Source organism: Procambarus clarkii, chromosome 84 (genome assembly GCF_040958095.1).
Source record: "Procambarus clarkii isolate CNS0578487 chromosome 84, FALCON_Pclarkii_2.0, whole genome shotgun sequence".
In the NCBI taxonomy this organism is placed as follows: Eukaryota; Metazoa; Arthropoda; class Malacostraca; order Decapoda; family Cambaridae; genus Procambarus; species Procambarus clarkii.
The window spans coordinates 8,405,566-8,477,654 of NC_091233.1; the positions used below are offsets into that span (position 1 = coordinate 8,405,566).

General features: G+C 42.9%; 1 protein-coding gene across 1 annotated transcript; it reads left to right on the forward strand.

The window, feature by feature from the left end:
• The first annotated feature begins 11,134 nt into the window (after positions 1-11,134).
• On the forward strand, positions 11,135-24,419 carry LOC138358537 (opioid growth factor receptor-like). The gene is made up of 2 exons (XM_069316516.1): positions 11,135-11,204; positions 23,650-24,419. The coding sequence occupies exons 1-2, from the start codon at positions 11,135-11,137 to the stop codon at positions 24,417-24,419; spliced, it is 840 nt and encodes a 279-aa protein (XP_069172617.1).
• Positions 24,420-72,089: the final 47,670 nt, after the last annotated feature.

Sequence of the window (72,089 nt, forward strand, 5' to 3'; positions counted from 1 at the left end):
TATTTCTGGTGATTAGTAGTCTCTAAAACTTGAATTCGAGGTCAAGTGTTCCGTCACATTGTCACGCAGCACCTGTTCAGGTGGAGTGAATTGTGGGCGAGGAGATTAATCACCTTTGTTGTCATCTTGTCAGTCCAGAGGGCCTAAGTCTGGTGTACACAGACGTACAGTGTGTGTGTGTGTGTGGGTACACACGGGAACAGAGTATACATAGATTAGCCAAGGACTGAGAGGATGTCCATGTAATAATTATAATATTCCATTGTGGTAGTCATTTTTGATCGTCCGTGGGACGGAGTGATATCATTTCCATGTGTTGTCTTGCAGGTGTGGAATTCCATCACTGAGCGCTCAGGTATGTGTAACGCCAGTGATTCCTGGCAATGATTATTGTGGAGTGTACCACAGTGTGGTCTTAATTTCTTGTATTGTTCCCAGGGCCGTGACAAGTGTGATTTATATTTATATATATATATATATATATATATATATATATATATATATATATATATATATATATATATATATATATATATATATTAACGTAATTTTGGTGAGTGACGTGGCTGTCTGGAGAGACCGCCCCCACTCTGTCGAGTAACGTAACTCTCGAGAGTGTTTATCGACATGCGTGATCGAAAAATCACTCACCCATGTGATTTAAGGAGTGTGTGATCTCTTTAGTGTTCCCAAAAACGTTTGATAGCTGTAGGCTACATGTGTCTGCAGTAATTATATATATATATATATATATATATATATATATATATATATATATATATATATATATATATATATATATATATATATATATATATATATATATATATATATATGTATATATATATATATATATATTTATATATATATATATATATATATATATATATATATATATATATATATATATATATATATATATATATATATATTATTAAATATGACCGAAAAAGTAAGATTAATAATTCTAACACGAATTTTCTCAATCTTTCGTACATTACGCTTCACTGTTGGAGGTAAATCAAAAATCACTTCTCCAAAATTCATTTTTATTTCTAGTCTGACGCGACACGGGCGCGTTTCGTAAAACTTATTACATTTTCAAAGACTTCACAAATACACAACTGATTAGAACGTATCTCTGATTTTATATCTACATTTGAGTGAGGTGGGAAGGGTGATGTGGCATTAACACAAGACAGAACAGGAGGGGATATTAATAGGGTATTAAAAGTATCAACACAAGACAGAACAGAAACAATGGGTATTGAATAGAAGTGTTTGTAGAAAGCCTATTGGTCCATATTTCTTGATGCTTCTATATTGGAGCGGAGTCTTGAGGTGGGTAGAATATAGTTGTGCAATAATTGGCTGTTGATTGCTGGTGTTGACTTCTTGATGTGTAGTGCCTCGCAAACGTCAAGCCGCCTGCTATCGCTGTATCTATCGATGATTTCCGTGTTGTTTACTAGGATTTCTCTGGCGATGGTTTGGTTATGGGAAGAGATTATATGTTCCTTAATGGAGCCCTGTTGCTTATGCATCGTTAAACGCCTAGAAAGAGATGTTGTTGTCTTGCCTATATACTGGGTTTTTTGGAGCTTACAGTCCCCAAGTGGGCATTTAAAGGCATAGACGACATTAGTCTCTTTTAAAGCGTTCTGTTTTGTGTCTGGAGAGTTTCTCATGAGTAGGCTGGCCGTTTTTCTGGTTTTATAGTAAATCGTCAGTTGTATCCTCTGATTTTTGTCTGTAGGGATAACGTTTCTATTAACAATATCTTTCAGGACCCTTTCCTCCGTTTTATGAGCTGTGGAAAAGAAGTTCCTGTAAAATAGTCTAATAGGGGGTATAGGTGTTGTGTTAGTTGTCTCTTCAGAGGTTGCATGGCTTTTCACTTTCCTTCTTATGATGTCTTCGATGAAACCATTGGAGAAGCCGTTATTGACTAGGACCTGCCTTACCCTACAGAGTTCTTCGTCAACTTGCTTCCATTCTGAGCTGTGGCTGAGAGCACGGTCGACGTATGCGTTAACAACACTCCTCTTGTACCTGTCAGGGCAGTCGCTGTTGGCATTTAGGCACATTCCTATGTTTGTTTCCTTAGTGTAGACTGCAGTGTGGAAACCTCCGCCCTTTTCCATGACTGTTACATCTAGAAAAGGCAGCTTCCCATCCTTTTCCGTCTCGTAAGTGAAACGCAGCACGGAACTCTGCTCAAATGTCTCCTTCAGCTTCTGCAGATGTCTGACATCAGGTACCTGTGTAAAAATGTCGTCAACATACCTGCAGTATATGGCCGGTTTCAAGTTCATGTCGACTAAGACTTTTTGCTCGATGGTACCCATGTAGAAGTTTGCAAACAGGACACCTAGGGGAGAACCCATGGCGACCCCATCTACTTGCTTATACATGTGCCCATCCGGGCTCAAGAAGGGTGCCTCTTTAGTACAAGCTTGGAGTAGTTTCCTCAGAATACTTTCTGGCATGTCAAGAGGAGTACAGGCTAGATCACGATACACTCTGTCGGCTATCATTCCGATTGTCTCGTCCACAGGTACGTTGGTAAACAGCGATTCTACGTCCAACGAGGCTCTTATCCCTGTGGCCCGTGTGCCCCGCAGTAAGTCCACAAATTCCTTTGGAGACTTCAGGCTGAAGGCGCAAGGAACATAAGGAGTCAGCAGGCCGTTGAGTCGCTTTGCCAGTCTGTACGTGGGTGTGGGTATCTGGCTTATGATTGGCCGAAGTGGGTTTCCAGGCTTGTGCGTCTTGACATTTCCATACGCATATCCAGGTTTATATTCCCCAATGATCTTTGGCAGGTGGAGTCCGGATTTCTTGGCGTTTACAGTTTCGATCAGTTTGTTGACCTTTGCTTTTAATTCGGCTGTAGTGTCCTTCGTTACCCTTTGGAACTTAGTTTGGTCAGAGAGTATGATGTTCATTTTCGCCAGATATTCGTCTTTTTTAAGAATGACATATATTGGCGACTTGTCACCTCTCCTGACAACTATCTCCTTGTTCTCACGAAGGCTTTTAGCTGCCGCTTTAAGCTCGGGGGACAGTATGGTGCTTCTGTAGTTGCCTCGATTCTTTCCTCCTTCTGCAATAAGTTCTGCTTGTAAGGTATCTTTGGTAGTGACCTTCTTTTGTGTCTCGAGGTCGAATATGTCGTCCAACAGAATTTCCAACTCTACTTTCCGGGCCATTTCACTCGGTCTGGACATAACATGACAGTTTATGCCCAGATTTAGGAGAGTGACTTGGTCCTCAGTGAGGTCCTCAGATATACAAGGCAGAGAATGAAATCAAAGACAACAAAACGCAACTACTTCATGCTACAAACGAGTGGAGAAATAGCAACATCGACCATAGTATCCGTACCCGCATTGAACAACACCTCGACATCCTCACAGACCAACATCACCTCAGCACTGAAACAAGGATTATCAAGAAACTAACAACATTATATGGAGGACCTATGGCAATTCCACGACCAAGAGATGGCTTCCTGAACCTTGCAGGAATTAACCTCACTGAGGACCAAGTCACTCTCCTAAATCTGGGCATAAACTGTCATGTTATGTCCAGACCGAGTGAAATGGCCCGGAAAGTAGAGTTGGAAATTCTGTTGGACGACATATTCGACCTCGAGACACAAAAGAAGGTCACTACCAAAGATACCTTACAAGCAGAACTTATTGCAGAAGGAGGAAAGAATCGAGGCAACTACAGAAGCACCATACTGTCCCCCGAGCTTAAAGCGGCAGCTAAAAGCCTTCGTGAGAACAAGGAGATAGTTGTCAGGAGAGGTGACAAGTCGCCAATATATGTCATTCTTAAAAAAGACGAATATCTGGCGAAAATGAACATCATACTCTCTGACCAAACTAAGTTCCAAAGGGTAACGAAGGACACTACAGCCGAATTAAAAGCAAAGGTCAACAAACTGATCGAAACTGTAAACGCCAAGAAATCCGGACTCCACCTGCCAAAGATCATTGGGGAATATAAACCTGGATATGCGTATGGAAATGTCAAGACGCACAAGCCTGGAAACCCACTTCGGCCAATCATAAGCCAGATACCCACACCCACGTACAGACTGGCAAAGCGACTCAACGGCCTGCTGACTCCTTATGTTCCTTGCGCCTTCAGCCTGAAGTCTCCAAAGGAATTTGTGGACTTACTGCGGGGCACACGGGCCACAGGGATAAGAGCCTCGTTGGACGTAGAATCGCTGTTTACCAACGTACCTGTGGACGAGACAATCGGAATGATAGCCGACAGAGTGTATCGTGATCTAGCCTGTACTCCTCTTGACATGCCAGAAAGTATTCTGAGGAAACTACTCCAAGCTTGTACTAAAGAGGCACCCTTCTTGAGCCCGGATGGGCACATGTATAAGCAAGTAGATGGGGTCGCCATGGGTTCTCCCCTAGGTGTCCTGTTTGCAAACTTCTACATGGGTACCATCGAGCAAAAAGTCTTAGTCGACATGAACTTGAAACCGGCCATATACTGCAGGTATGTTGACGACATTTTTACACAGGTACCTGATGTCAGACATCTGCAGAAGCTGAAGGAGGCATTTGAGCAGAGTTCCGTGCTGCGTTTCACTTACGAGACGGAAAAGGATGGGAAGCTGCCTTTTCTAGATGTAACAGTCATGGAAAAGGGCGGAGGTTTCCACACTGCAGTCTACACTAAGGAAACAAACATAGGAATGTGCCTAAATGCCAACAGCGACTGCCCTGACAGGTACAAGAGGAGTGTTGTTAACGCATACGTCGACCGTGCTCTCAGCCACAGCTCAGAATGGAAGCAAGTTGACGAAGAACTCTGTAGGGTAAGGCAGGTCCTAGTCAATAACGGCTTCTCCAATGGTTTCATCGAAGACATCATAAGAAGGAAAGTGAAAAGCCATGCAACCTCTGAAGAGACAACTAACACAACACCTATACCCCCTATTAGACTATTTTACAGGAACTTCTTTTCCACAGCTCATAAAACGGAGGAAAGGGTCCTGAAAGATATTGTTAATAGAAACGTTATCCCTACAGACAAAAATCAGAGGATACAACTGACGATTTACTATAAAACCAGAAAAACGGCCAGCCTACTCATGAGAAACTCTCCAGACACAAAACAGAACGCTTTAAAAGAGACTAATGTCGTCTATGCCTTTAAATGCCCACTTGGGGACTGTAAGCTCCAAAAAACCCAGTATATAGGCAAGACAACAACATCTCTTTCTAGGCGTTTAACGATGCATAAGCAACAGGGCTCCATTAAGGAACATATAATCTCTTCCCATAACCAAACCATCGCCAGAGAAATCCTAGTAAACAACACGGAAATCATCGATAGATACAGCGATAGCAGGCGGCTTGACGTTTGCGAGGCACTACACATCAAGAAGTCAACACCAGCAATCAACAGCCAATTATTGCACAACTATATTCTACCCACCTCAAGACTCCGCTCCAATATAGAAGCATCAAGAAATATGGACCAATAGGCTTTCTACAAACACTTCTATTCAATACCCATTGTTTCTGTTCTGTCTTGTGTTGATACTTTTAATACCCTATTAATATCCCCTCCTGTTCTGTCTTGTGTTAATGCCACATCACCCTTCCCACCTCACTCAAATGTAGATATAAAATCAGAGATACGTTCTAATCAGTTGTGTATTTGTGAAGTCTTTGAAAATGTAATAAGTTTTACGAAACGCGCCCGTGTCGCGTCAGACTAGAAATAAAAATGAATTTTGGAGAAGTGATTTTTGATTTACCTCCAACAGTGAAGTGTAATGTACGAAAGATTGAGAAAATTCGTGTTAGAATTATTAATCTTACTTTTTCGGTCATATTTAATAATATATATATATATCATATATATATATATATATATATATATATATATATATATATATATATATATATATATAAATATATATATATATTATATATATATATGTCGTACCTAGTAGCCAGAACTCACTTCTCAGCCTACTATTCAAGGCCCGATTTGCCTAATAAGCCAAGTTTTCCTGAATTAATATATTTACTATAATTTTTTTCTTATGAAATGATAAAGCAACCCTTTTCTCTATGTATGAGGTCAATTTTATTTTAATGGAGTTAAAATTAACGTAGATATATGACCGAACCTAACTAACCCTACCTAACCTAACCTAACCTATCTTCATAGGTTAGGTTCGGTTAGGTAGCAGAAAAAGTTAGGTTAGGTTAGGTTAGGTAGGTTAGGTAGTCGAAAAAACATTAATTCGTGAAAACTTGGCTTATTAGGCAAATCGGGCCTTGAATAGTAGGCTGATAAGTACGTTCTGGCTATTAGGTACGACATATATATATATATATATATATATATATATAATATATATATATATAATATGTCGTACCTAGTAGCCAGAACGCACTTCTCAGCCTACTATGCAAGGCCCGATTTGCCTAATAAGCCAAGTTTTCATGAATTAATGTTTTTTCGACTACCTAACCTACTTAACCTAACCTAACCTAACTTTTTCGGGTACCTAACCTAACCTAACCTAAAACGATAGGTTAGGTTAGGTTAGGTAGGGTCGGTTAGGTTCGGTCATATATCTACGTTAATTTTAACTCCAATAAAAAAAAAATTGACCTCATACATAATGAAATGGGTAGCTTTATCCTTTCATAAGAAAAAAATTAGAGAAAATATATTAATTCAGGAAAACTTGGCTTATTAGGCAAATCAGGCCTTGCATAGTAGGCTGAGAAGTGCGTTCTGGCTACTAGGTACGACATATATATATATTTATACATATATATATATATATATATATATATATATATATATATATATATATATGTATATATATACATATATATATATATATATATATATATATATATATATATATATATATATATATATATATATATATATATATATATCACTAAGAACTCTTTGACCAAGCCAGGATTCGAACCCATGGCGTTCAGGATCACCCCTAAACGTACACAGTACCGTGACCACCGCACCAATGATTGTCTAAAATTTAGACGATCATTCGTGCGGTGGTCACGGTACTGTGTACGTTTAGGGGTGATCCTGAACGCCATGGGTTCGAATCCTGGCCGGGTCAAAGAGTTCTTAGTGATATATGGCTTGCGCGTTCATGCAGCTTTCTCACATATATATATATATATATATATATATATATATATATATATATATATATATATATATATATATATATATATATATTATATATATATATATATGTCGTACCTAATAGCCAGAACGCACTTCTCAGCCTAGTATTCAAGGCCCGATTTGCCTAATAAGCCAAGTTTTCATGAATTAATGTTTTTTCGTCTCCCTAACCTACCTAACCTAACCTAACCTAGCTTTTTTTGGCTACCTAACCTAACCTTACCTATAAATATAGGTTAGGTTAGGTTAGGTAGGGTTGGTTAGGTTCGGTCATATATCTACGTTAATTTTAACTCCAATAAAATAAAATTGACCTCATACATAGAGAAAAGGGTTGCTTTATCATTTCATAAGAAAAAAATTATAGTAAATATATTAATTCAGGAAAACTTGGCTTACTAGGCAAATCGGGTCTTGAATAGTAGGCTGAGAAGTGAGTTCTGGCTACTAGGTACGACATATATATATATATATATATATATATATATATATATATATATATATATATATATATATATATATATATATATATATATATATAATCATAGTGTCACGGTGCCCAGTGTTATTGAGTTATTTACTGTGTGGTGATTGAAATATTTTGACCTATGTTCTAGGGGTTATTTGCAACAGTAAGTAAGTAAGTGTGTGCAGTATCCTAATATTTGGAAATTAGAGTACTTGCCGTGTGTGTTATTGCAAAGGGGTTGTTATTTGATGGTGATTGTTGCTAGTGTTGAGCAATCACGGTATGTGATTGCAGTCCAGTAAAGCCATTGTGGGGCAGTGTTCTAGAGGGTTCATGTTCTGTATGTTATTTTACTAGGTTCTGCAGTATTGTCATTGCAACCGGATTGTAACGTAAATCACTGTGATTTGTTAGTGTGATTTGTCATTGTCGTGGGGGAACTCGGCTGTAGACGAGTACTTGGGTACACATATATTCTCCTGGTTATCTGGTAGGACATCGAAGTCCAGTATTCAGTGAGGTGATTGCGAGGCAATTAATATAACGTAACCAAGGGAACGCCCATTTTTTAAGAGAATTTGTTCTTTGACAATTTGAGTAACGTAGAATGCGTTTGGGTTAATTTACTCTCCTGCAAGCAGCTACGGTAGTCTCGAGGAGCCTAGCCATCAGCCAGATAAGAATTAGAGTATTGTCTCTCGTAATTAACGGTCAGTGGGCCGGGTAATTGACGTGTTTCAGGAAGTCAAAGTAATTAACCTCGATCCTTGTTTGATCGACTCACACGAAGGCTACATTGTTCCATTAACGTAACGTCGTTATCTGCCCGGAAGTACCGGCACTTGATTGACTCGTGGGAGGAGTAACGTCATTTTAGAATAACGTAAACGTGGGGCTAATTACTGTTATTAGCCACCTGAATTGGTCTGAGTATGGAAGGCTTAGACGGAATTCATACCTTAATGTAAATTGCTGATCCAGTGTGAAAGGTTGCGTATATTAATTGATTAATTATTGATCTTGAGGATAGTAATTAATTACTCAAAAGGTAATCACGAGTGATTACCGTTCTCTTAGCACTTTGGACATTGTAAATCAGAGTTTACCATCGCTGAGTGATTAGTAACCGATTAACGTAAATTAACGTAACTAGTAAAGAGATTAATCAGCTGTCTGGAAGTACAGGGATTAATGGGATTTTCTCACTGAATGCTCGACGGGTAGAGTGTTGTGTAATTTCCGCGTTACTAGTGACAGTTGTAAGAGTTATTAATTAACGTAAATGTTATTGTGTTATTAACGTAAATCAATTGTTATTGATTGTTGATCGTCCGTGGGACGGAGCGTTAACGTAAGGATTAATTTGTGGAAGGGTGCTGGAGTTGCCAGTGAACCCATTAGTTATTGTGGTCATTGAAAGACTACTGATTTGATTGCATTGCAACCGCCATTGCAGGGGTAGTCTGTACTGAGGCGTAGAACAGTTAGGAGGTTACTGAAGACGTGTTTCAGAACCTACTGTGTCATTTGTTGTAATTGTGATTATAGATCTGTTAGTTCTTGTTTCTTGTTGATTCCTCTGTGGTCACGCTTATGTTCGAGTTAGTTCATTATGCAGTCCGAGGGGCTGGTGACTAGCTGTCATTGATAGTGTCAGAGGAAGGATTTCGAGTAACGTCATTGACATTTCGTTTGTTTTGTTGTAGTAGTTAGTACTTTATTGAATAAACTAAGTTGTTATGGTTAACACTGTCTTTTCGTTACACCCCCACACATTATTATTGTTATGCAAATGTTCTTCACACTCGACTAATAAAGTTGAGACTAGTTCTGAGCTTTGAATCAAATATACGGCACCACACAACAATAAATTATTTTGGTGGGAGCCCGTGACCTACTCGTTAGATTCGCTTCGGCGATTGGCGAAGGTCGGCGGCCTAGTGGGGGGGATTTCAATTTTCATTGGGGTCTCGGCGTTTGCTCGCGCCTAGTCAATTATTCATACATGGTCCCAAAGTGAGGAATGAGCTGTTTACTACACTGGTGTGTTAGCTAAGCAAGTCCTTCATCAGGCGACCTAGTTGAATATCACGACAGGAATAAAGGTTAAAGAATAAAGAAAATTCTTAGAAATTTTCAGAGCTAAAATTCCTTATACCAATTACAATTTATTCCAAAACTTCTCACAAGTTTACATACATACAAACTCTCACATGGACGTTTTGTGCTGCCCATATAGAAAATTGTCAGAAGTAAACAAATCCCATTTTTTACTGTAGTCCTTTCAAGGCGTTGAGAGTTGGCGAGTTCTCTCCCTATCTGTCTTCAGTGTTTGGAGTCTTAAAACCAGAGATGGGGTTCCTAAGTCTAGTTGAGCTTCACCTTTGTTGCAAGTTAATTTTGCTGCAAGATCTGTGTCATCAGGATGATTATACTTTTAATGAGATCTTATCAATGTACAAGAGATTCCAAATCCATTATTCTGTTCAGCGAGCATCTTATATATAAGTGCTAAATGAAGCTGTTAACTTTTAATCAGACTAATTAAGTTTACAGACTAACAAACAGATGAGTTACCAACTATCTTAATATCTACAAACACGAAACTTACATAAGAAAGGAGTCTCTACTCTAAGTGAAACACATAATTGTACTTACTTGGAGCTAATGTATCTCTTCCTTTCCATAAGCCAACACTTATATGATTGAACTATGCTACTGTTACTTAAACACTTGTGACCAAAGTGATGTTCACTACCCACTCAGCCACAGTATCGCACGGTACACTCTTCGGGTCTCTCTGGGGAAGCCTTTACGTGGATATTGTTCAGGGTTGTTAGATGACCTAAACAATAGAGGCCCTAACACGTCTCTACCGAGCTCTTTACCTGCCTCTGTCTACCGAACTCTTAACTTGCCTCTGCCTTCTGAGTTCTTAACCTGCCTCTGCCTTTCGAGCTCGTAAGCTGCCTCTGCCTATTGAGCTCTTAATCTGCCTCTACCTTCCGAGCTCTTAACCCTGCCTCTGCCTTCCGTGCTCTTATTTTCCGCTCTGCCTACCCGAGCTCTTAACTTGCTTCTGCCTACCGAGCTCTTAACCTGCCTCTGCCTACCGAGCTCTTAACTTGCCTCTGCCTACCGAGCTCTTAACCCTACCGAGCTCTTAACCTGCCTCTGCCTACCGAGCTCTTTACCTGCCTCTGGTTAAAACCTTGTCGAGCGCTGGGTACCCACTCCGCTCCCAAGCACCGAGTGAATGGCAAGCACAGCCACACGCGGGCAAGTCTTGGCCCCTTGCCAACATACTACCAGACAAACACAACCAGATCCTACAATGCTAGCTCTTGCGCAGTTTATCTAAGGTTGCAAAGATGCAGGAATGTTGCATTAGTAGATACTTATGTCCTTGAGGCGAGGCTTGATGCAGGCGGACGGTGCATGTTGACTCGCGCCTACTGGAACGACAATCTAAGCCTCAGAAGCAAAGTCATTCACGCCTCCGTATCAGGTAGGTCCCAGTGGTAAACGCTCTGATTGGGTTTGTTAATCAGCGGATGATGAGCAGAGCCTCACAGGCGAGACTAATCAGGACTCGGTAACACATCGTTAAACCTATGATTGGTTCTGCTAATCAAGACGAGTCGTGAAAATAAGCTAAAATCCACTCTACACCTTAAGTGTGTGAGGTAGCCCGCTGTAGGGAGCCCGCTATAGGTAGCCCGCTGTAGGTAGCCCGCTGAAAGTAGCCCGCTGTAGGTAGCCCGCTGTAGGTACCCCGCTGTAGGTAGCCCGCTGAAAGTAGTCCGCTGTAGGTAGCCCGCTGTAGGTAGCCCGCTGTAGGTCGCCCGCTGTAGGTAGCCCGCTGTAGGTAGCACGCTGAAGGTAGCCCGCTGTAGATAGCCCGCAGTAGGTAGCCCGCTGTAGGTAGCCCACTGTAGATAGCCCGCTGTAGGTAACCCGCTGTAGGTAGCCCGCTGTAGATAGCTCGCTGTATATAGCCAGCTGTAGGTAGCCCACTGTAGGTAGCCCTCTGTAGGTAGCCCTCTGTAGGTAGCCCGCTGTAGATAGCCCGCTGTAGATAGCCCGCAGTAGGGAGCCCACTATAGGTAGCCCGCTGTATTTAGCCCGCTGTAGGTAGCCCGCTGTAGGGAGCCCGCTTTAGGTAGCCAGCTGTAGGGAGCCCGCTGTAGGGTAGCCCACATAATACATAATTAAATACACATAATTCAGTGTATTTATTTAAAGCCAGAATCCTAGTATATGACAGCTATATCAGAGAAAACACTGTACAAGGAACCATGAAGACCTAGCTTAATTATCTTTAGTATGAGGCTATCTCGTGCTCTAACCGGTCACCCTATATCCACTGACATTAATGGCCATAAATGAAAGATAAACGGGTTTCGGAAAGACACTTCCCTTGAAATTGATGACAGCGTGTTGATGATGGCAGATCGCTACTCTGATCTTCCATAACACTTCGTCCAAGAGAATTAACAGGAGCAGAATTTGCTCCCGTGAGCCTCTGTGGTCTCAATACAAAACAATGGCTGCCCCTCCCTCACCCTCACGCTACTGGCCTACATTGTCCAGATGACAGTAAGTGATAGAAGGGTCACATTTACTCTACTTTAATTCTGATAATTAAGTTAGTTTATATGAGATGTTTTTATGATGGTAAAGTCCAAAGACTAATGTATTTAAGAATAATTCCCAGCAGAATAGCTGGTGAATTTATAATAGTATGTGGTGATGATATCCCGTTTTCTATAGACGGAAATTCCACTACAGTTACATTTTCTATGGGTAACTTGTTTATACAATACAGCAGCAATTATCTGTCTGTATGATATTATTATTAAATGGTGTCGGATTTTCCGACACCCGTCACGAGGGTTCGAACCTGCGTTCGAGAGGATCCCAGATGATTTGTTCATTTGATGCATTACGCTATTGTAATTTCTGTGTGTAATGAAATATGGGCGAAGAGATAGAAGAGCTTATTGTCAGAGCCCAGGTGTGGGGTTTTCTATTTTGCTTTCCCGATTGCAATGCGTATGTCACCAATGTACATGTGGCAGACGCTTCACGAAGCTGTCGGAATCACCAGAGAAAATACGAGAGCAACCGTACAGGACCTGGGACCAAGGTCGAGTCCTTGAGGGTCTCTTTTCAGAGTAGCCTCACCTGGTCCTGGTCCACGTTGATCGTTGGAATCTCCTCAATGCTTGAAACACTTTAAGGGACTCCTAGGGACCTCATCACATTTATAGTTTAGTGAATAATAGGCAACTAAGTGTTGAAGGCACCTGAAGCTGAAAGCTTGAGTAATAGTTGGCAGTATTCAGAAGTGGTTCAACGGATACACCGCATAAAGTTTAACAGTAGTTTATTTACTAACTTATCTACTAATACAAAGGGTGCTTGATTTACTTTAGATTGGCGTCAGAAAGGCTATGGTTGCATTAGCGAGACTCTTGACGTCTGGCTAATCGATTCGGATCCACTCGTGGAGAAACACCTAATTTAACACAATTGACAGCCAATCATTAACACTGCAACCCTAACTGCCGGTGTGCACAGAGTCACAGGAGTTCCCACCGGATACTCGGGTAATGATGAACATGCACAATAAATCACAATGGGACAGGCAATAATCATGCACAATAATTACGTCACACAATAACTAAATGTGTGGTGTATGTGAAGCTCACATTCACAGACGAGTGTAATGTCGTAGTACCACACATATAAACACGCATACACCGTCAGGTGTCTATGTCTCCACCTATACCTGTCTCAGGTACGAGAAGGTGAGAACTGTGGTTGATCCCTCAGATCAACACACAGACACAATAATACAGTAACAAGATCTTGTACTTACAGGTAGGCTACCTCTCCCATTCACTCAATGACTCGTGCACATTTATGCAAGAACTCGTAGGTGGCCTGGCAGCTGGTTTCACTCGCCATGACGTGAGACCATTGACGACAGGCTTTCCCAGCAAACCGTACTTGACACGGAGGGTACTCGCAGAGGAGGGCGTGCTGTATGCTTAACAGACAGACAGACAAACACACACACACACACTTGATGGCACTGGCGGTGAGTAAGGGTGTGACGGGTGGTGACTCACGTAGTACACTGAGGGCAGAGCGAGTGGCGGCGGCTGGCTACACGCTCTGGTCTGAGTGGCGGCTGGCGGCGACTGATTATATGGTACCATACAGGTACACTGTGGCAAACGTCACACATAGATTACTTAGGCAGCGGCACTCATTAAGTCACTTTAGTTTTCTCACAGACGATCTCAATTTGTCACCGAGGGTTACCTGATACCAGTTTGTTTCGCTCTGGTGATTTGTCACTAGAAGGCTTCTAAACAATATATTCACGATCGCGATTCCTGGCGAGCGTTGGTATATCGAAAAGACACTGAGTTTAACTTGACGGTGAGGAATGGATGGTGTTCAGTCTAATGGCCGAATAGACAGAAGGACACGACCCACCATATACAACTTCCTCATGTGAATACCCTTGCAAGGGGATGCAGGGCTCCTCGTGGGCACAAACATAAGGTCTACAATTGACCAATGGCGTTGTAGCAGAGGTGCCGGAACCAGTGATATGGATCGTTACATGATTAATACCAGAGGTGACGTCATGGACACGTCACGACCACGTCACAGTTGTTATTCTCCATCGCGCGGTGGATGAGGCTGACCCCAGAAGTCAGATCTTATGTGTCGACTCGCTGGCGTCCCCTCCCTTTCTCACGCTTGGCTCCTCCACTGTGTACTCACTGACCCTATGGCAAGTATGCTAAATTCATCTGTATCTAATTTACTCTTGGGCATATGGCGGCCTCCGTATTTTATGAGTATTCCTGGTTATGTGGGCTTCCTGGGGACACACAACATGACAGATTTCTATCCAGGGTTAATAGAGATGGGGCTTGTGCACGAGATCGGTGCACTGTACACTGCAATGACCCATTCAAGTCAGCTGTGGGAGAATCTTGAGAGACCATCCTCTCACACAAGGTGTATTGGGAATTGTGTAAAACCCTGGTTTGTGTCACTGAAAAACTGCAGGATTCGTGAGGGCAGATGCACTCCCGGTTGCAATTCTTTTAACCTGTCGTGGCACAGTCGATTAAGGCGCGTCTGGGATTCTGTCGGACGTAGGTTCGAACCTTCATCACGGCCCTTGTGGATTTATTCATTAAACATGTAAAGATTTAACTCAACTTGTTTTTCTAATATTCATTTCAGATTATAACTTTTATGCAAGATGGAAATTGTTTATAGGTAACAGGTTGGTTGGTTGGTTTCGTTATGTATTAGTTCAGTGACGATTTTCAACACGTACACAATATGGTATTTGGAGGACCGGTCTTACCCGAGATATATTTAGAGGTTAACTAAATATATTGATTAACAATAATGTTGCATCAGGGGTCCAACAATAAAGTTTTTTATAATGTTGCATCAAGGGTCCAACATTAAAGTTTGTCACAATGTTGCATCAGGGGTCAAACATTAATGCTTATCATAATGTTGCATCAGGGGTCAAACATTAATGATTGTCACAATGTTGCATCAGGGGTCAAACATTAAAGTTTGCCACAATGTTGCATCAGGGGTCAAACATTAATGCTTATCATAATGTTGCATCAGGGGTCAAACATTAATGATTGTCACAATGTTGCATCAGGGGTCAAACATTAAAGTTTGTCATAATGTTGCATCAGGGGTCAAACATTCATGCTTATCATAATGTTGCATCAAGAGTCAAACATTAAAATTTTTCATAATTTAGCAATTTGACATAATTCGAGACGTTCTTGACTTATATTGTTATTGAAACAACTTGAAGCCCCAGAGCTGCCAGCTACCTTTCCCAGGGCTGTAATGATCTGGGGAGGAAAATATCCGTCGAAGAAACGTAATTTAGCAATTCATGATTTTGAAATGAAGGATGGGGTCTTATTTTATGTAAAGGGACAGCAGGATCGTGCAGTTTTTCAGTTGGTTATCCCAGAGGAGTTGAAGAAGTCGGCGTTGAAACTCGCACATTCGTCTAAGATTGCAGGTCATCCGGGGATTTTTAAAACTCACATGAAAGCCAAGTCACTCTTTTTCTTCCCCGGTATGTTAACAGAGGTCATTAACTTCGTTAAGTCCTGTGGTCATTGTCAAAGGAGGAAAGGTACCCTTCAGGTACAGGCTCCATTGCAAGAATTCCCAGAAATTTTGGAACCTTTAGATCGGGTGGGGGCTGATCTGATTGATCTGCATCACAGTCATTCAGGAAACCGTTACGTATTGGTGTTGGTAGACCACCTGTCCAGGTACACCACACTGATTGCATTGCCTCAGAAGGATTCACGAACTGTTGCAAAGGCGTTCTTAGATAGGTTCGTCACTGTATTCGGTCCCCCTAAAGTGTTAGTTTCTGAACGAGGTCAGGAATTTAATGGGAATATTTTTAGAGAAGTATGTAAAATTGTAGAAACCACGACGGCTTATCACCCTCAGGCTAACGGCATGACAGAACGGACGAACCGGTCAGTTAAAAGATATGCTTGCAATTCTTGCAGAGCATGATGCAAATTCATGGGACGAACAACTCCCCTATGTCCAGTTGGCTCTGAACACTGCCATCCATCGATCCATTAACACCCAACCCCTTTTGCTGTTCACAGGGCATTCATGTAATTTCCCGTCAGGTCTGCTTAACAGACATAATATTGTATATGGGGAAGATTACCCATCAGAAGTTTTAAATAAGATGAAAAATGCATGGAGAATTGCAGCCAGGGCTTCCAAGACAGCTATGCTCAGCATTATGACAAGAAGGTACGACCTCTTGAGTTGAAAGTCGGGAGTCTTGTGTTGAGAGTTAATGAGGCGGCTCCTGCCAATCAGAGTAGGAAACTTGCACCTAGATGGCGGGGCCCTTACCGGGTAATTGAAAGAAAAGGTCCGGTTAATTTTGTTATTAAAGGTATTTTTGAAGACCAAGTTGAGAGAACGATTTACATTAATAAATTAAAACCTTATCACGCGAGGGAGGAACTAGAGCTGCCTTCAGCAAGTCTAATTCCTGACCTGTCTAATGATCCAAGTGCTGAGTCAGATGATGAGGATGACCTTCTGTCAGATTTCATCAGTAGTCAAGTTCAATCTTGTCACCCCATGGTAACAAGGTCGCGAGCTGTACAGTAAATTGTTAGTGAGCTCCCGTAGTCAGGTTTAGTAATTTCATAATAATTATCCTATAGAGGCACTGGTGTGTATTTACTGATGTGCATGACTCAGGTAGCATACTTGCCTTGCTCTGGGGTTTCCAACTTCCTATACCTCAGAGTAATATCCATGCTTCCGCCATTTGTTGTTGTCTGCCTTTCTCAGGTCTGATGGTACACCAGTTCCAAACTCCCAGTCACACGTGAACCAAGGATCGAGATCAGCAGGTCTGGGGATGACCCACCTGGCTGATAAGATCGGGGTCTGAGGCACGTTACATAAAGTCCTCCCCCTTGTACCCGGTAACTCGTCAATTGGTTATCCGGAAGGGGTGACTGGCGTACAGTCACCCGGCCGACACCTCACGTCACTAACGAGGTTGTCCCAGTCCAGCCATGCTGTCTTCACGGAGCAGAGTGCAGTCACCATCACAACCGTGGGCTAGCTGTCTCAAGGTCACCAACCAAGCCCGCCAGCCGCGTAGTCAAGACTGCGGGAATACCGGAAGTGGAAGACGAGTGGTCTACGAAGAAGAACGCTAATTGCAAGGACTTGTCAGCTCTCTCAAAACCTGCGGTTGCGTCGTCTGTGGAAACCAAGATGCAACGCGGTGGTCTCAGGTACGAACAGCACTACCCCTACAGAGTGCTTGCGGAATCGCCAGATGAGGTACAATCCTGTACCTCGGCCCAAGTTCAGCTGCACGAGGGGTTGCACGGAAGGTGTACCGGCCCAGTAGTACCGGGATAACAAGTAACGCCGGTAGATGACGTCGCCCAGGAGCTGAGGCAGGGCCCACCTGTCCCGTCACCATGCCACCCTCTTCAACACCACTCGAACCTCACTACCAACGCGAGACATCGTGACACGTCGAAGCTGTGCTCTACTGTGGCAGCCATGGTTAACAACAATCCATCAAGACTGTTTGGGGAGCGATAGGAAGAGGTGAACCCGGGTTCCTGTTAGCGGGGTCCACCTGAGCTGACAGCCGCCAGCTGTCAGCTGTCACTCAAGTCAGGTGCGGGTAGTACGAGACCCCCTGTACTGTCCGTAGTTGGCCGAGGCCGGAAATGGAACTTCCAGACGACCAGGATCTTCAAGCAACATGAGGTAGTCGCCGGAATCTACAGCAACGAAATGTCAACAGGAACGAACGAGAGAAAATATTTATAGAAAAGTTTCATATGAAAATAAACGCTATTAATATAGTAAACTGTGTTAACTCGGAACAGTTCAACTTTTAATTTTCCTTCTGATGGTAAACACCTATACACCTTCGGAAAGTTCTCTGGACCAGTATTAAATGTTGAAAACCAGAACTAGTGAAATAGAGAAATAAATCTAGAAAAGTGAACATTAGAAAATGACCCTGTCTCTAGATAAATTGTATGAGTGAACTGGTTTGAAAACCATCTAGTTGGGTCTCTAGAAACGTTGATCAGCGGGAAACTTTATCTAGATTTTTCTAGATCCTAGATACTGATAGTTATACATATATTTTTTTTAATTTTATTTTTGTGGTTTACTGAACAATAAGGGTGTGGTACACAGTCTGACAAATGTGTTCACCCGCTGTTGTTGTGGACTTGAATATGAACTCTGGGATATTAGGAGTTTGAGGAACTTATATCCAGAGTGTTGTTGTTGGTTGAGGGACATGTCTGTGGACATTGAATTTTTTTTTAATAATAAAAATATTTCTGTGTCTTTTCTTTAGATTTTAAGATTGGGATGCGCTGTGGTGGACAGTTGCCACAGGTGTGGAGTGGAACAGTAGGTCCCTGAGAGGTAGTGTTCCTCTATTCTGATATAATTTTATAATTTTGTTAATTTTTTTAATGACATTGATTTTTTTTTAATGTTTTGTGTGATGTGGTTGATCTTTATTCCGGGTGGAATACTGGGATAGCTGAAGGCTATCGGCTGATTTTAGCTAGTTGATAATTGTTAGATTTGGATTTCTCCAGTTATTTGTTACTATATCAAGACAGGTATAGGATGTTTTGTCTTCCAGGTAGTTGGAAGGGTATGGGGCTTCACCCAAGATGGACAGTCAGGGTTATAGGGACGGTCTCTGTCCTTATGTTTTATGTATTATTACTGTTGTGTTGATAGGTATAAATACATGCTGGGGCACACCTTTTGGGTGTGCCGTTATTGTTGTTGGAGTATTGTATGGAATTAGTTAGGATTAGAGAATTTCTTTTGTTTTGAGGAATTGGTTGAAAATAGTGTTGGGTTAAAAATGTTGTTTTTGGAGTTAATGGTTAGGGTAGGGCAGGATTTCTGGATAAGAAAAGTGTGTGTAACTTGCTTTACACACAAATTTCTTAATTTCCGAGGAGGGGGAGTTGTATTGATCTGGGGCTCAGATCATTAGTTCTCCCTTCTCCCCTCCTTTCCTTCTCCTTCTCCCCTCCTTTCCTTCTCCTTCTCCCCTCCTTTCCTTCTCCCTCTCCCCTCCTTCCTTCTCCCCTCCCCTTGGCCGTCATTCGTATCCTCCTCTTCCCCCCCCCCTGTCGCCCATTTGTCAGGGTCAAGAGGTTGACCTGAGGGTGGGGTGGTCTTGGATACCTTGGCTTCTCCCACTCAACTTCCCCCTCTCATTCCCTCTCTTTCCCTCTCAGCACCGGCCTCTTCCCCATACGAGGCAGAGTCAAATGTCCCTACTCGCTATCTTAGAGGAGACAGGCTTGAACATAATTTATCAGTTTTGTAAACATTGCTCGCAGGTGCCTGGGGCTCCATAGAGGCGCCTTGTCCCCCTTCTCTTAGCTGGGGAGAGCTGACTCAATCTTCAGGAATTCATGTAGCTTTCCACGGCAGATCAGTGAAGGTGATTGGCCTGAGATAAGGGCCAAGTCCTTATTGGCCCTAGAGAGCCAGACCTCAGGCCTACGTGTTAAATGGTTGGCCATTGCCAAAATAATGGGTGGAGCCCTGGGGCTGTATTAGATGGTGGGAGGAGTAATCCTTCCCAGCAATAAGTTGGAAAAACTAAATTTCATTAGTGTGTCTTGGGAGTGTATTAGGAACAGGGCCGCAAGCCCGTATCCTCGGGGCTGAGGGCAGCCATCAACATCGTGGCCGTAGTTCGGGTATTTAAGGTATAGTAGCACTTGAGTTTCGTGTCCTCAATAAATATCCATTGTGCCTCTAGGGAAATAGAATAGGTTATGTGTTCAAATTGTCTTAATTTACATGTTTCATAAAATAAATTGTATAGCTTGTTCAGTGGTATTCACTTAACTCCCCTTTTATATATTTTGCTACTTTGTCATTTTTAGGTGTTGTATTGGAAGCCCTTAGGTTCTCCTACAATTAATCGATACTAAAGTTGCCATTGGATTTAAATTAGTAACGTAAATTACACAAACTAATTTTCCAAAATTTATTACTGAAATTCATATTACCCGGAGTCCCATGGTTACTGATTCCTTGCCTTCCTGGGGGATCGGTGATCGACACATTCAGGTATGGTTAGTCGGGAAGGTGGTGGCAGTGCTTTAATGGTTTTTTATTTTATAATTAGTAATAAGCGAATAACCCTTGTCCTTGGTGTATCTTCCTCATTTAATATTCCTCTTATAAACGTGGCAGTCCAGTGAGGGTTCATGCTGGACTGTAACAGTGTTAAGCTGGGGTATTGAGTGAAGAGAGACAGAGAATTACGACAGAGAGCGTATAGTACGATTATGAGAGATCACAAGATAACAGGATTAATACTAGGGAACATTGGGTTATTACAATAGAGGCCGCGGTTATTACGACAGGGAAAGCGGTCATTACAGGGCATCCATGTGCCAGTCCGGAGGGTAAGCGCACACTCTCCTCAGGTCTTGTCCAGCACCCGAGGATCTAGAACCCTAGTCATTATACTGCCTTCCTTTTATTTGTAATCATTCTTATATAATAAAACACGAAGTACCAAGGCAAGTCAACAGGGCTGACTGAAGTAAATATTCAAGTACTCCTGATTGATTTCGTCCTCTCAGGTTTCCTGATCTGAAGTGACGTAACTGTTATGCCCGAGATATTGCAAGATACTGAAAGTTCAGGTGCAGTCAGTGAAAGTTGATTAATGTAATTGGTAAAAACTGCTTCATTGAAATTCAATTTTACAAAATGTCTAAGTAAATGAAATTAAGATCAGACATAAAAGGCCTAAACCCAAAGATGGAAATATAGTGAGAGCTGCAAGAACAGAATGTTACCTGAGGAAGTCTGGACCATTTACATTAATATTGTTAATGAATTATTTATCCCAATTAAATATTATTTATCAGTGATTATGTATCACTGATAAATAAGTAATAGTTACCTCAGCAGAGTTTTGTAGAACTCCACAGATTGTGTTTGAGGAGGGAGTTGAACCAAATTAAGACAATGAATCATTTACCGTATAAGAAAAGTCTGAAATAAGATGCCTCAACAAACGAGAGATTAGAGCTTAGCCAGTTAAGATTCGTGCCTTTGATAAAAGCTTTAGATTTATACAGGTCTTTACAATAAAAAGAAATGTTAACATATTCGCAATTTGAAGATGACAATATATGACAAGGGTATGATAAATTACCCCCAGTAGAACACAGGTCTTCCGGAAATCAGTCTGTATTAGCTGGTATTTTCAGACGAAGAGGCAGCTATAGAGCATTTCTAATTGCTGGGAGTTGCTAGGAGCCGGGCCCAACAAACCAAGGCGTAGAGGTGGGAGAGGGCATGAACAGTGACACTGGGATGAAAACTTCCACTGAAACAATGACAGTTTCAAGCACATATTCTTGATAATTGCGTGTATTACACAACGAAAATCAATAGTCACCTCTTGGGGAAAATGAAGACACAGCTTCCTACGATTGCTCCACTCGGCAGCCCGAAAGTGCCAAAAGCGGTGATATAAATTTCAGATCGAGGGCAGAATTGCTTATGAGCAACATTCATAAATGATGTTAAGCGTAGATGCAATATAATTAAATGACAAGATATCACAATAAAGGATATCAAGTGTCTATGAAGCGTGTGTAGATGTTAATCTGGACTGTCTATTATGTGCTGAAAATAATCTCAAATGGAATTAACTGAGATGTTGAAAAGTGTTTTCCTCTTAGAGTCAGAGGAAGAAGATTGAAGTACAGTAACTTCATATAAAGAGTAATAAAGTTACTCAAGAAGCAAGAGGAATGTTATGGCATTACCCGAAACGCTACGCCTACTAGTGGCTGTACAAGAATGTAACAACTCTTATATATATATCTAAAAAAAATGTCTGTAAATATTGAAAAAAGTCAGTTACAGCATAGTTTGCTAAATAAGGCATGAGGACATGGATGAAGCTGGTACTTTTGCTCACACCCTTTCTAGAGTACAGTGACCAGAACTACACACACACACTACACATCAAGTGGGGGTCCCATAGAAGCAAGTCTCCGTTACTAATCATAATATAATTATAATTTTAACCTGACCGTTTATGGATTTTTTTACCGGTTTCTGACCAATATTCCCAAATGTTGATTGAAATTACAGAGACTGAACAATACAGAACGAAGGGGAAGGAAAGACCCAATATATGTGTAGGTATATTCAAAACCAAGTTTCCGGATGTAAACCTCATCCTTTCTCAAGGTGTTGAACAGTATACAATGTTCTGAACAAGATTCTAGGAGCTTGGGTTTATATGTCTTGGCAGAAAGAATCACTTAAGGGGGCATATCGAAAAATATCGTTATAAATTAAAATTGTTCAATTTGCTTATAATTTTTTTATGAAATGGTTATAGAAAGGGCTGCAACTGGTCCAAGTTTCACCATCACACCCTAAACAGAAAAGGAGAAAAAAAATACACAACGTATTATGCAACGAATGTTCAACATTCTCAAATAATCTCAGGGAACACATGTTTCAACTAAAATGTCTACTATGTGCTGTAGAAGCACAAACTCTTGTAATAATTGTAATATGTATGTTCAATATATTTATATTTAAAAAAAAAAAATTTTTTTTTTTTTTTTTTTTTTTTTTGGCCAATTTTTTTTTCTCGTTTGTTATCAAGGGATTTGCATGAAACTTGCACACCTTGCTCAATGGATGCCTATCTGCAAGGGTGCAAATTATGAACGAAATCTGTCGAAGTCAAACTCAGCTACAGGTGGCCGAACTTGGATCTTTATTTTACTCTGGAAAATAATTTACACCTTCAAATTACTTCAGAGCTTTCATTTATTAATCAATTTACATGCAAATTACACGTTATATGTAGCGTTTGTGCTTCTACAGACTCTAGTAGACATTTTAGTCCAAAGTCTATTTGTTGATTTTATAAAAATTTATAAATATTATATATTGCATATTTTTTTAGTAGGGTAACTTTGAAAAATTATATTATTGCACTAAACACTTTTTTGATAAAACTGATCACTAGAATCCTTTATTATGTGCTAATTTAATATCAGAGTGTTATAGAAATGATTTTAGTTGACACATGTGTTCCCTGAAACTATTTGAAAATTCGTTGCATAATTCGTTGTTGTTTTTTTTCTCCTTTTCTGTTTAGGGTGTGATGATGAAACTTGGACCAGCTGCAGCCCTTTCTATAACCATTTCATAAAAAAATTTATAAGCAAATTGAACCACTTTTAATTTTACACCGATATGCCCCCTTAACGTCGATCATTTAATGTAGTTGTGACTATGTGACCCAGGGAGTCGCCAAGGGACGCCCCAGGGAGTCGCCAACGGACTCCCCAGGGAGACGCCAAGGGACGCCCCAGGGAGTCGCCAAGGGACACCCCAGGGAGTCGCCAAGAGACGCCCCAGGGAGTCGCCAAAGGACGCCCCAGGGAGTCGCCAAGGGTCTCCTCAGGGAGTAGCCAAGGGCCGTCCCAGGAAGTCGCAGGAAGTCGCCAAGGGACGCCCCAGGGAGTCGACAAGGGACTCCCCAGGAAGTCGCCAAGGGACTCCTCAGGGAGTAGCCAAGGGACGTCCCAGGAAGTCGCCAAGGGCCGTCGCAGGAAGTCGCCAAGGGACGCCCCAGGGAGTCGACAAGGGACTCCCCAGGAAGTCGCCTAGGGACTCCTCAGGGAGTTGCCAAGGGACGCCCCAGGGAGTCGCCAAGGGCCGTCCCAGGAAGTCGCCAAGGGACGGCCCACGAAGTTGCCAAGGGACGCCCCAGGGAGTCGCCAAGGGATTCCCCAGGGAGTCGCCAAGAGACTCCCCAGGGAGTCGCCAAGGGACTCCCCAAGGAGTCGCCAAGGGCCGTCCTAGAAAGTCGCCAAGGGACGCCCCAGGGAGTCGCCAAGGGACTCACCAAGGGACTCCCCAAGGAGTCGCCAAGGGCCGTCCCAGAAAGTCGCCAAGGGACGCCCAGGGAGTCGCCAAGGGATGCCCCAGGGAGTCGCCAAGGGACGCCCAAGGGAGTCGCCAAGGGACTTGTCATGTTCACAGAAAATGGTACCATCCGTTTTCTATGTGAAATTGAAATAAGTTTATTGAGGTAAAATACACACAAAGGGATGAGGTAGCTCAAGCTATTCTCACCCCGTTCAGTACAACGTGTTAGTACATACATAGACACACATCACAAACAATAAACCTGTCCTGTAAAATAATAAACGAATTAATTGGATCAAGTAAAGCATAGTAAATTTTATCATAAAACTGAGAAATGTCACACACACACAAAATATATGAATCAGCAAAATTGTAAATTAAATATGCAATCTGGTATGCACATGACTTGAAACTGGAGTTATGTAAATTAATTGGATCAGGTAAAGCATAGTAAATTTTATCATAAAACTGAGAAATGTAAATTTCATGAAAATAATTAAACAAGTATACAACACACAAGTATACAACACCCCTCACACACACACACAAAAAAAAAATATATGAATCAGCAAAATTATAAATTAAATATGCAATCTGGTATGCACATGACTTGAAACTGGAGTTATGTAAACTAATTGGATCAGGTAAAGCATAGTAAATTTTATCATAAAACTGAGAGATGTAAATTTCATGAAAATAATTACACAAGTATACAACACTCAACATGTAGTACAATATGATACTTAATAATGGATAAAATGTAGAAAAATATACACAAAAGAATTAACATGTAATGCACAACATGTAGCAATAAGGCATCAAGAATTTAAAACAAATTAACTTTCTGTAAATGTGTAAATAATAATAATAATAATAATAATAATAATAATAATAATAATAATAATAATAAAAAGCACTGTGGAAAGAATACAAGATTATTCTGCAATGTTATAGCAACTGCTGTAATTAGCTTATAATAAAGTTATAGAGTACAGTACTATAAACACAGATACTGTAACATTTAATATAAAATGCTAAAGGAAACTTCAGATTAAGGTCTGGGGAAAACATAAAATTTGTCTATAATGCACTTCAACTGCTGAAAAAAACAATATTATTTATACTTAATACACTGCACCAGAATGTACTTGGAATCACTTAACATAACATTACTAATGAACAATGGAACTTGTAGCACCAAACACCACAAAAAGGAATTGAGTGAGGAATAGGCAGCTAATTCCTCTTATCAAGTCACTGGAGGAAAGAATATTTGATATACAGGGTTATTTCCTTATTAAATCGCAATTATTGTATAGCACAGAGTGTACCAGCTATAGTTTACTTAGCTTCGGGCTGTGGTATCCTCAGAACAACTTTGGCTATCGTGAAAAACAATCCATGAGGAGTCGTGTGGAGAGTGGGGGGGAGGTGAGTGGCGGCGTTGTTTACATCCGGAGGCGATTCTGGCGTCGGTTTCCTGAACCTGGGCTGACGTCATGGACTGCTGTGACGTCATGGACTGCCGAGACGTCATGGGAGGACGAGGGCGACGATTACAGAAACGAAGAGTATAGATGAATGTTGTAATGTAGAAAATACTCCATCCAGTGAGCAGTACACTTCAAAAGGCGCTGGAGTTGACACTCGGCGGCGATAACAGTAGCTAGGGAGCACCAACGAAAATCTGGGCGAGTAGGCTGCAGCGTCCCTGGACGTTTGAAATTCAAAATGGCTGGGTGAAGCTGGCCTTTCCTCCTCCCTGGATGAAGTAATGTTCTTGTTGGCAATAACTGCCTTACTTGGAGACGTTGACCTAGTGCAATAGTTGTCTGGTAGGACCCTGGACTAGTAAGATTATCGATGAAAGCAAGTGTTGCTGTGGTAGGTGGCTTGTACTTGCTATGGCGTTGTGAGAGGCACACGAGGGGAGGTTTTGCTTGAGAGATATCCCTCCCTGCTCACCAGTATTGTGTGTTCCTCTTTCCTTTTTGTTTGTATTGTTACTTCCTTTTGTGTAGGTCTTGCTTAGGGTCTTGGAGTAACACACACATGTACTTCTTGGTATTATTACTTTAGGTAGGATAAATATCAGCACACAAGGTCCTGTACGTCCTGCCTCTAGCGTTGTCTGAGAGAAACTGTTTTTTATGTGCGGCGGAGCAGACGCCAGAGAAGGTAAACAAGAGCATACAGGACGCCCGCCAAGCTTGGTAGCTACTAGTCATGTAACATCTTAAGTACTAAAGTCAGTAACCAAGCAATGGCTTTACATCAACCCTACAATCAAGACTTCCTCAGTAACACACAAACACCACAGGACTCCCCAGGGAGTCGCCAAGGGACGCCCTAGGGAGTCGCCAAGGAACGCCCCAGGGAGTCGCCAAGGCATGTCTAAGTGACGAGTTCCTGTGAAACATAGTCTCAAAGACATGTAATGATGGACGGCAAGCGAGACTTGCCGTCCATCATTACAGGTTTATAAACGCAAACTGCAAACAGAACATTGTATACAGCACCTTGTGAAAGGATGGAGGTAACATCCGAAAATTTGGTTTTTAATACAGTAACACACATATTGGATCTTTCATTCACCTTCATTAATACTCATCTTTTGTCAATAGAAAGTAGTTCGCTGTTCCCCCTTGAAGAAGAACCACCCAGCCCTCATAATAGAACGACGCATTTTGACGTATACTCTGCCTAAGGCCAAAAATGATCGTATATGAAAATGGAAGAGGCTTGTGAAATTGACATACTGTCTCCTTTTCTGTTCTGGGTTCTCTGGTAAGTTAGGATAAGGGCACTTTAGGACGACCGTTTCTTGACAATAAGGATGATTGGTCGTGTTCACGTTGAGTTTAGTCCCCCCTGTAGCTGGATAATGTCCATTGGGCTTTCAAAGAAAATGTGTTCTAACACATGTGATACACTAAAGTAATGTTACCCTGCGCAACCAGTACCCTAATGAGGAGTGAAGCAAAACAGCAACGACCCTAAGACAATGTGTCCCAAGACAACAGCTCACGTCCAGTGTGTCCCAAAACAACAGCTCACGCCCAGTGTGTCCCAAGACAACAGCTCACGCCCAGTGTGTCCCAAGACAACAGCTCTTCAGGGGTGTCTCCGTGCCATCACTACCCGTCCACACAGAACATTCAGGTAAATTCATCGAGACAGTAAATCACAAAAACTCGGCTATAAACGAGACATTCAAAGCCATAAATCTGAAGCTCAAGTATTTGACAACGTTTCTGTCCGTCCTCGGTCATTATACGACTCGATATATTTGAGTAATAATAATAAGTCATTGTGTGGGAGGACAGACAGCCAGAGTGTATTCATACACGTTTGGCTTATTGAAGTTTTACCTTTTGGTCTGGATGGTGTGGAGGCAACTTTTAACCTTTGGTCTGGATGGTATGGAGGCAACTTGTAATCCTTAGTCTGGATGGTATGGAGGCAACTTTTACCTCTTGATATGGATGGTGTGGAGGCAACTTTTAATTCTTGGTCTGGAAGGTGTGGAAGCAACTTTTACCTCTTGATATGGATGGTGTGGAGGGAACTTTTAACCCTTGGTCTGAATGGTGTGGAGGACACTTTTAACCCTTGGCCTGGATGGTATGGAGGCAACATTTAACACTTGGTCTGGATAGTGTGGTGACAACATTTAATAGTTGGCCTGGATGGTGTGGAGGCAACATTTAACCTTTGGTCTGGATGGTGTGGAGGCAACATTTAACACTTGGTCTGGATAGTGTGGAGACAACATTTAATAGTTGGCCTGGATGGTGTGGAGGCAACATTTAACCTTTGGTCTGGATGGTGTGGAGGCAACATTTAACACTTGGTCTGGATGGTGTGGAGGCAACATTTAACTCTTGGTCTGGAAGGTGTGGAGACAACATTTAATACTTGGTCTGGATGGTGTGGAGGCAACATTTAACCTTTGGTCTGGATGGTGTGGAGGCAACATTTAACACTTGGTCTGGATAGTGTGGAGACAACATTTAATAGTTGGCCTGGATGGTGTGGAGGCAACATTTAACCTTTGGTCTGGATGGTGTGGAGGCATCATTTAACACTTGGTCTGGATGGTGTGGAGGCAACATTTAACTCTTGGTCTGGAAGGTGTGGAGACAACATTTAATTCTTGGTCTGGATGGTGCGGAGGCAACATTTAACACTTGGCCTGGATGGTGTGAAGGCAACATTTAATACTTGGTCTGGATGGTGTGGAGGCAACATTTAACACTTGGCCTGGATGGTGTGGAGGCAACATTCAACACTTGGTCTGGATGGTGTGGAGGCAACATTTAACTCTTGGTCTGGATGGTGTGGATGCAACATTTAACACTTGGTCTGGATGGTGTGGAGGCAACATTTAACTCTTGGTCTGGATGGTGTGGAGGCAACATTTAAAACTTGGTCTGGATGGTGTGGATGAAACATTTAACACTTGGTCTGGATGGTGTGGAGGCAACATTTAACTCTTGGCCTGGATGGTGTGGAGGCAACATTTAACACTTGGTCTGGATGGTGTGGAGGCAACATTTAACTCTTGGTCAGGATGGTGTGGAGGCAACATTCAACACTTGGTCTGGGTGGTGTGGAGGCAACATTTAACTCTTGGTCTGGATGGTGTGGAGGCAACATTTAACTCTTGGTCTGGATGGTGTGGAGGCAACATTTAAAACTTGGTCTGGATGATGTGGAGGCAACATTTAACACTTGGTCTGGATGGTGTGGAGGCAACATTTAACACTTGGCCTGGATGGTGTGGAGACAACATTTAACCTTTGGTATTAATGTTAGGGAAAATTTAAAATAAAGTCTCAAAGGTGGAATCAAAGCTGACCAACACATAGAAACTATTTGGTTAGAATTAATCGGTGAAGCTAAAAAGTTGTAATAGGAGTTATATACAGGCAACCAAACTTAGACAGATTGGAAGCAAAGCATCTATGGGTAGAAATATCTGGAGCATCTAGGTCTAACAGTATTTGTGTCATGAGTGACTTTAGTTTTAGCGGAATTACTTGATTAACAGAACAGGGAATAATAAAGCAGAAGATTTTCTAGAATTAACTGACGATTACTTTCTTACTCAAAATATTAATGACTTACCCTCCCCTCACAGTGTTGCACTCCCTTCACAGTGTACAAGAGAGAACTGGATAAGCACCTCCAAAGGATACCTGATCAACCAGGCTGTGATTCATACGTTAGGCTGCGAGCAGCCGCGTCCAACAGCCTGGTTGATCAGTCCAGCAACCAGGAGGCCTGGTCGACGACCGGGCCGCGGGGACGCTAAGCCCCGGAAGCACCTCAAGGTAGGTACCGATATGCTATGCGTGCTGGTGGCTGTACTAGAGTACAAAAACTCTTGGATATATAAATAAATAAATAAATAAATAAATAAATAAATAAATATAAAGTATGCAGAAAGATGGAATTCCTGTTAATTATCTCCTTTCGTCACAAAGATTTACTGATGTCAATGTCGTTGGGACCCTCAGACTTAGCGCATGCGCACAATACATCAAATTTATTAACCAGGCTTCTAGCATTTGTATAGAAGCAATCCATTCCATTCATATGGACTGTATGGGTCTCGAACCCTGGACCACACGTGGTGAGGCCGAAGCTCTGTCGACTGGGCTATGAGTAGTATTTAAAAGGAAAGCTTCCATTTTGACAGTTTGGCAGCAGGATGATACTTCTGGAAACGTTCCTTTTTAAGACTACTCATAGCCCAATTAATAGTGCTTCGGCCTCACACGCGTGGGGTCCAGGGTTCGAGACCCATACAGCCCAGGTGAATGGAATGTTTATGTCCAGGGAAGTGTGGATGACAATTTTGTGTAGCAGCAATATATAAACTGCTGACATTGTTCTTAACGGCTTGAGAGATCGCTCCTGCACTCTGCATATTATTATTGCGTCCACTATTTCTGGCTGTGTGGTGCGTGCGTGTCGTCTGACATGTTTAGTGGTAACTCAGCCCGGCTGGTGAAGACTACGTCCACTGTCACTCTGGCTGTGTGCTGCGTGCGTGTCGTCTGACATGTTTAGTGGTAACTCAGCCCGGCTGGTGAAGACTACGTCCACTCCTCCCTCCACAGCCACAGTCATCCGTCCTCTTCTTACCCTCAGCTTAGAATCTTTGAACTGGTCTCTGTTTCTTTACTCCTTTATTAATAATTAATTGTGATGGTGGACAGACAGCCAGAGTGTATTCATACACGTTAGGCTTATCTCCAGGTCCCCCCCCCCCCGGGTCAAATTACTGACCCCGCCCAGGATGCACCCCCTTAACAATCTGACTAACTCCTGAGTACCTACTGACTGCTAGGTGAACAGATGTGTTATGTAATAGGAAATGCGCGCAACAATTTCTGTCCCGTCCGAGAATAGAACCCAGAGCTCTCGATTGTGAGTTGAGAACGAAGCCACCTGTACTACCGGGACTCTTTACTTTGTCTCTTATTTCTCTGGCTTTTTTTTTTTTGGAGGGGGGCTGTTGTACGGTAAGTCTTGAGGATATGTTGTACAGTAAGGCTTGAGGATATGTTGTACAGTAAGGCTTCAGGATATGTTGTACGGTAAGTCTTGAGGATATGTTGTACAGTAAGGCTTCAGGATATGTTGTACAGTAAGGCTTCAGGATATGTTGTACAGTAAGGCTTGAGAATATGTTGTACGGTAAGTTTTGAGGATATGTTGTACGGAAAGGCTTGGATAGATGTAAACTCTATTGTGCTATACTTGATCCTCTCGTATAAAAGACCAGGATATTTAGCACAGAGTATCCTTCTGTGCTCATGATTTACGAAGGTTATGTGTACAAGATTTGGTTCAAGCTTTCCTAACCTCCTTACCTGGGAGATACGTAGTTCCTGGAGGTTAGGATGTGCTTCTTTTTGTACAAAGGAGTTTTCTTACGTGCTACAGAACGAATGTCATTCTGATACCTCAGTAACCCATTAATTATCTGTGGTTGAACCTGGATGTTTCGTTTTAGAAAATTGGCAAAAATTTCACAAATTGATTCAATTTCCTGGCGTTTTAAAGCCTTGATTAGTTTATTCCGCTTCTTGGGTGATAAATTGTTTAACAAAAGTAACAATTGATGATGTTCCTCTACGAGAGTCCTGATGAAATGTCATTTTTTGTTAAATTTGACAATGTCTTGAGCTTTAATCCAGCTATTACTAGAATCTGGGTACCCTCTCCACTTGACGAAATATTCTGTGTCCTTTCGTTGTTTTCCTAGACTGTAATACCGTTACAGGAAAATAGTCTGGAAGGGATGTTGGGATCAATTCTTGCTCATAAAACATGCCACTGACCGGCTCGTTGTTTAAATCTTTGATTTTATATGTCGGGATTGGATGTGTTCTGTCAATATGTGACACTAGAAATATTTCTTCTGTATTTTGGTGCCAAAAGCCTTTGTGAAATATATTCCTACGCTTTACCAATCACACATGCTGTCCAAGGTGCAGCCGTGGACTGATGGCAGTTATGGAGGAGTCATTGTTTAAATACATGACCTTAAACTGTCTTCATATATCTTCAATATTTTGCAACTTATGAATGGCATGAGGAGTATTTTTTAGTATCCTGTGGAATGTGTGGTTGTATACGTCCACGACTTTAGGGAGGATGTGGATGTATTTTAATGAATTAGCTTGGGTCATATAATGATACAGTTTATGTTTTAAAGTTCTGATGGCCCGCTCCACTATGCTAGATTTCATTTCCGAAAATACACTATATAATTTAATATTTTTCTTATTAAAATAATTTTGAACTGACTTGTTGTAAAATTCTCTACCTTGGTCGGTGAATATCCGCCTTACACCGAGAAACTGAGGTGTTTCCTCTAATATCTTCTTCGGTGCAACTAACACTTCACTCGAATTTTTTGTTTTTAAAGTTTTAGTCTGCATTAGGCGGGAATAAACATCGACACAAATTAAAATATATTTAACACCATTATTGTATTTTTGTAAACTACAAAAGTCCCCTAGGTCACAGGCAATTATGGTACGAGGCTTAGGAGCTAATATTTTCCGTCGGGGAACCTAACTAAATTTCCTTTATGTAAGGTGTAAGATTGCTCTCCACGAAGAAATTCCTTCACATCTGCAACACTAATGTTGGGGTCTTTAAGTCTGGCAGCCTTATACAATTTTTGAATTGATCCTGTGAAACCAGCCAGGCTAGGAATGTCATTATAGATGTTGGTGAGAATTGCCAGTTTCTGTATCGTTAGAGACATTTTTTTTATTACATTTGATAAACAATTTAACACCGGTCTTCATTGGCGATGCTCGCTCGTAGTTGTAATGCCTCAGGAACCGTTAGATCGACCAATAAGTAACCATACTTGTTCTGGGATATTGCCCGACGGTATATTTCAACGAAACTACTAGTATTTTTTCGCCCATGTAACTGGCCACTTAAAATTTCAAGTTGGGTTATGTCTCTCTGCTTCATTACTATATAATGGCTACAATTCAGAGTTATTGTCCTGGCATATTTCCCCTGGGGAAACAAATTTTGACTAATTAGAATTATGGAAATATTACCGTGTCTCCCTTGGGTGAAGATATTGGCTATAATTGGACTCTGTATGGCTTCCAGGTATAAGTCGTCAATTATATACAAAACTGACTCATTTGAAAAAGGATCTTTATACTCTAATGGGTTATCAGGTCCTGGGAGAGAGTAACCTTGTTTCACAGAAAGGGGATGTTTGAAAGAGGATGTTCTGTATTATTTGCAGTTGACACTAAAATTTTTGAGAATTTTCCGTGGTATTTAACACATAAATTTCCCACTAGAGTCGTTTTCCCAAAATTGATGAATTCAGCTACAAATATTCTTGCTGGGTGGAGGAAAATATTAAGTTGCTCGTCTTACACTCCTCCATATTTTCCCCATAAATGGTTCAATTACCTATGGGCGGTCACATATATATGTGTGTATATATATATATATATATATATATATATATATATATATATATATATATATATATATATATATATATATATATATATATATATATATATATATATATATATATATATATATATATATATATATATATATATATAGTGACGATAATCTCTTTCAAGAGAGATTGAGCCTGCTCTTCCCTCCAAAGTACGTTCCATTAACAAATAATATAGAAGATATATCCAACAAGTATCACCAAAACGTTTTGCCGAGAGAGCAAAATGTATCCAGCCCACCGGCGCACCTGCTCGCCTCCGCCACCATTAACCGGCAAACTGCTTGTCCATCGCCTGCCCGTCGCTGATTGACTGGTGCCCATCGCACCTGGCCCACCACCCGCCACCACGAGCTGATGTCTGAGCTACAGCGACCTAGGGAAGGCAGAATATCCTCGTGCTCCACACAGTTGACACGTCTCATTGGTAGACTAAGCCTTGGCTTACGTGTACTAAGGGAGGTGGCAGCTTGAAGCCAATATTCCTGCATCATTTACTTTGCTATTATTCACTTGTCTTAACGTAACTTTTCATTTGCCAGTGATTATTCTTATTATTTTGTTTGTTGATTTATGTTACATTTTTATGCCCAATATTATTCATGTTTTGCTTTTCTAACGTAATTAAAATTTCATTGTTAAATTTACTTGTGTTTTGTGTGTCTTCCCATTACCTTACGAGAGACGAAAGTTCCAGTTTTTCTCTTTTTTTTTCTTTATGTGACGAGGCCATGCCCCTAGCTTTTGAAACAGCCGAACACCAACGCGTTACCGTCACATAAAGTGGGGGCCTGCCCTAGGAGCTTCACTCAGGTACTGGTGCCAAGGAGTAATTTATGGTAAGCGTATTTGGCTTTGGTAACGTAGCTTTTACTATTTTTCATATTCAATTTCATTTTTATATGGTGCTGTGTGTATTGTGCATTCCGAGAGTAGCATATATTAGCAGTATAGGGCATATAGGGGGCCTTGTAGCCTGGTGGATAGCGCGCAGGACTCGTAATTCTGTGGCGTGGGTTCGATTCCCGCACGAGGCAGAAACAAATGGGCAAAGTTTCTTTCACCCTAAGTGCCCCTGTTACCTAGCAGTAAATAGGTACCTGGGAGTTAGTCAGCTGTCACGGGCTGCTTCCTGGGGTGTGTGTGTGTGTGGTGTGGGAAAAAAAAAAAGTAGTTAGTAAACAGTTGATTGACAGTTGAGAGGCGGGCCGAAAGAGCAAAGCTCAACCCCCGCAAAAAACACAACTAGTAAACATATAGTGAAGGTGAGACAACTTTGGATTACGTGGTGACTGTAGGCCTCAGTCATACTCTTAATTGGTCATCTCTCCCTCCGTGTTATTACTCGTGTTTACCATCTTTTGTCCCTTGGATATTTCTCATATTTTCGACAGATCATCATATTGGTACCCTGGTACTGTGGTCTGCCCCCGGGTCAAGTGCACCTAATCTTCTGCAATCTGACAGTAGGAGGATAAAGAGGGCCATAGTTCCTCTAGCACGAACTTTAGTTGCTGAATTGGAACCTCAGCAGCAGTTCTCGTCACCAGTTGACACCTCGCACCCCTACACGTCAGTCAGAGATGATGATACATACATTGGTAGGGAATTAGCTTTCTTTTTCAGAGCACAAAAGTTCGCTAATTCTGTAAGTATCATATTAATTTCAGTGGGAAAACTTGCTTATGTCCTATAGAGACTCGGCAAGGTATGCCTACATCCTTGGACTACCAATTTTACTTTTGAGGCAATTAACTGTTTCATTTGTTTTAGAAACTCAGTTTCACTTGTTTAGTAGGATTTTCTTGCCCTTATCCTCTTACATGAGTACCGGGTACAAGATTTCCTGCGACCTTGATTTAAATTAATCATTTAACATCTTGTTTTTAACTTTAATTGTTAAAGATTCCACAGGATAGGTACCAGTTGCCACGTTGTCCTGTTTCTGACATTCACTATATCACACCGGTATATTCGTTGTGCATTTATTTGCTAATTTCACAATGTTTCGTCTCCAAGCTTTCCGTGCAGATCCGGCAGGTGAAATAGGGACTTTAAGTCGTGCCAAGAGGACTGAATTACAAACTCTTGCATATGAATATCAACTAGAAGTTCCCTACCAAGCCAACAAAAATGACATACACAACCTGTTGCTGGATCACTTCTTAGAACAAGGTAAGATAGACTCTGAAACTCACGAAACTTACTTTATTGCAGATAAAACTGATTTGGCAACGATGAAACTCAAACTAGAGCTGGCCAAGATTGAACGTGAGCAGCAAAGGGAAGCCCTCGAGCAGCAAAGAGAAGCAGCTGCCATACGGAAGGAAGAACAAGAACGTGAGATTGCCTTACTCCGTGAACGTGAACGAATACAGCTCAAAACAAAACAACGCCAATTGGAGATTCAACGCGAACATGACAAAAACCAAGCGACTCTGGCTATGGAATGTCGTCAACGAGAGTTCGCGATGGAAACTTCACACCTCGCTCAACGCCAGCAAGCTACTGCCAATCTTCCCGTCAGTTTTAATATATCACATGCAAGTAAGTTAATGCCATCATTTGTAGAAGCAGAAGTTGACGTGTTTTTTACCACCTTTGAAACCCTTGCTAATCAACTCAGTTGGCCTGCCGACCAATGGGCCACACTTCTCAGAGTACATCTTACAGGTAGAGCTGCAGTCACACTCAGTACTTTGGCGTCTGAGAATGACTACCAGACTCTGAAACAAGCAGTGTTGGACGCCTACCTTCTCTCCACCAAAAGTTATCGAAGGAAATTCCGTGACCACCTGAAGGCAAGTACCACTACCTTTCTCGAGTTTGCTAACACAAAAAGGAGATATTTTATGAAATGGCTGGAAGCAGCACATGTCTCTACTTTTACAGAACTCGTCAACCTGATGCTAGTTGAAGAATTCTTGAGGCGTGTGCCGCCTCCTGTCCGTCTATATTTAGCAGATAAAGAAGAAACCGACTACCTGAAGTGTGTTAAGTCGGCTGACACTTACAGCCTCATCCACCGGCGGACACCAGAACCATCCTCCAGTAAGAAGTCGTGGTACAGTTACGAGAAAGTGAGTACCGATCAAGCTGGCTCGCAATTGTACTGCAAGTATTGTAGACTCTATGGACATACCATAGATAAGTGTGGTAAGTCTCAATACAAAGGAACCACTGACACGCAAAAACCCAAACCAACTCCTCCTAAGTCCGGTAAGCCTGTGATGAATGTTGGTGTTCATGTTAATGATCTTTCTCTTTTCAGTAAACACCTGTATACTTGAACTGTCTCTGCCAACGGTTCAAATCTGGAGGGACGTTTCAAATTGAAGATCTTGAGGGACACAGCGGCTCTTCAATCGAACATCTTGAAGTCGGCTGTGCCCAACATCGCCTACACAGGAGAAACTGTCTTCATCACTGACCTCACTGCTACCACTCCTTATCTTCTCGCCAGAGTCCACCTGGATTGTCCCTTCGTGAACGGAGAAGTCCAAGTCGCCGTCAGGGAAAAGCCTTTTCCCATGCCTGGAGTGCAACTTCTCCTAGGCAACGACTTGGCAGAAGACCTGCAACCGACCAACCTGATCGTCATGGACAAACCCCAGGTGTGTACCTCTGTGCCAGATAACCCTATATTCGAGTATGTTCCAGCAAAGGTTCAAGAGAGTGATGACGTTTCTCCTCCGGTTCTAGTGACCACCCGTGCACAAGCCACACGACCACAGCCGGCTGACTCTACTGCTACCGCTGTCCCTCAAGACCCTCAGAAACTACCCCCGAATCTGACCAAGTTGGAGTTCCGTAAGTTACAGAGGGAAGATCTTACCTTAACACCATTATTTTTCCAGGCTGAGACTCAACCCGACAGTATTCCTGGGTTCTTCCTAGAGAACGACTTACTCTACCGCAGATATAGACCCAGTAAACTGAAGGAGGAGGACGATTGGGCCAACATCGAACAACTTGTGATTTCTGCCAGCCTGCGGCCCACTATTCTACATCTGGCCCACGGAGCACTCGCCCACTACGGATTCAACAAGACTTACCATGGAATTTGTCAAGACTACTACTGGCCAGTTATGGTAAATAGCGTCAAAAAGTACGTAAAACAGTGTCATACATGTCAGATGGTAGGTAAACCGAACATCTCTATTCCCAGAGCGCCACTGATTCCCATACAGGTGCCTGCGGAACCTTTCCACAGACTTATTATAGTCTGTGTTGGTCCTTTACCTCGGACCAGTTCAGGTAACGCCTATATCTTAACCATCCTGTGTCCTACCACCAGATTTCCCATAGCAGTTCCAGTGAGGAACATTACGGCTGCTACGGTTGTTAAGCACTTATTGAAGATCTTCACCCAGTATGGATTTCCCAGGGAGGTTCAGAGCGACTGTGGTACCAACTTCACCAGTGATCTCTTCAAAAGGACACTGGAGGAGTTCAACATCAAACAGGTATTGCCCAGCCCCTATCATCCTGCTTCACAGGGTTCTCTTGAGCGTAGTTATCAGACTATTAAAGCACTCCTGAAAAAGTTTTGTAGTGAAACCTCTAAGGATTGGGATAAGCAAATTGATCTGATAATGCATATTTATAGAAGTCTTCCCAATGAGTCCCTAGGAGTATCTCCTTATGAGATGCTCTACGGCCGTAAGTGCCGTACTCCCCTCAAGGCTTTCAAAGGCTCTCTACGTGATGCCACCTTCAGTGAGCATCAGAATCCCAGCAAACACAAATCATCTACACAACGTTCGCCTATCTCTTCCCATAGGTGTGGGAATGATTTGCATTGAGAATGGTGCAGGAGAGCCTTTGAGAAACTTTTACTCAAAAAATCCAAACACAAAGGTTTAATTATAAATTGTTTTTCTACAATTATTTTCTTCCAAATATAAAACAAATAGTTTTTACATGTTTAAATATAAAATTTATGGTGTTTTTTTGTAAAATTCATTAATAAATTGTGAATGATATATATTGGCTGAGTGAAACCTTTAAAATCCATTTAGATATAATATGAACAGAAAAAAATAGTTTTCCAAATTTTCTAAAAATCGCTCTTTTTAACACAATTTGACTCCTTATGCATTCCACTAAACACTAATATGTTTAAATATATAATTTATGCATTATTCCCTAAGATAATTTATATAAATTATAAAAGTTGCTGGAAAGTGGTGAGAAAGAATCTGAAAACGTTTTGTTGTCTTATATTGGCGTGTTCTTATTAACTAGAGTGAGCGAGAGTGGGTAAGAGTGAGTAAGAGTGACTGAAGGTGAGTGAGAGTGCCAGAGAGTGTGTAAGTGTGAGTAAGAGTGAGTATAAGTAAGAGTGACTGAGAGTGAGTAAGAGTGACAGAGTGAGTAAGAGTGAGAGTAAGGGTGACAGAATGAGTAAGAGTGAGAGTAAAGTGATTGAGAGTAAGGGTGAGTATGAGAGTAAGAGTGATTGAGAGTTAGAGTGAGAGTAAGAGTGATTGAGAGTTAGTGAGAGTAAGAGTGATTGAGAGTAAAAGTGATTGAGAGTAAGAGTGATTGAGAGTAAGAGTGATTGGGAGTAAGAGTGATTGAGAGTAAGAGTGATTGGGAGTAGGAGTTAGAGTGAGAGTAGGAGTAAGAATGAGAATAAGAGTGATTGAGAGTAAGAGTGAGTAAGAGTAAGAATGAGAGTAAGAGTGATTGAGAGTAAGAGTGATTGAGAGTAAGAGTGATTGAGAGTAAGAGTGATTGGGAGTAAGAGTGATTGGGAGTAAGAGTAAGAGTGAGAGTAAGAGTAAGAATGAGAATAAGAGTGATTGAGAGTAAGAGTGATTGGGAGTAAGAGTAAGAGTAAGAATGAGAGTAGGAGTGATTGAGAGTAGGAGTGATTGGGAGTAGGAGTGATTGGGAGTAAGAGTGATTGAGAGTAGGAGTGATTGGGAGTAGGAGTGATTGGGAGTAAGAGTGATTGAGAGTAAGAGTAATTGAGAGTAAGAGTATGAGAGTAAGAGTGAGAGAGTGAGTATGAATGTGTAAGGGTGACTGAGAGTGAGTAAGAGTGACAGAGTAAGAATGACAGAGTAAGAGTGACAGAGAGTAAGAGTGACAGAGAGTAATAGTGACAGAGTAAGAGTGACAGAGAGTAAGAGTGACAGAGAGTAAGAGTGACAGAGAGTAAGAGTGACAGAGAGTAAGAGTGACAGAGAGTAAGAGTGAGTATGAGAGTGAGTAAGGATGACTTAGAGAAAGAGTGAGTAATAGTGCGTAAGAGTGATTGAGAGTTAGAGTGAGAGTAAGAGTGATTGAGAGTTAGTGAGAGTAAGAGTGATTGAGAGTAAAAGTGATTGAGAGTAAGAGTGATTGAGAGTAAGAGTTATTGGGAGTAAGAGTGATTGAAAGTAAGAGTGATTGGGAGTAGGAGTTAGAGTGAGAGTAGGAGTAAGAATGTGAATAAGAGTGATTGAGAGTAAGAGTGAGTAAGAGTAAGAATGAGAGTAAGAGTGATTGAGAGTAAGAGTGATTGAGAGTAAGAGTGATTGAGAGTAAGAGTGATTGGGAGTAAGAGTGAGAGTAAGAGTAAGAGTGAGAGTAAGAGTAAGAATGAGAATAAGAGTGATTGAGAGTAAGAGTGATTGGGAGTAAGAGTAAGAGTAAGAAAGAGAGTAGGAGTGATTGAGAGTAGGAGTGATTGGGAGTAGGAGTGATTGGGAGTAAGAGTGATTGAGAGTAAGAGTAATTGAGAGTAAGAGTATGAGAGTAAGAGTGAGAGAGTGAGTATGAATGTGTAAGGGTGACTGAGAGTGAGTAAGAGTGACAGAGTAAGAATGACAGAGTAAGAGTGATAGAGAGTAAGAGTGACAGAGAGTAAGAGTGACAGAGAGTAAGAGTGACAGAGTAAGAGTGACAGAGAGTAAGAGTGACAGAGAGTAAGAGTGACAGAGAGTAAGAGTGACAGAGAGTAAGAGTGACAGAGAGTAAGAGTGAGTATGAGAGTGAGTAAGGATGACTTAGAGAAAGAGTGAGTAATAGTGCGTAAGAGTGATTGAGAGTTAGAGTGAGAGTAAGAGTGATTGAGAGTTAGTGAGAGTAAGAGTGATTGAGAGTAAAAGTGATTGAGAGTAAGAGTGATTGAGAGTAAGAGTGATTGGGAGTAAGAGTGATTGAGAGTAAGAGTGATTGGGAGTAGGAGTTAGAGTGAGAGTAGGAGTAAGAATGAGAATAAGAGTGATTGAGAGTAAGAGTGAGTAAGAGTAAGAATGAGAGTAAGAGTGATTGAGAGTAAGAGTGATTGAGAGTAAGAGTGATTGAGAGTAAGAGTGATTGGGAGTAAGAGTGATTGGGAGTAAGAGTGAGAGTAAGAGTAAGAATGAGAATAAGAGTGATTGAGAGTAAGAGTGATTGGGAGTAAGAGTAAGAATGAGAGTAGGAGTGATTGAGAGTAGGAGTGATTGGGAGTAGGAGTGATTGGGAGTAAGAGTGATTGAGAGTAAGAGTAATTGAGAGTAAGTGTATGAGAGTAAGAGTGAGAGAGTGAGTATGAATGTGTAAGGGTGACTGAGAGTGAGTAAGAGTGACAGAGTAAGAATGACAGAGTAAGAGTGATAGAGAGTAAGAGTGACAGAGAGTAAGAGTGACAGAGAGTAAGAGTGACAGAGTAAGAGTGACAGAGATTAAGAGTGACAGAGAGTAAGAGTGACAGAGAGTAAGAGTGACAGAGAGTAAGAGTGACAGAGAGTAAGAGTGAGTATGAGAGTGAGTAAGGATGACTTAGAGAAAGAGTGAGTAATAGTGCATAAGAGTGATTGAGAGTTAGAGTGAGAGTAAGAGTGATTGAGAGTTAGTGAGAGTAAGAGTGATTGAGAGTAAGAGTGATTGAGAGTAAAAGTGATTGAGAGTAAGAGTGATTGAGAGTAAGAGTGATTGGGAGTAAGAGTGATTGAGAGTAAGAGTGATTGGGAGTAAGAGTGATTGGGAGTAAGAGTGATTGGGAGTAAGAGTGATTGGGAGTAGGAGTAAGAATGAGAATAAGAGTGATTGAGAGTAAGAGTGAGTAAGAGTAAGAATGCGAGTAAGAGTGATTGAGAGTAAGAGTGATTGAGAGTAAGAGTGATTGGGAGTAAGAGTGATTGAGAGTAAGAGTGATTGGGATTAAGAGTGATTGGGAGTAGGAGTAAGAATGAGAATAAGAGTGATTGAGAGTAAGAGTGAGTAAGAGTAAGAATGAGAGTAAGAGTGATTGAGAGTAAGAGTGATTGAGAGTAAGAGTGATTGGGAGTAAGAGTGATTGGGAGTAAGAGTAAGAGTGAGAGTAAGAGTAAGAATGAGAATAAGAGTGATTGAGAGTAAGAGTGATTGGGAGTAAGAGTAAGAGTAAGAATGAGAGTAGGAGTGATTGAGAGTAGGAGTGATTGGGAGTAGGAGTGATTGGGAGTAAGAGTGATTGAGAGTAAGAGTAATTGAGAGTAAGAGTATGAGAGTAAGAGTGAGAGAGTGAGTATGAATGGGTAAAGGTGACTGAGAGTGAGTAAGAATGACAGAGTAAGAGTGACAGAGAGTAAGAGTGACAGAGAGTAAGAGTGACAGAGAGTAAGAGTGACAGAGAGTAAGAGTGACAGAGTAAGAGTGACAGAGAGTATGAGTGACAGAGAGTAAGAGTGACAGAGTAAGAGTGACAGAGAGTAAGAGTGACAGAGAGTAAGAGTGACAGAGAGTAAGAGTGACAGAGAGTAAGAGTGACAGAGTAAGAGTGACAGAGAGTAAGAGTGACAGAGAGTAAGAGTGACAGAGTGTAAGAGTGACAGAGTAAGAGTGACAGAGTAAGAGTGACAGAGAGTAAGAGTGACAGAGAGTAAGGGTGACAGAGAGTAAGAGTGACAGAGAGTAAGAGTGACAGAGTGTAAGAGTGACAGAGAGTAAGAGTGACAGAGAGTAAGAGTGACAGAAAGTAAGAGTGACAGAGTAAGAGTGACAGAGAGTAAGAGTGACAGAGTAAGAGAGTGAGAGTGATTATGAGAGAGTTAAAAGTGTGAGGTGTGAGAGGGTATAGCAGGCCAGGGAGGCAGGATGTGTGGTCACAGGCGAGGCCTAGGCCTCGTGATCTCTAATGTTGGTTTTTATATATATGTTGGATTTTTTGTCCTGTTTCAAATTATAATTATTTAGCAGGAATGTAATAAAATATTGCACAGTATTAATGTGACAATAATATATGCATTATTTCCTTGATAATCAAACTTGTTGTTCAAAGATAATATACAATCTTTGAAGGAAACATTTTGAGAGCGCGAGCTGGCAACACTGGGCAGGTGGGTGAGAGAGACATATGGTTAGTTCTGCTCAGACCTTCAGTGGTGAAGGGTGTGTCCCAGCTGGCCGCCACCAGCCGCCACCCGCCGCCCACCACCAGCCGCCACCCGCCACCACCCACCACCAGCCGCCACCCACCACCAGCCGCCACCCGCCACCACCCACCACCAGCCGCCACCTGCCACCACCACCCGCTGCCACCCACCGCCACCCGCCGCCACCGGCCACCACCCACCGCCACCCGCCACCACCCGCCACCACCCACCGCCACCCGCCACCACCCGCCACCACCCACCGCCACCCGCCACCGCCACCCGCCACCACCCGCCACCACCCGCCACCACCCGCCGCCACCCGCCACCACCCACCGCCACCCGCCACCACCCACCGCCACCCGCCACCACCCGCCACCACCCACCGCCACCCGCCACCGCCACCCGCCACCACCCGCCACCACCCGCCACCACCCGCCGCCACCCGCCACCACCCACCGCCACCCGCCACCACCCACCGCCACCCGCCACCACCCGCCACCACCCACCGCCACCCGCCACCACCCGCCACCACCCACCGCCACCCGCCACCGCCACCCGCCACCACCCGCCACCACCCGCCGCCACCCGCCACCACCCACCGCCACCCGCCACCACCCACCGCCACCCGCCACCACCCGCCACCACCCACCGCCTCCCGCCACCACCCACCACCAGCCGCCACCCGCCACCACCCACCGCCACCCACCACCGCCACTCACCACCCGCCGCCACCACCCACCACCCGCCGCCACCCGCCACCCACCACCAGCCGCCACCCGCCACCACCCGCCACCAGCCGCCACCCGCCACCCACCACCAGCCGCCACCCGCCACCTGCACCCGCCACCACCCGCCACCCGCCACCACCCGCCACCCGCCGCCACCAGCCGCCACCCGCCACCAGCCACCGCCACCCACCACCGCCACTCACCACCCGCCGCCACCACCCACCACCAGCCGCCACCCGCCACCAGCCACCCACCACCAGCCGCCACCCACCACCAGCCGCCACCCACCACCAGCCGCCACCCGCCACCACCCACCACCAGCCGCCACCCGCCACCACCCACCACCAGCCGCCACCCGCCACCACCAGCCGCCACCCGCAACCAGCCACCGCCACCCACCACCGCCACTCACCACCCGCCGCCACCACCCACCACCAGCCGCCACCCGCCACCACCCACCACCAGCCGCCACCCGCCACCACCCACCACCAGCCGCCACCACCCACCACCAGCCGCCACCCGCCACCAGCCACCGCCACCCACCACCGCCACTCACCACCCGCCGCCACCACCCACCACCAGCCGCCACCCGCCACCAGCCACCGCCACCCACCACCGCCACCCGCCGCCACCACCCACCACCACCACCCACCACCACCACCCACCACCACCACCCACCACCACCAGCCGCCGCCGCCACCACCACCCACCACCACCGCCGCCACCACCCATCACCGCCGCCACCACCACCACCCACCACCACCGCCGCCGCCACCACCCATCACCGCCGCCGCCGCCACCACCCACCACAGCCGCCGCCGACACCACCGCCACCACCCACCACAGCCGCCACCACCACCCACCACCACCACCACCACCCACCACCGCCGCCACCACCAGCCGCCACCGCCCGCCACCAGCCGCCATCACCACCACCACCACCAACAGCCGCCATCACCGCCACCAGCCGCCACCAGCTGCCACCACCACCAGCCGCCACCACCACCACCACCAGCCGCCATCACCGCCACCAGCTGCCACCACCACCAGCCGCCATCACCGCCACCAGCTGCCACCACCACCAGCCGCCACCACCAGCCGCCACCACCGCCACCACCACCTGCCACCAGCCGCCACCACCGCCCGCTATCAGCCGTCACCGCCCGTTGCCACAGTCGCCACCGCAAGCCGCCACCGCCAGCCGCCACCGCCAGCCGCCACCAGCCCCCCCCACCGCCGATCGTCACCACCCACCACAGCCGCCGCCGCCCGCCACCGCTCGCCACCGCCCGCCACAGCCGCCACCACCCACCACCCGCCGCCGCCACCCACCACCCGCCGCCACCACCCACCACCACCAGCCGCCGCCACCACCACCCACCACCACCGCCGCCACCACCCACCACCACCAGCCGCCGCCGCCACCACCACCCACCACCACCAGCCGCCGCCGCCACCACCACCCACCACCACCAGCCGCCACCACCCACCACCACCCACCACCACCCACCACCACCGCCGCCACCACCACCCACCACCACCGCCGCCACCACCCACCACCGCCAGCCGCCACCACTCATCACAGACGCCGCCACCCGCCACCGCCCGCCACCACCGCCAGACACAGCCGCCAGTGTCCGCCACCGCCGCCACTGTCCGCCACCGCCGCCACTGTCCGCCACCGCCGTCACTGTCCGCCACCGCCGCCACTGTCCGCCACTGTCCGCCACCGCCACCACTGTCTGCCACCGCCACCACTGTCCGCCCGCCGCCACCACTGTCCGCCCGCCGCCTCCACTGTCCGCCCGCCGCCTCCACTGTCCGCCCGCCGCCTCCACTGTCCGCCCGCCGCCGCCACTGTTCGCCCGCCGCCGCCACTGTCCGCCCGCCGCCGCCACTGTCCGCCCGCCGCCGCCACTGTGCGCCCGCCGCCACTGTCCACCACCGCCGCCAAAGCCGCCACGGTCCGCCCGCCGCCACTATCCGCCACAGCCGCCACTGTCCGCCCGCCGCCACTGTCCGCCCGCCGCCACTATCCGCCACCGCCGCCACTGTCCTCCCGCCGCCACTGTCCGCCCGCCGCCGCCCTGTCCGCCCGCCGCCACTATCCGCCACCGCCGCCACTGTCCGCCCGCCGCCACTGTCCGCCCTCCGCCACTGTCCGCCCGACGCCACTGTCCGCCCGCCGCCACTATCCGCCACCGCCGCCACTGTCCGCCCGCCGCCACTGTCCGCCCGCTGCCACTATCCGCCACCGCCACCACTGTCCGCCACCGCCACCACTGTCTGCCACCGCCACCACTGTCTGCCACCGCCACCACTGTCTGCCACCGCCACCACTGTCCGCCCGCCGCCACCACTGTCCGCCCGCCGCCACCACTGTCCGCCCGCCGCCTCCACTGTCCGCCCGCCGCCGCCACTGTCCGCCCGCCGCCGCCACTGTCCGACCGCCGCCGCCACTGTCCGCCCGCCGCCGCCACTGTCCGCCCGCCGCCACTGTCCACCACCGCCGCCAAAGCCGCCACGGTCCGCCCGCCGCCACTATCCGCCACAGCCGCCACTGTCTGCCCGCCACCGCCGCCACTGTCCGCCCGCCGCCACTATCCGCCACCGCTGCCACTGTCCGCCCGCCGCCACTGTCCGCCCGCCGCCGCCACTATCCGCCACCGCCGCCACTGTCCGCCGTACAGCCTCCCCTCTCTCCGTTAGTAAATAATTATAATTGTTAGTAAATAATAAAAGAAATATAAATTATTAGATTTTTTTTACCCTTAAATTGGTTTTAATATTTAAATTGAAAATAATAATATAATATAAAATATAATAAAAATAATATAATATAAAATATAATTTAATTTCAAGAAATTTTACTTTAAACACAAAGATGTGAAAAGGGTTCAGATTATTGGCTCAAACCTTTCATAAGAGATTCATATTGGTATATGAATGGATTATGAATGACTCGTGTTAGGAGTGTAAAGTTGCCACAACATCTCAAATTAGTGTTAGATACATATGTCTTGGTTATAAGTTTTGGAAACCTATTTAAGTCCACACACAATATCGTATCTGATACGATAAAACAAACGTTTCCAATACTTTCAAATACTTTCCAGATATGTTGTGGCAACCTAAAATTGTTTGCTGGGATGTGCCCCAGTTTCTTCAAAACCTTCAACACATTCTAGAGAGAGTCCACAGTTTTGCCCATGATAATCTATTGAAAGCTCAGGAGAGGATGAAGACTCATTACGACCAGACCAGCAAAGTAAGAAAGTTTAAGCCGGGAGACTTCGTGCTCGCTTACTTCCCTATCCCAGGTTCTCCTTTACAAAACAGGTTTTCAGGACCCTACCGCATCAAGGAGTGCAGAAACAACCATAACTACGTTCTAGAGACTCCAGATAGGCGGCGGAAGACCCAGCTGTGCCACGTCAACCTCCTGAAGCTATATAATGGTACTCCTCCCACTGTCATGATAAACTACTCTGCTTTTACAGAACCATACATCCACAGTGAGACCTTCCCTGCTTCTCCTCCCGAAAGCACTGACAGGGAGTCGGCGCTTTCTAATTCAAAAATCCATACTGATATTCCCAACCATTTTCAGGACCATAATAGTGCTCCTTTGCCATATTCTAATTCCACTCTCACCTCGTCAGATAAGCCCTTCATCCTCCATGTCGACGCCAGTGGTACCGGCGTTGGTGGTGTCGTGATGCAGCAACGAGGCGAGGAGAATACACCTGTCAACGACTACTGCTACAAGGAACTACGGAACAATTGGCAAGGAGCTACTCATCATCCTGAAGCTCCAGCACTTTACTCCACACCTGAAAAGTGCTCGGTCTACCATCAACACGGACCACACCACCCTACACCTCCTGCAGCACGCCCACTTCTAAACTCAACGTCTTCTACGATGGGCTTGATAACTGCAGAAATTCAACCTGGAGACCCGCTATACCAAGGTTCTGACAACATCATAGCCGATGCCCTCTCCAGAGTTTATGAAGTAGAAGCAACTCCACCTATTACTCCACCACATAACGACGTACTTCTTCCAGAACCGCAGGCTTCGGGGGAGAGTTGTGACGATAATCTCTTTCAAGAGAGATTGAGCCTGCTCTTCCCTCCAAAGTACGTCCCGGTGCTCGGTGGAGATAGGGGCGGCAAGGCGCAGAGCAACACCAATACTTAGGGTCCGATGGTCCAGGCGGGTGCCCAAGGCGGAATTAGGGACTGCCAACAGGAAGTCCACGGCATGGGGCGCTTGCACAGCTAGAAGACGCGCTCTGTCCTTCCTGGAAGCTGCCTCCAGCAATGATGTGGCGATGTTCTCCACTATGGGGCTATCCCATTTGGACTGTTTGCAGTCATTTGGAAAAGTCGATCGAGGATGAGAGTTGACGAGAGTGTCCCACTGACAGGCTCCTTCCGCGAATTTGGGATCATGAATCCCAATGGAGTCTCTTAGGTGTTCCGGTAGTATTTCCTTAACTAATTCACCTGTTGCACTGGTCGAGGATAAGAATGCTGGCAATGCTGACTGTGTCGCCTTGCGAATACCTATTCCCCCGAGTCTAACTGGGAGCGTTGCTTGATCCCATTGGTCATCTTGCAGGGAGAAATTTAACACTTTCACGGTTATTGACCTTAGGAGTGTGTCATATTCTGTTAATTTTGGGCTGTCGAAGGAGGGAGCACACCTTAGGAAATAGGTCAGTCTGGGCAAAGCCAGGCACCTTGTGAGAAGGTACAAAGCATCGTGGGCGTCCAAAGCCCCTATTCTTCCCTCCATCCTCCTCAGGTCGTTCAGCTTTTCTTTGAGGACTACCTCAATGGCGCTCGAGCCCAGAGGTGCCCCTAGCAGTACACTGTCGGTGGGAGCGATCACTTGGGCTCCTGGCAATATGGTTCGCACTGCATCTATGGTTGGTTGGCTAGATGAGATGATTTCACACTTTAATGGGTTTAGGGTGAGTCCTAACTCCTCTCCCTTAGATTTCACTAGCTGTAGATCTTCTAGCAGGGACTCCTATGTCCCTGCCAGGGTGCCATCGTCCAGGAACCAGATGTTGAGTTCGCTGGTCAACCTGCTTGTGACCTCTTTAACAGCCATGCAAAAAAGAAAAGGGGCAAGTGGGTCTCCCTGCTGGACACCTTTTGCAGAAACAACTTCATGTTCCCCAAACAGCAGCGTCGATTCCCTACTGTACCCTGCTGAGACAAATTGGAGTTGAGAAGGAATGCTTGTTCGAACTGCTTCCAGTACCACATCTCTTTTTACCTGGTTGAAGGCATTTTTAAAGTCTAATTTAATTAATGCCTTATATATATATATATATATATATATATATATATATATATATATATATATATATATATATATATATATATATATATATACATATATATATATATATATATATATATATATATATATATATATATATATATATATATATATATACATATATATATATATATATATATATATATATATATATATATATATATATATATATATATATATATATATTTATTTATTTATTTATTTATTCCAGGTAAGCGTGATCGTGATGCCCCAGGTTGGTGATATTTGTAGAATTTGTGGATGGGCCTCATCACATCTCTTCATTCATAGGTGTTATAAATGCCTCTTCTGTGGAGAAACTGCATGTGTGCAGTCTAGTGGTGAACACAGGAGAACCTGTGCTGGAGGTATGACCTTATTTTATTTATTTATTTATTTATTTATTTATTTATTTATTTATTTATTTATGGATATTTAATTCAAAATGAGAAATATTAAGATGGTTTCCCCCATCTCCATGAGTGTGGGAGAGTGAGTGTATATTAATTATACACTATTTCCTTCGTTAGGTAAACATCGCCCGCCCACCCTCCCTTCCAGAGAGGATGGGTTCATGTGCGGAAATACCACCTTGAGACCTCACCACACATTCACTTGTGATAATTGTGGGACCTCTCTGTGTGAGGACTTGACCTCTGAAGATCTACAAACATGCCCCCGTGGTGAGTGAATAAACCCTCCACCTTTATTTCTCCTAAGAAGCTTTTTTTTTTGAGAACTTATTGTGAGGGATCTAGATCCCTCAGCTAGTTTTCCTAGTTTCTAGATTAGGCTAGTCACTCTAGAAACTGAAGCTTTCAAAATAACATATGCTTGTTGGGTGTTGAATGAAAGCTTATGTTATGGACTATCATTTGTGAGTAGTCAGAAGTCTGTGATTGCTCTGTAGAGAGAATTACAGAAATTTTCCTGTTTCTGTGAAGTAGGATGTGAGTTACTTGACTAAAACCGTTAGAGGTGGGGGGAGAGTAGAGTGAACGTTGCCTTCCCCCCCCCCCCCACATGGGAGACATCACGCCTTTGTTTTAGGCCTCACCCCCCCTTGTGCAGTCACAGGACGCCCGAGGGTGACGGAGAGAGGTGATTGGTTTAGGCATGTGTGTTCCAAGCCTAGTTTTGGCGCGAAGAGCTATGGTTGGATGCGGCACGAGGGAGCCGTGCCGGCTCCAAGCTGATTGGTCAAGACAAAGTAGGGAGAAGGTAGGGGCATTTTGAGTTTCCCTAGCGTGGGAAATCGGCAGTCTGAGCAGGGTAGCAGGTGGACTAGGACGTGTCTGGGTGGAGGGGGGGGGAGTTTTCCCCCTTCACCCCCGTTAATCGCTTCTGTCGTCCAAATTACTCATCGAATATGGCACTCCTGCCATCAGGGGTTGTGTCAAGGCCCAATTAGGAGAATTGGGGCCAAGGATTTACGGAAGGAACAGTAAAAAGCTAAAGAGGCAGTTGACTGTTTTCACGCATGAGGCAGCAGGCAGAGCCTCATGGTGTAACAGGTGGGTCGAGTATCCTGTCTAGTGGCAATGGACAATTGGTGTTCGGCAGTGTAAGTGAGTGTGATATTACTGGCCCATGATGGACTTTGCATTCCGCCCGGCTGCGTCAGTGTGGGGACGCTGCCGGCCATTGTCACCCCCAGCCGCGTGGGTACTCCTGTGGGCGGCAGCTTGCCAGCCTGAGGCACCCATGTGCACGCCAGCCCGCGGCCACCCGAACGGCCAAACCCCTCCTCACCCCGCGCGCCCGCTCAGCTGAGTGGGGTGCTGTGATGTCATGCGCTACCCGTGGCCACCCCCAGGCCACCCACAGCATGGTCCGGCCACATGGCCCGCCTGCCCGCGCGCCAGCCAAACCCCACCCCCCCTCTCAGCTCGGGAGGGGCGCTGTGGGCCAAGCGGTGGCCACATGCCTTGGCCACTTTCCCGGGACAGCCTAGGGCCACATCTTGTCGATGCATGAGGAGCAAGCAAGCTAAGTGTTGACAGCTAGTGTGGTAGTTGTGGAAAAAATAAGGGTTTTGATAATCATTGTGTACAGTGTGATGGGTACCAGTAGAAATTCACAGTGAGAGTTGTCTCAGAGCCTCGCCAGGCTAGAGAAGCAGCTGAGTGACAGCTGTCAGTAGGGTCTAGGTGATTGATTAGGGCGGTACCTGGAGATAGATATTATACATGGGACCACACTGTATGTATAGTAGACTGACTAGAGTATGTAACCGGTCAGTGTAGAGATTTACCATATAAGTGATCCAGCCTGTCGATTCTATATAATCGTTCAGACTGCATTAATGCCATAGAGTACCGTAAAATTATAATCATTAGAGGTAGTTAAGTACAATTACTTGGTGATATAATTTTCATTGATTATGTGAATGCCATTTCTATGTGTTCATTTGCATGTTTATGTACTGTGTTGTGGGGTTAGTCAGTAGATGTGATTGCTGACTGATTGCCTAATGATGTCATTAGCATGTGGGGTATGCTGACGGCATCATTGTGTTGCAGGTTTGTGCAGTACTGCTTCAGTTTATACGATATTATTGCCCCAGGAACTGTGTTGAGGGTTTAAGGGACCTCTAGGATTATTCAGGGGAATTCACAGTACTTAATGAGAGCAGGCAATTGATGGGTTAATTGCCTTGCTGAGGTAAGTGTGTGTGTGTTCACAATATTCCTTTGCAATCGGGTGCAAGAAGATAAGGGGGGGCTGTAATATTAGTATACTCTTGTGTGTTGCACAACCGTGTGTCATTATTGTGTGGGCACAGTAATTAGCGAGTTGCAGTAGCCGCAACCATATGTGGGCAGTGCTTTTATGATGTTGCATGCCATTGTAGTGTGACCTATGTAATGCTGGGGTTACTTTGTTTCTTTAAGTTGTGGTGAGGACTTAAGGATTCAGTGAGTTAATTAAGTAAGGGGTAATTAACTGGATAAGGGGTGCACACTTAGTATTGTGGAGTGAGTGAGGGCTGTTAAGAGAAAACAGTGTTGAGCTTGAGTGAGATACGTCTCGGGAGCAATTAATTGTCCATGTGACAACTAATTGACCACTCTAGCTAATTATGTAATTAGCCTTCTCATCGTGAATTCACGTAGTGGGAGAGGATCTGTCAGAGTCTGTCAGTATTTGTGTTAACGTAATATGCTCGAGACTAATTACCTTTCTGGGGTATAGCAATTAGTGGCTCAGGTTAATTAGTGGAGTAATTAACATTGGAGAGCTCCGGTGACTCGGTAAAGTGAGGTCATGGAGCTAGCATAAATCGTTGTATTAATCATATCCTGTCTGAGGACAGTGGATTAGTGGCACATCTTGTTAATTAGGGTAATTAACTCCTTTCCCGTGAATTCACAGCGTTTGATGAGACCTGCTTAGGCAGTGCGGAATGAGACGTATTTATGGATGGTTAATTATCGGTCCTGGTGACAGTTAATTAATTGCTCAGAAGTAATTAGGGACTTAATTAGGGTAATTAACTCTCACTAGTAATTTTTTGACACAGACTGTGGAGAAGCTACCAAGTTAGGGTAGGCTTAGTTAACGTAACTCAATGGGGATGTAATTAGTGGTCCGTTTGACCTTAATTGAGAATTACTCACTGAATACTTGCAAGGAGTCAAGTGTGATGTAATATATGTTAGAGTTATTGTTAACAAGAGAGAGACAAGTGTTAAAGATTAACGTAGAGTATCATCATGTTGTTGTCTAGTGTGAGACAATTGTTTGTGATTACCGTAGTACTTTGTTGCTGACTGCTGCGATCAGTCAATTAACGTAATTAATCACTTAAGGCAATTTCTTTTGGTTGTCGTCTGGTGACGAGAGTAGAGTCATCTAGGGATTTGTGGAGCTGTGTCCCAGAATCCCGCCTTGCCTGTCTTTGTTACTGTTGACAACAGGGCAACTTCTTGTTGGGAGTTGCAAAGAGTGTTCACACTGGGTTGTGATAGGGGGGGGGGTCACTGTTGGACTACCCTCCTAGTTACGTGGGTCTCTCCTGGGGGGCGGGAGGACCCCTAAGTTTGTGATTATAGTAGCTGTCAGGGAAACCGAGACACTATTGATTGCCTGCTTGTGTCTTTGTCTTCAGTGGATATCCTTCATTTGTTCAGTTAGTTCATGTTGTCAGCCCGAAGTGTCAGCAAGATGGAGCCTGCTGTCACTTCTCGAGGGGCTGTTGAATAGCTGTGTTGCAAATGCCACTTGATGTACAATAACGTAACCATTCGCTGTGGTGTAACTTAGTCTGTGATATTTTTCTTTGATTTGCAATATTGCATCATCAGTGGGCACACCTGTGTTCAGGTTAGTTCAGTATGCAACCTCACAGCAAGGGTTGCTATTTAGCTGTTTGTTATCGTGCCACTGGATTGACATTAACGTAACGTAAACTCGGTAATGTAGTAGTTAGTCTCTTGTTAAATTGTTATGTTATAGAAAACGGTCTTTGATGTCAACCCTTCAACCATATTATTCCACCATATTTCTGCATATTATTAAATGTTGATGTGATCTTGATAAGGCGGCTGTTCTTGGGAATTCGAATTTCAATTCATAGCGCCACATCAAATATAAATATTTGATTGTGAGAACCCGTCGGTTACTCTTTATTAGTTTTAACGTCCTGTTTAACTAGGAGGAGCCAGCGGCCTATTGTGGACAGGTTTTCACCCTTGGTGGTGGAGGCCTGGCGGTTTGCTCCCGCTTTTTCTTTTTTCTATTGGACTCATGCTTAACTGCCGTGAGCAGACTTTAAACTTGTAGTCCACCTCCTAAGGGAGATAGGCGTAGAGAAAAATCTCACACTTATGTCATGGGGTTTAGCGTGTGGGGGGCGTGGGTGTTGCCTTTTATTATTATTATTATTATTATTATTATTATTATTATTATTATTATTATTATTATTATTATTATTTTCCAGGGGTGATTCAGAGGCAGGTAGGAGAAGAACATGACAAAGCACAGTGTGACAATAACCCCTTAGGAGGTGGTGGGGTTAGACAGCCCGATGCAAGTGGAGGGGAGGGGGGAGAGGAAGTGATGAGTGATGATGATGATGATGATGACGACGATGGTGGTGGTGATAGTGGTGACATCTCTCAGCCAGGCCCTAGTGGTTTTAGACCTCTTGTCAACAATCGAGTTAATGACCTAACTAGAGATGAAAATTCCCCAGAAGAGGAGGATGTTACAGACACTCCCCACTTAATTAATAAGGTGGGGGATCTCTTTACTACGATGGAATATTACATCCTCTCAGCCTTCGCCACAGACCCTATAGGACTCCTAAGCAACTTTAGGGACTATTACATATCTGAAATAGAGAATTACATGAATTCTCTTGGGGGACATGGCAATTTTACTTCATCATTAAAAATCCTTCTCGAAGTGAAGGTAACACTTTTAAAACAACGACTCACAGAAGATGATGACTTTAGGGAACACTTCATAACAACACCTGCTAGACTGGTAACTCTTGAGGAGGTGGGTAATCTTATTGATACCTGGGTGGATAATATGATTACACGACTGGAGGATCTCCTTTCAGAAACAGAGGGGAGTGGTTTCATACTATATAATGTCGATTTCCTCAAAATCGTCAACTGTAATGCAATTGTAAGGTCAGTTTTTGGGGATTATGTCTCTTATCCCCCCCCCCCCCTTTCTAAGGGGACGATATGAGGTCTTCAACCCAAACCCTGCTGGTAACAATAGAACATGCATTATTCAATGCATTGCTGCTTTTCTGGCATCACAACAAGGGTGGAAGTGGAGACGTATAGGGAGACTTGTAGAGTCTCACTCTAGGATTAGGAAAATGGTCAAATACGACTATTTATCCTTCCCTCTGTCGTGGGAGGATATCTCTATATTGGAGAATAGAAATAAACTATCCATTTTTTTGTATTCAATACACAAACATACAGACGGTGTCTATCACGTCTTTCTTTGTCATCGTGGTAGCAGACAGTACTCGGTCATAGTTCCTTTATTGTTATTGGGAGAATCTCATGTGGCCCTTATTAAGAAGTTCGACAAGTTCCTACGGAACTTTACTCGCAGCCACAGACGAAAGACAGTCTTCTGTAGAAACTGTCTTTCAGAATATCAAAATTCGTCAGAGCTAGCAAATCACACATCTTCCTGCGACATCACACAGAAAATTATTTATCCTCAGGAGGGGGACACACTCCATTTTAAAAATACGGGGAAAGGTTACCACCTTCCCATGTGGGCTATTTTGATTTTGATTGTGTCCTAAGCACTGAGGATTGTCTAGGTTCTGTTACAGCCATACATAGGCCTATAGCATGCAGCTATATAATTGTTGATAGGAACCACACTGTCATTGATAAATTTACTTATTTTGGGGGGACAGGTTCACATGCAGCGAGTTGCTACCAAATGGGAAATTATCAGATCCACTCTCCCCCATTATGAAATAGACATGTCTCTTGAGGATATGGTCCATTTTAGGAGACAGACTCACTGTCAGTTTTGTGAGGAGGTATTTACACCCTCCAATTTCAAGGTTCGACATCATGATCACCTTAGGGAAAAGCTCAATTATATTGGAGCTCTATGTAATTACTGCAACCTCTGCCACAAGAATGCTCTAGAGACTTTAGTCCTAATTGCTCACAATATGTCTTATGACATGGGCTTAATTTTGAGGGAGTTTGCCATGGGTTCAAATATTAAGAGCAATATCAAACTGTCAAAGCTGGAAGTCGTGGCCCAAGCATCAACAAGCTCATTTGCTCTGTGCAGAGGATTAGGGTACGAGATCTCTGCAGCGTTTTTCCCTTTGATCTTGTTGATATCCTTCCATGCCCGACTTAGTGGCGTGTGAGAATTGAGACCACGGACAAAAGTTTCCCAGTTTGTCTGTCTCAGCTCCACCATACGTTCCCTGGCTTTAGCCAGAGCCGTTTGAGAGAGCCGAAGCATTTCAGCAGTGCGGGTCCTTCTATAAGCTAGTCCAATTATTCTGGCAGTGCGTTTTAGTGCATGCAATTTAAAATCATTATAATAAGCATAAGTGCTATAACCAATGTAATTTGGGTTACGTGGCCTGGACGATGGATCAAGTGATTCTATAAACTGCTCGATAGTACCTGTGAGCTCATTGGTAAAATCTTCAACTGATGAAGGCTCAGATGAACTGTATCATTCTGAGACATGAGCAACAAAATTGTCTCGTTGATCGATGGACAGAGCCAGCCTCTTCCGCTTGAACATTCCGCCGGGGATAAATATCACTGGAACTGTAGGTTAATGTGTGACATAAGTGAGGTTAGATGAAGCATCTACAAGCATCAGCTGATGGAGTGTTGTGGAAGCTGGCGGTACTATGCCCAGATGTTGGAGAGTGGATTTGACCCTCCCACCCTCCCTCCCCCCCTACATTGACTGCAGAAAGTCTAAGGTTACTTTCCACTCTCGCTTACCAAGGGTATAACCACCCCCCCCCACCCCCCACAGCACACACATATATCAGATTATTAACTTACAATATTTATGATTTACCAATTTATGTTACTACACTGACTCTCAATTTCACAATATTGTATAAACTTTGATGAATCGCTCGTCTATGGGTCATCCAATAATGTTAGCACACTTCTAGATGTTACCACTGCTAGGCTTAGGCTCAGCTACATGTACCTCTGGGAATTTGTAACATCTGATGATGTAGATTTGACTAAATGTAAACTCTGTCAGCAGAACTATTCGCATACTTTGCGTCTTTATTTAATGGAATGTTAAAAAATCGCGGAATTTAAAGATAACAACATCAATAGTGTTCATGAAATGTGTATAAGTACTTCATTCATAATGATGTGCTGCCCGAAATCTTAGCGAAGTATCCAAAATTTGCTTACTGTAGGTAATGCATGCACATGATTGTAAAGCTGCTGCCCAGTTGGGTAAGTGTGCAGCACATGACTGTAAAGCTGCAGCCCAGTTGGGTGGGTGTGGAGCACATGATTGTAAAGCTGCCGACCAGTTGGGTGGGTGTGGAGCACATGACTGTAAAGCTGCCGCCCAGTTGGGTAAGTGTGCAGCACATCACTGTAAAGCTGCCGCCCAGTTGAGTGGGTGTGGAGCAAGACTAGTAACTGTGCGACTCCTCATAGATGTAAAGTGCCTTGTATAGTGACTGTTGTGAGCCTCTTGTTGAATCACTTGTGACACAAAAGATTACTGATGTGTGTATTTGTGTGGGTGATTAAATATGTATGTGTATGTATATATGTATACGTATGTATATGTACATGTATGCATAAGTATGTGTACATTAATAATTTTGTAACTAGCGTCAAAAGATTGTTATTTGCTTAGCTAAACGAACTAGAGGGTTTAGTTCCTGAACCGATTATGTGCCTCTGTAATCCTTTACACCACCGCCCACGGGATGGGTATTATGGGGTGCATAATAAAGAAAATGAATGCACCGAACCCCACAATTCATTTAGCTAAACAAGTTACAAACTTGATGAGCTAGTTACAAAATTCACTATAAGTCGTCACATCATGGGTTCGAGATGGACCATAAGTAGTGCATTACATAATTTATCAGTATTGTGCAGCCTGTGATCCCCGCCTGGCTGAATACTGATACCTAGGTAGTTTTCATGTGTCCGGACACCGGCGATAAGTTGGTATTATTTATTTAACTTAAGATATATAGATTTTTAAATGTCACATTAACGGATACATCTCTTTTTCTTCTGACATATAGATTTTTAAGATTAATTAAAATATATAGAAACTAATTATACAATTTATTGGCTGGTGTGCAGGGCTTCACACTCTCAAAGCTATCCATCAAGTAACTATCAAAACGCATATATCTTCGTTTTCACTTCAATTATATTTATGACAAAGGATTTTAAATGTAGCCTATATTTCTACCTTTCTGATGACATAAATACTTTCGTTAATTACAATATCTAGATCAAACTAACATTGATTTTCAAAAGGTTGTATATTTTCCATCAATGGAGAGCATCAGCCAAGAAGCCTTCTTTAAAATATGAATATCTTTCCTCACCCAATAAGATCTGATCTCTGAATAAAACGCAAAAAACGACTTGATTGTAACCTATCCACCGCTGCCCATTGGATGGGGAAGAGGGGGTTATGTGTAGGATAAACATATCAATTGTGACACTAGCCCTCCATATATGTCAGTTGCTTAAATTATAAACTGTACTTGTCTCGAGCCCATTGTTGATGTGACAATGTGCATTGACTTTTGTAACTGGCTTATCAAAATTATAACTTGCTTGGCTATATGTATTGTGGGGCTCAGTCCCTGAGCCCATTATGTGCCTCTGTAACACTCCACTATCGCCCATAGGATGAGTATGGGGTGCATAATAAATGAAATAAACTAAGCTCTGCCTTTTTGATAGCATATACAATTATAAGCTTTATTTGTGAATCTCAATTAATTAAACAATATATCAGAGAACCTGTAGGGTTCTGTGAGATGAGAGAAGAGACATGGGAGATTTTACATAAGTACAGTACATGGTAGTTTAAGTAGCGAACGCATGTCAACGAATAACGAGTATATATAACAAAACTATTGTCCTATGAAGTCGATTTAACTTCCAAACATATATTTTTTAATAAATGTTAAATGTTTTCTGGCTAGTTATGTTAGATTTTATTAAAAATACGTATTCTACTTGTTAACATTATAATTTAAATTTGTGATAATTTGTGCAGAGAAGTGCGACAACTGGATATGCCAACAAACACTTTCCAAACAACGATATATCTTGGATAAGTCGCTCCACAACATTGACGCTTGGACTGTCGACTTCCTTTGATGCTACTTATTTACTTATTTCATAATGAAATTATATTAGTTTGGAGTAATTATATGTTTTCTCATGTTCTGCATTCAGCACCCACATTATAGTGAGTAAATATACCATATTACTTCATTACCTAAATAATGCTAGGAGGGATTGAGTCGCTTTGGGTCTTTAGTGGACAGAATCTCCAATAGATGGGGCGAGAGTCGCCCCATCTCTCTCGCCCGAGCAAGAGTCGAAACTTAATTTAAAATTGATATATCTTTGTCCTCGAACATGATATATTTCATTTGGTGCAATCATAATAATGTTCATATCTCGGTCTTTCTGGAGGCATATAAGATTTTAGGCTTTATTAGCGTATCTTTGTTAATTATACAATATATCGGCAAGTGCGTAGGCGTCTGCACTCTATGCCCGACAAGTTACTGAGCGCTACTATAAAAACATATGTATCTTCACTTGAGCTATAAATATATCTATTGTAATGTATTTAAAATGAAGCTCATATTTCTATCTTGCTTAAGACATATATAACATTTGTGTTTATTAACGAATTTACGTGAAATAAACATTGATTTGAGAGAGAGTTGCTCTGTTGTTCAGTCTGTATGGGGTGGGAGCTGCGTAATTTTTAAAATACATGTATCTTCATTAGAACTTTAAATATGTCTATGGTAAAGTGTTTAAAGTGAAGCTTATATGTCTGCCTTTCTTGAGACATATAAAACATATATGTTTATTAATGAATTCACGTGAAATAAACATTGTTCTGATAGAGAGCTGCTCGGTCGATCGATCTGTCCGGGGTCGGAGCTCAGCTATTATAAAAGTACATGTATCTTCGCTTTAAATTTAAATAGGCCCATGGTACGGTATTTAGAATGAAGCTTATTTTTCTATCTTTCTTGTGACATATAAAACTCTTACGTTTATTAAGGAGTCTGCGTAAAATAGGCATGGTTCTGAGATGAATGCTGCGGTTTTCGAGCTCGACGAGCGATGAAAACTGCCCCTTTTATAAAACTACAAATATCTTCGGTTTTACTTAAAATATTTGTCTGGTAGAGGTTTTACAGTTAGATCGCGTTTTTGTCTTTCTACTGACTAATAAATAATTTTGGTTTAATAAGTCATCAAGATGTTTTCAACAATATTCTTTCGGCGTTCGTCTTTTCCAACATGGGCGACCCTTTTGGAAACGCGATACTTGGGTTAACCCATCCCATAGTTGGGTCTGTTTCCATTATGGTTCGGAACACCTGTCGACCCTGTGGACGCCCTACCGACCCTGTGGGCGGCAGTGGACCCCCTACCGACCCTGTGGGCGGTAGTTGTTGTTTTTTTATTATTATTATTTTCTACCACAAACGTGGCCACACATTTACAATGCTAACCAGCATAAATACATTTCCTTCTGTCCTCTATGGACAGGGTTAGAGATCAGTTAAACATATAGTTCAGGGATTTATTGAACAATCAACCACAGAAGGTGATTCGGTACTTTTAAAATGCTAAGCTAACCTACATACGTAAGTACATAGATACACAGATTTACGTATGCCCTACATAAAGTGTTCGAAGCGTCATTAATGTGCATTTACAAAGGTGAAATGCAATTCTGATCAGCTTCCATATGTACTTTATACACATACATATACATACACACACATATGTACGTACATAAACATATATACACATACATGCATTCACATACATTTGTCTCCTTTACTCTGACAGGGTGAGATAACTGACAGAGAAACTAGTGTGCAATTAAGCACTTAATCACTGAAGGTGCTTTATCAAGCTCAGGTTATATAGTTACATCACATACATACATTGTATAAATGATACATTACATGGTCATCTTGGATACAAGTCCAATATATCATCAAGTGTTCCAGTACTCATATAGTAATTACACAGTCCAGCATACCTCAGCCCAGGAGGGCGAAAGTCAGACAATATGGGACATTCTACAATATAATGTTCAAGAGAGTGCATATTTTCTCTTTCACAAAGTTGACACATTGTGTACTCGACATTTGGGTTTTGAGAAAGCTGCCAGATACGTCTATATCCCAGGCGAATTCTGGCCACTATAACATCACATTGCTGGGTTCTTGTTTTATTAGTCCCATATATGAATGTCTCCTCACGATATCTATCATAATATTTAATGCTACAACTTTCAGGTCTTTGTGAATTTGTTAGGTCGGTGAGATCTTCATTAGATATTTGTTTAAGTATTCTCTTTGTCACTGCTAATGAAACACCCATATCAATTTCTACCACTGGTTTTCTACAGGCTATCTTTGCAAGCATATCAACAGTGTCATGCCTTGAGATGCCAACATGTGATGGTATCCATAGGAATTTGTGGTGTTTGTGTGTTACTTAGGAAGTCTTGGTTGAGGGGTTGATATAAAGTCATTGCTTGGTTACTGACTTTAATACGTATATACACAATTACATGACTAGCAGCTACCAAGCTTGGCGGGCGTCCTGTACGCTCTGTTTACCTTCTCTGGTGCGTCTGCTCCATCACACATAGAAAACGGATGGTACCATTTTCTGTGAACATGACAGAATTTAATTTCAAATCTGTTTTCTTTAGCAGCTAAAACATTCATTCAAATATCACTGACTATTTTATGGGTGTCACTGATGTGTGCGTTCAATGCCAGGAGTGCACTCTGCGATAGTGGACCCCCTACCGACCCTGTGGGCGGTAGTGGCCCCCCTACCGACCCTGTGGGCGGTAGTCGACCCCCTACCGACCCTGAGGCGGCAGTGGACCCCCTACCAATCCTGTGGACGGTAGTAGACCCCCTACCGACCCTGTGGGCGGCAGTGGATGCCCTACCGACCCTGTGGGCGGCAGTGGACCCCCTACCGACCCTGTGGGTGGCAGTGGACCCCTTATCGACTCTGTGGGCGGTAGTGGACCCCCCTACTAACCCTGTCGGCGGTAGTGGACCCCCTACCGACCCTGTGGGCGGCAGTGTACCCTATATACTAATCCTGTGGGCGATACTGGACCCTATACTCATCCTGTGGGCGGCAATGGACGCCATACACATCCAACGGGTGTTATTGGACCCCATACCCATTCTATGGGTGGTTGGAGCCCCATACCCATCCTGTGGGTGGTAGTGGACGCCATCCACATCCAGTGGATGGTATTGGACCCCATACCCTTCCTGTGGGTGGATGTGATCCCCATACCCATCCTGTGGGTGGATGTGACCCCCCCATACCCATCCTGTGGGTGGTATTGAACCCCTTACCCATCTAACAGGTGGTAGTGGACAATATCATCCTATAGTTGGTACGGTAGACACCATACCATCCTGTTTGCAGTAGTTTACCCCATAGACATTCCAACATAACATCGTTTTCTGTTAGCGTTCCTACAAATCATTCTTTAAAGATTTTTAAAGCACAAACTATGGTATATAATATTGATTGTTGAAGCACTGTTATTCTATGTAATAATTTATAGTGCTTATTATAAGTTACTAAGAACAACTAATATTTCTCAAAACAAAACTACGAGCCTTCAATAGGATGTAGTTGATCTGTAATATTCTAAGAGCATGGACAATAGTAGATAAATTTCACAACCCATGTGGGACCTGAAAACTACAATTTTCATTATAATTGAACCAATCACGACTATTCTGCTATCTACGTTGATGGACGGATACTGTGAGACGTAAATTGGTACGTGAGGAAGAGTTTGGGCCTTGGAAAAAAAGGTAACTGGGAATATATCACATATGTACTAATTCACATTCAACATATTGACTTTAAGCATTAAGTCATATCCCAGCAAACACAGAACGTTTGTGGACGTTTTTAAATGGTGCCACAAAGGTAATACTGTAACTTTTGACATAAATACGTATATCTGACGTTCTTAAAACCAAAGGATATAACTAAAAACATTTATTCTTGAGACACAGTTTTTTAAGATTTATGTAAAAATTTAAAAATAATAGTGAATGCTATGGCATTATAATGTTTTCATGCTTTATATTTAAGAATAAATAATTTTCAGTCAACATTTAGTTTTTTTTGTTTACTTTATGTAAACCTATCCAATTTACGTTCTTATAACATAAATATAACATTTATATGACGTCAGTATAACGTTATTTACACTACATCATTACGTTATTATGATGTTATATTAACATATAATTCTTGTATGAAAACCAGAATATATGTTGAACTTTATGTTTTAAACCTTGCAAAGTTATCATAAAACTTGGAATAAGACGGTAAGCATGCTTTACTTATGAAAATATACAGACAAATCAACAAAAACATTTTAACATAAAAAACATAAACATAACATAAATTGATTGCATGCATGGGAGTTAACTGGAACTCTGTAATATTGCATACATGAACCTTAAGGTACAAACCCAGTGTATTTACCCATGCAGTTCTTGCCTAAATCTAAATTTTTCCAATTTTTACACTTTGTTTCGAGTTCTGTCTTGTGTTGCTACTTATAATACCCCATTAATGTCCCCTTTGTTATGTCCATTCGTCCCATTGTGCACTTCTACTATATGTCACTCCTAATTCTTCGCTTTTCTAGAGAATGTAATATAAGCTTTGACAATCTTTCTTCATATGACAGGTTAACAGGTAGAATAGGACAGGTAGAACAAAGATTACCATTCATATATGGATAACTATTATAATTCGGTTTGAATGAGTGAATTGCTGCTTGAAGATGGGTATATACACCTGCGGTACTATCAGATTGCATCGTGGTGAGCCTAAAACCCTTCAGATCCAAGCAAAGGGTAAAATGCCAGCAGATACAATTGCGAACACATTGATACCAAAATGAAAGACATATGACGAGAATTGAGGTAACCAAAGTGAAAAGAGTGTTCACATTACATTGCACTAGAGTGCTCCCGGGTTACTTTCTCTGTTTTGTGTGGATGGTACACCTTGCTTTTGGAGTTTATATGCATTTAAACCTGTAGATAATTCTATTGCTAACACATTGATACCAAAATGAAAGACCTAGGATGACAATTGGGGTGACCAAAATGAAAGAGTGTATACATTTTATCGCTCTTGTGCGCTCCCTGGTAACACACTCTCGCTTACTCTGTTTGTTGCGGATGGTAAGCCGGACTATTGGAGTTTATATGCCTTTAGTCCTGTAGAGAATTCTATTGCGAACACATTGATACCAAATTGAAAAACCTAGGATGAGAATTGAGGTAACAAAGTTGAAAAGGGTATACACTTTTCAGTATTACCACGCTCTCTAATGTAATGAGAGTTGCCTGAGGGTGGCTCAGCTTTCTTTTTCTGGTACCCTTGGCCTACATTCATCTTGTCGGCGGGTGGAGCGCACTGCTGTCTTTGACATTATTTGCACATAGTTCTGTTGGGAATTCTATTGCGAACGCATTGATACCAAAATGAAAGACATAGGACGAGAATTAAGGTGACAAAGTTGAAAAGAGTATACACTTTTCAGTGTTTCCGCACACTACCAGGGAATGTCAAAAAAAAACTGGAGAGTGTGGAGGGGTTACTTGCCCAAAACGCGAAAGTGTTTGGGGCGATTAACTTTCGTTCAGTACTATCATGCAAGAGAAGCCACACATCTATCGTTCATCCAAAAAAATCAGTAGACTTCTAGATGTTACTACTGCTCGGCTTAGACTCGGTTACAAGTATTTCTGGGAATTCTCATTATCTGCTGATGTAGATCTGACCAAATGTTAACTGTGTCAACAAAATTATTCGCACACCCTCCATCACTATGTGATAGTGAATTCAGAGACAATTCTATAACCAATGTACCAACGATATGTAAATATTTCATTCAAAATGATCTGCTACCAGAAATTTTAGCCAAATATCCCCAGTTTGCTAGCTGTAGGTAGTAACTAAGTGATTGTAACATATCCACCGCTGCCCACTGGATGGGGGGCGGTGTGCAGGACAAACATATCAATTGTAACACTAGCTCTCCACATATGTCAGTTGCTTAATTTAGAAACTGTACTTGTGGTCGATCTCGAACCCATTGTTGATGTGACGACTTATACTGAATTTTGTAACTAGCTCATCAAGATTGTAACTTGCTGAGCTAAATGAATTGTGGGGTTCAGTCCCTGAGCCCATTATGTGCCTCTGCAACCCTTTCCACTACCGCCCACAAGATTGGTATGGGGTGCATAATAAATGAACTAAACTAACTTTAAGGCATCCTGAAAGAAAGCTTGGAGGGCTTGAACAATTGCAGACAAAGCCTTGAGGATAATCCTTGGGTGCCTTCGTACCACAAAGATACTTAATATGAGAAAGGAACTTAATATTCCGAGCGTTGTTTATCATGTTACTAAAATTAACTGTCAAATTGGTATAAAAATGCTTAGGCTATCTCATCCTAACCCTTGCACAGAAGCCCTCCAGAATTTCTTTATTGAATGTAAACATTGTTTCAAATAGATAAATAAAATTGGAACTGAACTCAGAAAGTATCAGATTTATAATTTGTACCAAGAGAGACAACAATATCACTTTCCTGCACTGTAGGAAATTACACCCTTTTCAATTTTAATCCCTCCCTTTCCATCAAAGGAGCAAATTAGAGATCAGTCCCAGCTTTGTTTTGAGGCAAAGCTCAACGTCTTAAGCCATATTGATGCTCTGTCCACAGAGCATTCTCTCTCTCAAATCATATACACTGAAGGTTTCCTACAGCGCCCAACGGGTGCAGCTGGAAGTGCAGTTGTCCTGACAATAGGCTATGACTTATATTTTGAGTGGGGAGTCCGTATAAACAACTGGGCCTCTACCCTTCAGACTGAACTATTTGCCTTGCTCCTTGCACTGAAATGTGTACAAGTATCCAAACTTGATACATTAATTGTAAGTGACTCTTTATCATCCTTAATTGCTCTCAACTCCTTAAGACATAACTGTAACATGCTTGTGTCTGAAGCTAGACACAAATACAACAACAACTTTGAACTGCCCTGAACTATATCCGATCCTATCTTAGTAACAGACACCAATATGTAGCCATCAATGATATAACCTCTCCCACTCTACCACTTACCATAGGGGTGCCACAGAGCAGCATCCTAGGACCCCTCCTGTTTCTTATATACATCAATGATCTGCCTAATGTCTCTAACATACTTAAACCTATATTGTTGGCTGATGATACTACTCGTCTACTCTGACCCCAACCCATTCCTGTTAAATAATGTTGTAAACAATTAATTAAAAAAAGTCTACTTGTGGATGTCAACCAACAAACTCACACTAAACATAGAAAAGATCTACTATATCTTATTTGGAAACAAATCAACAAATGCAATTCAGCTTCAGATAGCTAATGTAAACATTAACAATAAAAATGATGGAAAGTTCCTTGGCCTATTCCTAGACAGGAGACTCACCTTCCGCACCCATATACAACACATAACTAAAAAGGTTTCTATAACAGTTGGTATACTCTCTAAGATCAGATATTATGTACCCTACTCTGCTCTCCTCTCACTCTATTATGCACTTATCTATCCCTATCATTCTTATGGTATTTGTGCTTGAGGTTCAACCTCTGCAAACTACCTCAAGCCCATCATCATCCAGTAAAAATCTGCTATCAGGACAATAACTAACTCTACCTTCAGACAACACACAGCTCCCTTGTTCAAATCCCTAAACATGCTAAACATAAATTCACTCCATACATTCTCCTGTGTAAATTACGGTTATAAAACCCTTTTTCTAAGTGCAAACCCTGTTCTGAAACTCTTCCTGGACAGATGTAATAGAACACATGGCCACCCCACCAGACATAAATATCTCTTTGATATCCCCAGAGTCAAACTTAATCTATGTAAACACTCTATGTAAATAAAGGGACCTAGTCTATGGAACTCACTCCCTAATGATTTGAAAAGCTGTCCAACTTCTGCCATATTCAAAAATAAAACCAAAAAGTACCTAATTTCATCTTCATAGTTTTCTACCATGGGCTTTATCTTCACACTGTATCTAGTGTTACTCAATCCCCCAATATTTGTACCTAAGCCATATTACTTAAACATTGTAATCTTAGATATCATCTGATATGCCCGAAACGCTTTGCGTAATAGTGGCTTTAGGCATTGTATGTACTAGCTCTACCTATAAGTCAACCAATCCTTGTAAAAATTTATTGTATGTATGTACCTTACCTAAATAAAATTGTATTGTATTGTATTGTATTGTATATCATGGTTGTTGTATTCAGTGCATATACTACTGCATTATTCCTTGAAACTTTTCCTCGAAATGATCTTCATATTGTGCTTCAGTGAACCAACGTATAACCCTGAAATGCTATCCTCATGTACCTAGTAATCCTTGTTTCTTTATTGTGTATTGTTATTATTGTGTATCATTCTGATCTGCTTTTGTGTCAAAATTTCTTCAAATTACCTGCAAACACTTTTGCTGATTTTACTGTAATTATTCTACTTAAAATTATCTGTACCTGTAAAGAAAAGCTGTAAAATACCTGCTAACATTTTTTATCAATTTTACTGTTAATTTATAAAAAAAATCTGTTTAAGGACTTACCCGAAACGCTATGCGTGCTAGTGGCTTTACAAGAATGTTAATTCAACTTATTTTCTATATTCTCTGTTAACCCCCAATGTAACTTCTTGTACATAAATAAATAAATAAAAATAAAATAATAAAAATAACAAAATTATTAATGATGGGGTCAAGCGACGAGGGAGTAATTGCGCAAAGCGTCCCTCACCTGTGACGTCACAGCGTCATCTGACGCCATATCAACACAGCGGCCATTTTGTCGTCAGTTCAGTCATGGCGAGGACAAACCCTTCATGCAAACTGCACCTACTATCAAGAAGAAGATTTTGTGTTCCACCGATAGTATTATCGTAAGTAAACACTTATATTTTATATTTTATTATATTAATTGATTCTATTTTTCTGTAATAAAGGTCCAAGGGTAAGGAACAAGGGTACTGTGTTGGGAGGTGAGGGCTGTTACTGGTGTCTGTGGGGATGTGAGGACTTGTACCAACCACTATCACCACCAGTACCTTGTCTTGCATCCTGCTTAGTATTCCTATTGAGATATGAAATATTATTGCATTCATATAATTATTCATTCACAGTCATTACTATTTTTATGGGCTATGTTCTGTTACCCTAATGCTTTTTATTCCTGGGCATGTCCATTTACTCTCCAGCCCTTCACAAGCCACTGCTGCACCCCCTCCATGCCCATACTTACTGTGCTTATTCTTACAGCACTGCACTGCATTATGTGGTGCTCACTGCCTGGACACCTTGGCAATGTAGAGACAGATATTCTGCAATACCGTGATATTAGCAGTAGAGTGATAAGCTGACACACGGGAGGTACAATGGAAAGAAGTTGAGTATCAACTCTTGTAATTTATATGGCTTCCAGTGAGTTTTTAGTTTTCTTAAAATCACTTTGTTATCTATCCTCTACAACCTAGTTATCTGCTTGATACATGCATTATAGGGTTCTGGTAGTTGTTCTACTCACCAAGCCCTTCCAAGGCCAGGCTTGACATGTGAGAGCTTGATCCAACAGGCTGTTACTTGGACAGGCCCCTCAGGCCCACATATCCACCACAGCCTTGTTTGTCCAGCACTTCTTGAAGATGTTCAGGTTTTCTCTTGAAGATGCCAACGGTTGTTCCAGCAATACTGTATTTCTTTTATTGCTGAAAACATGTTTTCAGCCATAAAAAAAAAATGATCCTGATTCCAGAAAAAAATCCCTTTTGTATCATCTGGAAATTTTCAAATATTGCTGATCAAACCTGAGTCTAAATTATTTGTATATATTATGAATTACAGAGGTCCCAGGACAGAGTTTTGAGGAACTCCACTTACATTTTCCCACTCTGATTTAACCCCATTTATACAAACTCATTCTTATCTTTTAGCTAATCATTTATTGTACACACCATACTCAGCCTGTGTAGGGTAGTTTATTGTGCATCCTAGTATTGTGTATGTGTAGTATATATGTTTGTGTAGTATATTTGGTATATTTAATGCCTCTAACCTCTCCTCATAGTTCTTGTCCTTCAATTCTGGGAGCCACTTAGTAGCATGTCTTTGCACCTTTTCCAGTTTATGTGCTTCTTAAGATATAGGCACCATACAACCGCTGCATATTCCAGCTTTAGTCTAACAAAAGTCGTGAACAATTTCTTGAGTATTTCGCCATCCATGCATTTAAAAGCTCTGAATATTATCCTTTACCTGCAATTGGTTGTTGCTGTATTTATAGAATATGATTTGTTCTGCTTTACATTTGTTTATTCTTTTTTTAAAAATTTCTTTCTGCCTCTCTCCTCACTGCCGTGTAGTTGTTTCTCTTTGTATTACTGGTATGTTTGGGGGTTTGGCCTCTTCGTATATTGATTCCATTTTTGTGTCTTTTGGTCTCTGGCCGTCTTGAAATTTCAGTTGAACAAATCCTGTTTCCTAGTTCTGCATCTCTGTTTTGGTATAAATGTTTTTGTTCCTTTATCATATATTTCACAAAATTGACATACTGTGCATTAATTCATCTCAATTACTTCCTTTCCTAACAGCAAGCCTTTCCAGTAAAATTCTTTGAATTCTTTTCTGACTTCCAGCCTAATGTTTGTTTTATCCTAGTGTGTATGATGCCTAGCGTGTGTCTGGTGCCTGTTGTGTTAAACCGAAGATAAATGCATAAGTATAGGTCAGTAATTTCTCCAGCATTGAAAGGGGCTTTCATTATGCAGCAGTATTCCACTCTAGAGAGCACTAGCGTCTTGAAAACTATCATCATCGGTATAGCATCTCTAGTGTGAAAAGTTTTTGTTATCTATCCTGTCATTATTGTGCAACTGCCGTTTCTTGCAGTTGTGACGGCTACTTTATTGTGTTCTTTAAATGTAAGGCCTTCTGACATCAGTACACCCAAATCCTTTACGTTGCTTTTCCGTTCAATGTTATGATTTGACTGAGTTTTGTAAGTGGTTTCCGTTTTTATATTTTCATTTTTTCCGTAGCGCATGAGCTGAAACTTATGTTCGTTAATCACCATGTTATTTTCTGTAGCCCATAGAAAGACCTGATTTACATCTGATTGGAGGTTTGCCGTGTCCTCTATGTTGCCTACTCTCGTGAAGATTCTAGTGTCATCTGCAAAGGATGATCAAGTACTATAGATTGTGTCCTTGTCTATGTCCGATATGAGGATGAGAAAAAGTATTGGAGCAAGCACAGTACCCTTGGGGACTGAGCTCTTTACGGTTGATGGTCCAGATTTTATTTTGTTGACTACTACACATTGGGTTCTATTAGTCAGGAAGTTGTATATCCATCTGCCTATTTTTCCGGTAATTCCTTTTGAACGCATTTTATGTGCAATAACACAATGGTCACATTTGTCAAAGGCTTTTGCGAAATCTGTGTAAATTACATCAGCGTTTTGTTTGTCTTCCATGGCATCTAGTGCCATGTCAGAGTGGTCCAGCAACTGTGATAGGCAAGAGCGCCCTGTTCTGAAACCATGTTGTCTGGGGTTATGGTGATGCTGTGATTCCATGTATTTGGTGATCTTACTTCTTAGCATTCTCTCAAAGATTTTTATGATGTGCGATGTTAGTGCTATCGGTATGTAGTTTTTTGCCTCTGCCTTATTTCCTCCTTTATGGGGCGGTGTTATCTCTGCTGTTTTTAGTATGTCAGGGATAACGCCAGTATCATGGCTTTGTCACCAAAGAATGTGAAGGGCCTGCGATAACGTTTTTTTACAGTTCTTGATGAATATAGAGTTCCAAGAGTCAGGGCCTGGTGCAGAGTGCATAGGCATACTGTCTATGGCTTCTTCAAAATCCAGTGGGGATAGGATCACATCTGATTTATGATTTGATGTTGGTATCATATCCATGAAAAATTCATTTGGGTTATCAATCTTCAGTGTGTTCAGTGGCTCGCTGAAAACAGTCGTACTGATTGTGTGGTAAGGCGTACTGATTCTTGTGTGGTATTGTGGCAAGTGCAATAATATGTATTGTTTCATTGCAGATAAGAGATTCCAGATCGTTCCAGATTTCCGAAGTACTGAAATGCACACCATATAGGCTTGGTGGATCTAGGTGCAAGGTAAAATAATTTACATTTACTTGAATATATTTTTAGCTAATTATCAGTATATATATAATATATTTATATGCATATATATATATATATATATATATGCGAACAAGCCTGAATGGTCCCCAGGACATATGCAACTGAAAACTCACACCCCAGAAGTGACTCGAACCCATACTCCCAGAAGCAACGCATCTGGTATGTACAAGACGCCTTAATCCACTTGACCATCACGACCGGACAAAATGAGGTGATAGCCGAGGCTATTTGAACCACCCCACCGCCGGCACTCGGATAGTTATCTTGGGCATAGCATTTTACCAAATCACCTCATTCTTTGGGGCAACACGTGAGGAACACAAATGCGAACAAGCCTGAATGGTCCCCAGGACATATGCAACTGAAAACTCACACCCCAGAAGTGACTCGAACCCATACTCCCAGAAGCAACGCATCTGGTATGTACAAGACGCCTTAATCCACTTGACCATCACGACCGGACAAAATGAGGTGATAGCCGAGGCTATTTGAACCACCCCACCGCCGGCACTCGGATAGTTATCTTGGGCATAGCATTTTACCAAATCACCTCATTCTTTGGGGCAACACGTGAGGAACACAAATGCGAACAAGCCTGAATGGTCCCCAGGACATATGCAACTGAAAACTCACACCCCAGAAGTGACTCGAACCCATACTCCCAGAAGCAACGCATCTGGTATGTACAAGACGCCTTAATCCACTTGACCATCACGACCGGACAAAATGAGGTGATAGCCGAGGCTATTTGAACCACCCCACCGCCGGCACTCGGATAGTTATCTTTGTTGCATATGTCCTGGGGACCATTCAGGCTTGTTCGCATTTGTGTTCCTCACGTGTTGCCCCAAAGAATGAGGTGATTTGGTAAAATGCTATGCCCAAGATAACTATCCGAGTGCCGGCGGTGGGGTGGTTCAAATAGCCTCGGCTATCACCTCATTTTGTCCGGTCGTGATGGTCAAGTGGATTAAGGCGTCTTGTACATACCAGATGCGTTGCTTCTGGGAGTATGGGTTCGAGTCACTTCTGGGGTGTGAGTTTTCAGTTGCATATGTCCTGGGGACCATTCAGGCTTGTTCGCATTTGTGTTCCTCACGTGTTGCCCCAAAGAATGAGGTGATTTGGTAAAATGCTATGCCCAAGATAACTATCCGAGTGCCGGCGGTGGGGTGGTTCAAATAGCCTCGGCTATCACCTCATTTTGTCCGGTCGTGATGGTCAAGTGGATTAAGGCGTCTTGTACATACCAGATGCGTTGCTTCTGGGAGTATGGGTTC

Coding starts and splice junctions, on each gene's coding strand:
- LOC138358537 (XM_069316516.1), top strand. CDS start 11,135: ATGTTGACTCGCGCCTACTGGAACGACAATCTAAGCCTCAGAAGCAAA. Junction 11,205..23,649: donor CATTCACGCCTCCGTATCAG/GTAGGTCCCAGT, acceptor TATGTGACCCAG/GGAGTCGCCAAGGGACGCCC.